The 69,147-nt window shown below is 58.9% G+C and overlaps 5 long non-coding RNA genes across 5 annotated transcripts; 2 read left to right on the top strand and 3 right to left on the bottom strand.

The window, feature by feature from the left end:
* Window positions 1–4,318: 4,318 nt before the first annotated feature.
* On the bottom strand, window positions 4,319–8,497 carry LOC116660197. Its single transcript, XR_004315591.1, has 5 exons — window positions 8,364–8,497; window positions 6,924–7,013; window positions 6,368–6,545; window positions 5,853–5,988; window positions 4,319–4,886 (listed from the first exon to the last, which is right to left on the bottom strand). It is a non-coding gene; the product is annotated as an uncharacterized LOC116660197 (long non-coding RNA).
* Window positions 4,914–7,515, top strand: LOC116660199. Its single transcript, XR_004315593.1, has 3 exons — window positions 4,914–5,659; window positions 5,871–6,002; window positions 7,295–7,515. It is a non-coding gene; the product is annotated as an uncharacterized LOC116660199 (long non-coding RNA).
* A 4,580-nt stretch (window positions 8,498–13,077) lies between the features above and the next one.
* Window positions 13,078–24,645, bottom strand: LOC116660198. The gene is made up of 5 exons (XR_004315592.1): window positions 23,691–24,645; window positions 16,532–16,752; window positions 15,099–15,262; window positions 13,972–14,109; window positions 13,078–13,719 (listed from the first exon to the last, which is right to left on the bottom strand). It is a non-coding gene; the product is annotated as an uncharacterized LOC116660198 (long non-coding RNA).
* Window positions 24,646–29,275: 4,630 nt separating this feature from the next.
* On the bottom strand, window positions 29,276–34,544 carry LOC116660209. The gene is made up of 4 exons (XR_004315615.1): window positions 33,749–34,544; window positions 32,416–32,629; window positions 30,487–30,604; window positions 29,276–29,796 (listed from the first exon to the last, which is right to left on the bottom strand). It is a non-coding gene; the product is annotated as an uncharacterized LOC116660209 (long non-coding RNA).
* A 15,491-nt stretch (window positions 34,545–50,035) lies between these two features.
* Window positions 50,036–58,235, top strand: LOC116660210. Its single transcript, XR_004315616.1, has 3 exons — window positions 50,036–50,109; window positions 52,731–52,734; window positions 58,223–58,235. It is a non-coding gene; the product is annotated as an uncharacterized LOC116660210 (long non-coding RNA).
* Window positions 58,236–69,147: the final 10,912 nt, after the last annotated feature.

Genomic DNA, 69,147 nt, shown 5'->3' on the forward strand with positions numbered 1-69,147 from the left:
GCCGTCAGGGAGCTCCTGCCTCTTCCACCTTCATCAAGGGTCTTCTCTCAGGGAGCCGGGCCCCCCTCCGTGAGCAGAGACGCTGCGCCAGGCCTCACGCTGGGTGCTTCACCTGCCTGCTCGTCTAGTAGCTCGTAGGCTGCGAGAGGGCCGTTAGTCCCCTGCCCCATCTCTGTCGCCTCGGCTGTCAGACTTCGTTTAAATTCTCGCCTCTATCACTTTTGAGTGGTGTGAACCCGGGAAATTTTCCTCTCCTGAGCCCCCATCACTGCGTCCATCAAACACAGTTCTTAAAAACACCAAGCTCCTTTTACGTTCCCACGAGGATTGAAAGAGATGACGCCAAGTAAAGAACGCGGCCCCGTTGCTGCCGCAAGATCAGCGCACCCGCACGCAGCTGCTATGTGAGTTATTACCAAGGCCACACGGCTGATAGACAGCAGAGCTGGGTTTGAACTCAGTTCTCATTAACTTCCAGAGCTCTTCTAGCAGAACGTCTCAGGGCTGTGGGGCTAAGAGGCGGTCCCCAGACCAGCGTCATTGGAAATGCTAACCTCTACCCGCCCCACCCCCCATACCTACGGACCCAGGAGCCCGGTGGCAGGCCCAGCGATCCGCCTGCCCTTCAGGGGAGCCTGACCCGTGCTCAAGTTTGAGACCCCTTGGCGCGGGGAACCGCAGCGGGACGCTCCCTCCACTGCCCTGCCGCCCCTGCCCACCCGTCACTTGGATGAAGCTTCAGAACTTTGCAAAGCTCCGTGCAGAGAAGAATCAGGCAAAGCAAAGCTATGCGAGCGAGAGGATGGGACGCAAAGGAACAGTCAGAGCCAGGGAGGAAGTTAGCACCGACGGGAGGGTAGTTATTTTGAATGAAATTTTAACAACAACAACAACAACATAAGGTGAGTTACAGCTCCATAAACTCCTAAAACCCGCCCCCCCCCCAACACCTCCTTTCTCTGTGCGCCCTCTCAGCTTCGGTCCTAAGAAGGGCCACAGGGACGGGCAAAGTCTATGAGCATCACCTGCTGCGTTTCTCCGCCCGGGCAACCTGGCCTCTTGGCAAGGCGAGCCACCGTGAGATCTGGAAAAGGAAGAAGGAAGGCTGGCCCCTCTCCCACGAGACCGGGAGAGCAAGCCCATGAGGCCCCCGTGCTTATCAATGGTCGGGGCCGGGGTGGGGCGGACCGGGGCTAGGACCCCAGATTTAGGGAGACACTTGCCCGGCCTGGAGAGTAAGCAGAGCAGCTCCTGGAAGTTTGCACTCGTGGTTCCGCACTCTTCTCACCCTGGTCCCGCCCTGCGGGAAGGCGACTCTATCCCTTGACATTAAGACTTGAGTTTCCCCTAAAAGTCACCTGAGTCAGGACCCTCGTTTCATTCTCTGAGTGGAAAGAGCCACCCGCACAGCAGACAGGCGAGGGCCCGGAAACCTCCGCCGACAGCCGCTGGTGGTGGTCCTGCGGGCGGAGTGGGCCCGGCTCCCGCGCCGAGGCGGGCAGCCTGCAGACGGGACAGAATCCCGGGGACCCCTCGCCCAGGCCCTCCCAGCTGCCCGCCCGCGCCAGCTGCCAGGCCAGCCTCTGGAGCCGCACGGGATCGGAATCCAGGCAGCAGGTGGGAGCCCCACCGGGGGAGGCAGTGAAACTCGCGGCCGTAAACGAGTTTGTTATTGCTGTTAACTTGGGAAATAAACATCTAGAGCACTAATGAAACACTGGGCTTTCTGTCTTCATGTCTTGGAGTCCAGGCTTTTCCCATCACCATGGCTGCTTGGAGCCGGTGTGGCCCTTGGTGACACGGGCAGGGCCTGGTGGCTGCGGTCCCAGGCGGCCCCTCCTCCGTCACCCACGCCTCTCTTTGAGGAGGTGCCAGGAGGGGGGACACAGCAGAGGGACTTGGCCGGGGAGAGAGGTTTGTATGGAGGAAACACACAGACCTTGAGTTGTGTGGCGACGCGGGATCATTTCCGCTCTGTCCTTGGCTGCCCCAGGTCCTGGCATCTGCCCCACAGAAGCCATTGTCACCAGGGGGGCCAAGGGAGGGAGAATGATGGGTGACTCCACGCAGATGCTGTCGGCGGCCTCAGTTTCTCTAACTGGAAAAGTGGAGTTTCTAGGTGCGCCTGCTTCCCCGGCTTGAGTGTGGGTTAGACGAGATGAGCCGGGAACACCCCCAGCCCCGGCACCTCCCTGTGAGTGCAAGTGATGAAGCGGGGGATGAAGCGGGGACAGAGGCAGTTCACGCGGGTGTGGGGAGGAGACGGTCTGCTCTGCCCTCTGCCCTAACACGCGTCCCCAGATCTGAGCCCGTGGTCCTACGTCTGGGCCCGGCCACGGCCTTGGGAGTTAGAACCTCATGTGTGTTCTTGGTTTAAAAATCACTCGAGGGAAACTGAACTGACACCACCTTCCCTCAGACAACAACTGCTGTGCACACACAGTCACATGGAGAGGAGGAAACAAAGAACTTTTTTTTCAGAAAAAAAATTTCAGTTTTAGCTGTAGATGTTATGTGCTGTATTTAGTGTAGGTTTGGCACAGTCTTATACTGCCTGACACTACGTGAAGGTTTAAGTAAGTGTGCTGATTCCAAAATAATTACCCTGTCGGGAGTTTAGGGGAGAGAGAGAATGAGAGACGTGGTGTCCAGCGCTCAGACCGCTGATGACCGTGGGAGTGTGGGAGAGGACAGCCTGGCGTGGGCCACCCAGGGAAGCAGCCCCGTCCCTGCAGTAAACACAGGCACCACAGCTGGGGGCAGGGGGCACCGTGCTGCGTCCCCTGCCAGGTCACAGAGCTGGCCCTGGCTCCTCCGCCCGGGGACGGGCGTCGGGGTGCACCGGTGGGGGTGCGAAGTGAGCCTGGCTTCCCCCCCACGGGCTGGCTTCCCCATCCGCACTCAGCCCCTCGAGAGCTGCGCGACCTCGAGTCGGAGCCGAGCCGTGCAGACAGCACATCCGAGGCCTCACACGCGGGCCGCCCACCGCGAGCTGCATGAAGCTCGCACTTAACGTGAAGGGAACAGGATGTCCTGTTAAGCTCTCTGGGGCGGCTCACATGTTCTACAGAGTCTGCTGGGCACACAGCAAGTGCGTAACACATCACTGAATGCGCTGGGGGTGCTGCTGGCCTGTCCCCGCCCCCTTCCCCTCTTCTCCCCACTCTCACCCTCTCCCAGGGCAGCTGGGACGCTCCGCACGCAAAGAACATTCTTCGTTTTACCGAATTCTCCTGCGCTAGTCTGAGCGCACTAACCCAACAGGAGCCGAGTGGGGGGGGTGTGTGTGTCCCCTCCTTGACCTGACTTGAGAGTCACACTGATCTGGGCTTCAGTCCCAACTCTGCCGCTTACTCAATGTAACTTGGGGCAAATTGTGTAACTTTTCCACGAGCTTCACATCCCCCGGCGCAAAACAGAGGGCACACCTTTCTGGAGAACTGACGCAAAGGTTAAACGGGTTGATTCTGTAGATGCCAACGAGCTGTTAGCTGCCTTCCCTCCGGGGCTGTCGCAGCTCGAGGACCTCCGTGCTCCACTCCTGCGTTCCCACCATTAGAACTTCACCTCCTAAGCCTCTGATCCTTGTGACAACACAGTGCCCATTGGGAGGAACCCTAGGGGACTGCATGGCGGAAAGGGTGCAGAGCACGGGGGACTGGAAGATGCTGAACGCGAGGGCAAAGGCATAGATTCCCAGGCTGGATGGCACGTGGGCTCTAATTCTGGTTCTGATCCCACCACCTGGGAGGGTATACTTGGAGTGTCGCGTCGTGGATGTGGTGTGGAGGATTCTGAGGTCACTTCTGGCGTGGGGGGAGGCATGCCGTCACAGGGTGATGTCTGTGGATGAAGACGTGGGGTCCCTGGGCCTTGCTGAGCGTGGGGGCAGAGGGCTGACAGCAGCCTGGGCGCTCCTGCTCCTGGTGCTCAGCGCTGGCCGGCTTGCCCTCCCGCTGCCACCACCCTGCCTGCTCCTCCAGGAGGCCCTCCTGCTGCTCCTCCCGAGCATCTCCTGCCCTCTGCTCTCCTTCCTGCAGACCGGCCCGGCCTGCCTGGCTGTGAGCATTGATATTCTCCACTGTGAGCCTGGCTGCTTCCGGCCGGAGCCGGCTCTCGCTGGCAGAGGGGACGGATTTTGAGCATGCAGCTCCAGGCCTCAGCATCCTCCTCCCCAGGCCTCATTACAATATTGTCGATACTCCCCTCGAAAGGGCATCTCTCCCGACGCCTTCGCTTTTTTATTAATGTGCGAGAAGGCGAGTCAAGCCTGATTATCATGAAGACAATTGCTAAACCCCTCCCGGAGAGGCGCATCCAGACTGTGCAGGCGGTTTAATTTCAGAGACCCATTAATTGGCAAAATTGCTTAAGCAGCTGCTCTTGGTGTCATTTCAGGACCACGTTGTGAGAAGCAGAGAGGAGGGGAGAGGGATGGAGGGAAGGAAGAGGGCTTCCCAGCGGCTGGCCTGCCCAGCCATGTGGCACAGGCCACCGGCCCAGCAGCCCCAAGGTCCCCACTCTCCCCAGGCAGACAGATGCCAGCGTCGCAAGAGGACCACTCCATGGCCTTGGGCTCGCTGCTCCCTCCCGCCCCACTCCCCGCAGTCGCTCAGCCTTCGCAGCTGCATGCACACACCACCATCCTCTCTACCACCTCCTCCCCGCCCAACCACTTCCAGCCAGTAGCAAATTCCCATTCATTTTCAACATTCGGCTTAGAGTGTCAGCTCCTCCAGGAAGGCTTCCCAGGTTTGCTCCCACAAGGTCAAACTCCTCTTCCTCCCGGCTGTCTTTGTTCCCTCAACACTGTCATTTCCAGGACAAGGCTGTATTGCGGACGGGGTTCACGGCGTCGTTCTCTCTCTACTCCCAGCACACAGCGCCTGTTGTAATGAATGGGCTAAATCAAAGTTTGTTACAAGGAATGTGCAGCAAAGAGCACGAGTGCTAAGCAGATACCTCACTAAATTCTATGCTGGTATCCACCTCATAACCTCCACCGGATCAAGAACCGGAGTGTTTCCAGCTTCCCAGAAAGCTCCCTAATGCCTCCTCCTGGGCACCGAGGCCCAGGAATCGCCCTTTTTCTGACTGTCATCACCGTCGACTAGTTTCGTCTGGAATCGTTGAGCAATCTTCAGTTCTGGCTTCATTCACTCACCCTTATGTCTGCTGGACTCGTCCATGTTGCGTGTAGCTATTAGGACAAACAGGCTTTTAATAAATGTCTCCTGTGAACCCAGTTCTGGCAAAGGCTTCTTGTTACCTAGAGCACACCCATTTCCCCTTCTTTCCTCCAGCAGAGCTCCGATTTATATAGACTGGTAATGTGCACACCTAATGGCTCCTGGATGACTACATTTCCCAGGCTGCCCTGCAGCCCAGGGTAGCCAACGAGACGTCAGAGGAAGCCACTCAGGAGGGCTTTCTTGAAGCTCTTTACAGGGGATTGAGTCGACCCGGAGGCCTCCTCCACCTCCCTTCTCGTGCCTGGTATGGATGTGATTGGAGCTCCAGCAGCCATCTTGGGCCATGAGGAGACTTGAGAATAGGGCCGCCTGATAAGGATTGTGGAGCAGAGAGCTAACAGAGCCTGGATCCCTAATGACATCCTGGAGCCTCCGTGCGCACCCTGGACTGCCTTCCTCGTGGCTGTGTAGGTCACTGACACTTAGGTTTTCCACTACAGGCAGGAGAACCTCATCCTAACCATCAGAACATAATGGTGCCTAAAACCTCCTGTTTTCCACATGGTGCCTGTGTGGTCTGGCTTACTGTCTGCCCTCTTCTTCCCTTCCCTCCTTGCTTTCCATTCACAGGGACCTTCTTTCATCTCCTCAAATACTCACATGTCTTTTTCACCTCAGGGCCTTTGCACGTGATGTTCCCCTGGCAGGAGTGTGCTTTACAGCACCTGCCTGGTTTCTCCTCGCTGCAAGCCCCGTCTCTTCAAAAAGGCCTTCCCTGAGTACCCGATCTAGGAATCTGGAAAAGTGGAGGTGAGTGTGGTCAGAGAGCGCTTTGTAAGACGGGGGCAATTATAAGAAATAGAAAGAAGGTGAAAAGCAGTCAGTACATGGAGGAAAGTCCGTTAACAGGATCAAGTTCAACTGTGAGTAACAAAAATGTCAGAATAACAATGGCTTCAAGGAGACACAAGTTTGTTTTCCTCTTACACAAAAGACATTAATTCACCAGGAACCTCAGTGCTTCCCGTCTTGCTTCTCTGCCGTCTTACTGCCTAACCTGATGGGATCATGTGGCTGCTCACGCTCCAGCCACTGCATCCAGAACCCATGCAGCTGGCAGACAGAAGAAAAAGAGAAAGGGACAAAGGAGGAGGAGGTATGCCAGGTTCTCCTACCAGCTCATTGGCCAGATCTGGTTATGTTGTCTGTCCCAGCTTCGGGGAAGTCTGGGAAACATAGTTGTGATTCTGAGCCCAGACGAAGGTCAGGGTTCCATGACCAAGGAAGAAGGGCAGAGCGGATAGTGCAGCGAGCCACTGCAGTGTCTGCCCTGGGACAGGGCAGCCGTTCCATCTGTGGAGGTGTGGCAGGTCACCAGAGAGGGAGAGGCACTGAGGCTCCGCCCACTGGCCACCTTTGCACTTGGACCTGCTGTGACTTGCTTCCCTCAATAGCACGCAGTGGAAGTGACAGGGAGCCAGCTCTAAGCCTCAAGGGACCTCGCGGCTTCAGCTCACGCTGCTCTTCCAGCCCCGCTGCCCCATGAACAGGCTCGGGCCGCCTGCAGGAGGATTAGAATCCACAGGAAAAACCGAGGCGCCGCCGCTGACAGCTAGACGGCCAGCAGGCGTGCCGGCACAGCCATCTAGGACCCACCAGCCCCCAGTCCTTCCCCCCACCCCCCGGCGCCAGAGCACGGACATGCGTGCGAGCACACCCAGCAGGGCTCACCAGCACACACGCGAGCCGGATCAACTGTCATCCTGAGTCACTGAGCTTTGGGGTGGTTCTTGCGCAGTCTTCTTTGGCAAGATACCTGATCTGGGTGGGAAGGCGGCAGGTGAGGACACACTGGGAGTGTGAGGGGAGAGGAGACTGAGCAGACAGTCTTGGGAGGCTGCAGTCAAACCTGCTTCTCCCAAGTCACCCCAACGAGGCTTATTTATTCCAACGTAAGAGTCTTCCTGGGAGCCAGGGATCTTCCCAAGGGCTTCGTTGGGAAGAGTATTAGACGGGGAGATCAGGAGCCCCAGCCTCCAAGTTCCACTGTCCATAGCAACTGTGCAGCTAGAACCAAGTCCCACCCTGTCTCTCGTCCCCAGATTCCCCAGCCATGGCGTCGACTTAAGCCTCACGGCCCCTTCAGCGGTTCTGATAAAGCCAAAGTCAGCCAACAAGGAAGCAAAGAAGGCTAAGCTGGGGGACTTCGAGAAAGGGGGCACGGAAATGGATTGTTGGAAAAGCTGCAGCGTTCCGGATGGAGGAGGAAAGGGGGCTCAGTGCCGCCCCCAAGTGGCCATGGCCTTCCCTGAGGGTCTTTCCTATTCCTTACAGGTGGTATTTGCAACCACTTCTCGGCAGGATCGCAGAAGTGACTGTGATCTGCCTACGCTCGCTCGGTGAGGGGATGACAGCTGGAATGCCAGCCCAGACCCCTGGATTTTGGTCCACCAACCTCGCTGCCACACTGATTGCCCTGCCACCGTCAGCCAGAGTGATGCCGGGTGTGGGACCGTGTGGCCCCGGCTCCAGGGTGCCACACACCGGGGCATTCTCTCCATCCAGTTGCGGTCGGTCCCTGGATCCCTACACCTCCTCCACATTGGAGGAGCAAAGAGCCAAGGCTGCCCCAGGCTTCTCGGACCCATGACTGCTCTGCTCTGGCACGCTGCCGTGGTCACACAGCTCCCCCCGCCAAATGTGGGCAGTGGTCAGGCCCCATCTCCCCCACCCAACTCTGGGCAGTAAAACACTGGCCCAAGAGTGGGGTAGCACTGCCTTCCACACCGGGACGGGGGCGGGCACACCCACTGCTCCCGTGCCCAGCAACCTGCTGGTGAACTCAGCCCCAGGGGACCGCGTGGGCTTGAGCCTCCCCCACCCTAACTCCCACTTAGCAAGCCTCATCTGGCTTTCTGGCTTCTGCCCAAATCCCTGGTTCCTGCTGGGACTGGCCACCTGTTCAAAGCCCTGGCTCAGCTGAACCCAGTGACCAGCAGTGCCCCAAGAATAAAGGAGCAGATGCTCAGGGCTCAAATCTCAGCTCTGCTACTTGCTGGCTGTGTGACCCTGGGCATTTTGGTGAACCTCTCTGAGCCTCATGCCTAAAATGGACAGGATAAAACCCACCACAAAAAAAAGTGGTTAGAAGGATCCAGAGTAAACTTTCACCTTGGATGATGTATCCGGTGGCCACGGGTTGCTCCAGATAGCGCAGGTTGGCCCTCAGTGTCACACTCTCCCCTCCTGCCGCCTTCCCCAGGACTATCCCTGCAAACTACATTTCCCAGACTCCCTTGCCTGCTGGCTTCCCATGAGGTTCAGCCCATAGGAAGTACCGGCAGGAGACTGGAAGGCAGGGAAGAGGGAGAAAGCCTTTGTCTGCTGCCGTCCAGTGCCTCCAGCAGCGGCGGGGCTGTGGGCCGGGGCAGCCGGGGCCCGGGGGCTGCAGCAGGTCAGAGGCGGTCCCAGCGCATCTGCAGAAGAGCAGCTCCAGGTGCCCACTGGGGGGGCTACGCCCGGCAGGGCAGCTGGGCTGCACAGGGCTGAGGGCCTCAGCCCCTGCACGGGAGCAGCCCCCGGTGGAAGGGTAAGGAGCTTCACTTCCTTTTTCCCTCTGATCTTTTCGCCCCTTGTAACCCCACTCCTTGCCTTAAATCTGCTTGGAACAAGTGGAGCGATTCCAGTCTCTGCCCGGGCCTGACAGATGCCGGGGACAGCAGGTGGCCTGCACCCGGAGGGCTTCGCACTCGCTCTGTGCATCCTTTCCTGAACCCTACCCCAGCCCTTCGCGGGGCCAAGCCCACCCAGGCACCTCCTCCGCCACACACACGCCCAGACCCTCAGGTCAGACGCAGGCGCGGCGTCAGTCACCCTGTCCTCATATCAACGGCTGAAACCTTGGTTCTCCGCTCAGCGAAAGGGCCCAAGCCCTCTGTTCTGGCTACTTCCTGCCAGACCCTGCCTGCGCCCCAGCAGCCCTCAGCCCCCTCGGTCCCCACCCCTCCAGGGGCTCCCGGCCACCCTAGTAGGGAAGAATCCTAACACGCGTACAGCTTCCCACCCTCCTCACAGGACTGACTCAGCCCAGCGGTGACTCTGGGGCCGGCGCAGCCCTGTGAGGATCTTCCGGTCTAGCCTCTGCTCTTCGGAATTGTGAGATATTATTATGCCCATTGTACAGATGAAAAGAGTGAGTCTCAAAGAGATGAAGTGACTCATCATGGCCTTCTTCAGAGAAAGGCTCCCGTCCAGCATCCACACTCATCCCTTCCTACTGAGGGTTCTCCCATCTCCCCTTCCTTATCTTAGGTGCTCATGGGGTCAACATGCCCACCCCCCAGTGATGCAGAGCCTTCAACCCAGGCTGTGTCCCAAGTTCTGGTCCTTCTAATCCTGAAACTCCAAAGTAACACAGTGTCTCAGGTTCCATCTATGTTGATTGCTATGTTCTGCCAGAGAGGGAATAAAAATTAATCTGTACCGAAGTGTCAGTGGGCCGAGGTGTCCTCTATTTCTTAGAAACACATTTGTTCCGAGCTGAGGCCTCCAGGAGGTGTGCCCACCACCCTGGTGGGCGCCATCCGTGGAAATAGCCACCCCCACGCCCCGGAGGCACGCGGTGCATGTAGAGACAGTGGCGCTGCCTTTCCAGAGATGATGTTTAATCCGAGGAACGCACTGGTGGGAAGAACTCATGACCAGGAGCCAGGAGACCTGGGTCTGATCTGGAATCGCCCACGAGCCGCTGACCTTCTGTCTATGGAATTCTGTTTCCTCTCCAGAAAAATCAGGGCATGAGCTTGCACAAAGCTGAACACCTACATACGCTCCATTCAGTCACGTCCCCGCTGCAGAAACAAGTGGACAGAGGGCAGGGAGCCAAGGACTTGCCCAATACCCCATGTTTGAGAGAGCGGAGCCTGACCCTGGACCCCGTTCTCAGCCTCGGCGTCTGGTCCTACCACACTCACTGGGGTGGGCAGCTTCCTGCGCTGTAACGTCGCTTGCAGGCTCATGCCTGAGGCCTCGTGCGACGGCGATCTTGAGCAGCGAGGTGGGCGGGGTCATCGGGCGCCCAGGTCCACCAACTCCCCCCTCCGCGGGGACCTCTCTCCAGCTGCAGCGCGGAGCTGGCTCCTCCAGGTGCCAGGTGGAATCCCGACATCCCCCGCCTGCCTGCGCCTGGCACGCGGAGCCTGACGACAGATGCCCGGCACCTTGTTCTTGGCGGGAGTGACAGATTTGCGGGTCCCCTTCCAGGAGCCCCGCTCGCTCCCCAGGTACACGCTGTGTCAGCCCATCCCGAGCTAGTGAAAATAAACAGTGCCATTATCCCTCCGCTGACTGCCACGCGGTCTATTTACACCACTTAGGACGCAGGATAAATGGCTTCTCAGTTTCATAATGAAAGGAATATTTCACTTTGCAGAGCTGAGGAACTGTTTATTGGGCATAAAAACAATGTTTATACTGTTTTGATAATAAACTGATCTGGAAGTTGGTTCGTTTAGGCAATGGCTTGCATCTGATGTGGTTGTCTCTACTGAGGTTGGCGTGGGTCGGGGGGGAACGGGGGTGCATGGGGCCTGTGGTCTGGGGACGCTCAGGGCCCTCAAATACCCTTCCCATTGGTGGTGTCAACTCGCCGAGTCCTCACAGTGCTCTCTGAAGTGGCTGCCATTATATCCCAATTCACAGGTGGGGAAACCGAGGCACAGAGAAGCAGAGCAGTTTTCCCAGGTCACAGAGCCAGTGTTGGATGGTGTCACGTGGTGGAGCTTGAGTTAAATGCAAGCAGACGGGCCCAGGAGCCCAGCCTCTTCACCACCACGCCGGAGATTTGTTCTTGGCTAAGAAAGGCTGGCAGGTGGGAGGGTACACCGAGAGGGGGTGAGCAGAGGAATGCAGCAGCCCTAGAAGCTGGAAGAGGCAAGGCAGCCTCAGAAGGAGCCAGACGTGCTGATATTTTGATTTTAGCTCCATGAGACTCATTTCTGAATTCTGACCTCCAGGGCTGTAAGAGAATAAGAGTGGGTTGCTTTAAGCCACTCAGTTAGCTTGTCAGCCACTCAGGTAATTCATCAGAGCAGCAACGGGAAACTAAGTTAGTCCTACACAGTGTTACTTAGTTTTCTGCTTTGGTCCTGGTTTCAAAACTATTGTCTTGTGGACTCCATGAATACACCAGGATTTGTCAGCATCCTGTTGTAAGATCAGAAAACTCCACTTTGGTTTATGCAGTTCTACCACTGAGAGTCCCGGCGCTCAGAGACAGGAAGGCTCTCGCTTAACACCATCAGCCAACAACGGTGAGGGTGGGGCTTGAACCCAGGAACTTGGTTCCAGACCCTTGTCCCTTCTGCAGACTGCCCCTCCTCTCTGGGGCAACCTGCCCTTCTCAGGAGTGACGAAGCAGGGCCACTGTGGGGTCTCAGAGCAGCTTGCTGTGTGAACGGTCAAGCGTGTGTGTGTTGCTCTTTGGGTTTTGTTGCTCCGTTATTGGTTGCTCACTTAATTTTGTCCCACAGTGGATTCTAGGCCCTGGCGCAATGAGGAAGGGGACACTATTTCGAGTTTGCATCTTCACGCCACTTGCCAGTGGAGGCCATTTTTGGAGAGGAAGAGGCAACAGTAAGTGACCACTTGGACATTTCAGGCTCCTCCTGGGCATGGCCCTCATACCTGGGCAGGGCCATGGGACAAGCTCTGGCCAGTGGAATGTGGCGGAAGTGAGATTTGCCACTGGCAGGCCCGGCCCCTGGACCCTCCCCAGGCACCCCTTGCTGGTTGGCTGGCTGGGTGCAGAAGGCCCCGAGGAGGACTTGAAGGGCTCTAAGGCCTGGAAGACAGCAAGGGTCTCAAGGCCAGCAGAGCCTAAACTGAGTAAGAAGGAGCCGGACCCCTGAGTGGCCTCCCGGAGGAGAGCCGGCCAGCAGAGCCATCTGATGGCGATGCCCACGCTGGACCCTCCGCCAGTGACAAGACCCATGGACTCTCACTGGCTTAAGTCACCAACAACTGGGTGCTTGTCTCTGCAGCATAACCCAGCCTGTCCTGACTAGCGCAGCTGAGAAGGCGATACCCAGTGCCTCTCAGATGCTCAACAAATGTAGTTACTGGAAGGGCCCTTAGAAAGGAGCTGTGTCTCCGGGCAGACATTAGATGGGGTCTGTGAAATAAGTGTACATGTAGCTTCTAGATCCTTCTAGCTCCACCTGAAAACTCCCTGAGTGACTGAGAGTTAATGGCCAAGAACAGTTGCCACAACCAGAGGGAAAGGGCTGAGTAGCTTTTCCACCAGTGGTGACTTCTTACCAACTCCCCATTGCCTTCCACTCTTTGCCTTCAGACGCTGCTCCATCCGGGAGAGTCTAAGGCCAGGACAGAGGAACCTCGGTCCTGGCTTGAGTCCCTCCTGGTGGGATGTTCCCGTCCACTACTCTTGAGGGCCTCCTAGTAGAGGTAAGTGATTCTTGGAAAGGCTCAGGCCCTAGGAGGATGGATGTGGTCCAGAAGCAAGGCAGGGGAGGAGAGCAGAGGGACTCCATCTCTAAAGCAAGAGGCGGCAGGGTCTCTCCAGGCAAGGCTGGGGAACCAGGCCAGGGCCACCTCCCCCTGCCACTCCACTCCATTCTCTTCTTAACGGAGACGCCGTCTGAGGCTCTGGGAATAGATCAAAGCCCAACTGGCTCTAGAGAACAAACGGTCAACAGACCCAAGAAAATGCATTCACCTTCCCAAGGAAGCCAAGGAACGAGAAAGAAAACAACGTGTTGGAGGAAGGTCTAAACTACTATCGTCTATGAAACGTGTTTCTTTTCTTCCACATTCTCACGGTTTGGGAACCAGGGTGCGTCCCACAGTCAGCAGTGTATCACTGGATAACTAGGGGCCTAGAAGAGCAGTGCTCTTCCCTTCCACGGTGCATAACAGCACAGTGTGTCTTGGATTAGATGAAACATAGTGGAGATGTGGTCATAACCACTTGTTAAAAGCGCACTCCTTTGCTCGACGAGGAATGTTCGGTGCAGCGCATGCCTCTAGGTGCCTGTTAAGACAGCAGGAGATGAATCCCCTGGTCACCAGGTAGAGGAGAGGTGCCCAGCGTAGCACGTGGCAAGTTTTTTTAAAATGCCTACATGATGGTATTTAACCACCCAAAGTACCAAGGTTGCAGTGTTTCAGAATAGAGTGACACAGGTAGGTACCGGAGGACTGAGCATCGGAACCGCGGTCTTCGTGTCAGGGGTGGCCTTCAGGTGAGTGGGGAGGCCGGTCCCAGCCAGGACACAGCTTCCACGCAGCAGACACTCCATAAGCAGAGGCTGAATTAGGGTCCGGGACTAATGAGTGATCTCTTCAACTCTCCTCCTTCTACACTTGGCTTCTCTCCCTTTCTTCCCCTGTTCCTTTCTACTTTCTATGATGAGGATGCACGGGAGAAAGTCTCCAAATTTTCAGATGTCTACAGAAACTCCTCAGCCCTTCCTTCAAGCCTTCCTCCTTCCTGCACCCCAGCCCTTCTCTGAAAAATACAAGTAAAGTTAATAGCTGTTACCAGAATATGAATATTTTTAATGTTCAGGTCCGACGCTCCACACTTTCCAAGCACCGTCTAGCATTTTGTTAATATTTCCTTATGGCTTTTAACTCGTCCTTTGAAAGTTAGTTATTTGTCTGCTTGTAAATCTCTTCAGACAGGGATTAAGTCTTTAACTCTTTGTGGACCCCTCTCCCCTTCACCTAGGGCTGTACCTAACATTTAGCAAGTACTCACATGATTGGGTAGATGAAGAGATGATGGATGGATGGACGGATGGACGGGTGGATGAACATACGGATGGATGGACAGGTGGATAAAATTATATATTTTTTATTCTTCGGTCATTGAGAAACAGGCCGAGAGAGAGGTTCCCTACATGACAGAGAGTTCAAGGCAAAGCTAGATTTCACAGGGCACAGCCAATTTATTCGATACTGCAAATGAGTAAAAATGATAAAGTTCCCCCAAAGTCCAGCAAACCAGATGGGTGTCTGCGCCTGGTCAAATATATATGATATATTCTTATTAATAAAGCCAGACTCGTGTCCTCAAATTATCCAAGGAATACATTTGCCCACCCACTGCGATGGGGAAGCGAGTACTTATTAATAAAGCAATAGCTAAATCTAATTATATCCCCATCAGAGGCAGCTGGTAATAAAACCGGGCTGGTCTTCCAGAGCTCTGTGACCTCGCTGACCTCAAATCAAAGTTTAAACCATCCGTCAGCTTCCAGTACATTCCCAGCACACCCACCAATTACAAGCACCCTGGTGCCGCTGTCTGCCGGGGGTCAGAGGTCACCGCGTGCACGAGGTAGCTGGGAGCTGGAATGGGGCTTTAGAAATCTCATTATCCTGTTAACCATACATTTATCTGACAAGATAAAAGAGAGTAGGTGACCAGGCTATCATTAAAGATTAATAGAAAGTATAAAAAATTCAGCTGCAACCAGCATCGCTGTTTAGCGCTTGTGATCGGCATGACGGGGTTATTAATCAGGGAGCCAAGAAGATTTAAGTCTTTGCTCTTGATATTTTCTGTTTTTATTTTTAGTTCAGTTTTGTTTTTTTCCTTCCCTCTGTCTCAAGTCATTACCTCGTCTCCTACCACCCCAAACCGAAGGTCAAAGGAGACTCCTGCTAATTGGCTTTTCTGGTTTCAAATCAGAACCCATCGGGCCAATTATAAAATTGCCCAGACTCAGCGGTGACGCGGGATGAGGCGGAGGGACGCCGCGAGCTGGGGCAGCCGCCCGTCCTCACGTGCCGGGCGTGTTAATCAGCAGGGAAAATCAATAGGGTTTTAATTGAACTCAGCCCTCTAAGGCACACCCGAGCCCCGAGCTGACTTCTCCTCACCTGCGACTCCATTTCGGTGTCCGCGGGAGATTCTCAGCCGGCGCCTCCCCAGGACTCGCGGGGCGGCTCGTCGGGAGGCTGGGGAAGCCTTTTCTTCTGCTTGATCCGTGCTTACCACCCATCCGGCCCCGCCGCCCTGCGTCTCCCCTGGCCTCGCCCTTCGCCTGTTTGGAACATAAATCAATGTCGTTTTCCTGTGCAGCCCTGGACTGTGTGCTCAGGTGACAGCAGCTCCCCTCTGCCCGGCCAAGGCGGAGGGGCTAGGAGATGGTGAGTGAGGGAGGGAAGCGGTGTCCAGAGCAACGGCGCAGCCCAGCCTGACCCGCAGGAGGGGCCTGTGCCTCGCTGTCCCCAGAAACCTGTTCAGGGAGCGGGTTGACCCCAGACGCTCTGGGATCCGCACAGCCTCAGCAGCGGCCACAGAGGCCCGCCAGGACTCACACTGGTTGCTGGGCGACCTCAGGAAAGTCCACCAGCCTCTCTGGGCCTGGTTCCCAGGTTGGAGAGTGGGGACAACCCCTCCCTCTCGGGGCTGTTTGAAGATTAGAAGGAATCCTAGGGTACAATCTCTTCTATTGTAGTCACTTCCGGCCTGGCTCCAGCTTCCTCTGGGTTCCATTAACGCTAATCTGATAAATCAATTAAGGGTAAGAGTCTATGTGCTGACTGACCGGCCTCTGGCTGGTTGCCAGAGTTCAAGGACAACATTTATTCCTCTGTGCAACTTCACTCTCTGCACCCACTCAACACCCGCCCCCACCCACCCCCCGAACGTGAGTCCCCAGGGGTGGTCGCAGCGCACAGGCACTGGCCACTGCCCCACTGAGCACCGCCCAGCACGTGCCCCCGCGAGGGCTCCAGACGCGCTTGGTGATGAGAGGAATGAGCGTCTGGCTGCACGGAAAATCCAAACCACCCGCTAGAAGTAAACTCAGGGTCAAAGGCGAGCACGCAGGGCTGAGGGTCCAGCCCAAGAAGCCAAGGAAGGCAAAATGGGAGAGAAGGGACAGGTGGCTCAGAGAGTGGCTTAGGCCCAAGGTCGGGCATGGACCCAGCCTTCAGAGCGGCGTGACTCCGACTGCAGCCTCGGGCTGGCTCCCCAGGGAGCTCCGTCGGAAGGTATTGCTCCCCAGTCCAGGGACCACAGACTTGTACTTATCCTTCTATTTTAGCCCATTTTACAGAGTGCCTTGCCACAGGGTTAGCTGGGGACAGTGGGATGTTGGAGCCAGCCTCTGCCTGCTCTCCAGACCCGATTCCCTGCGACCGTTCCACAGACACCACACTGGCACCTTGCAGGCAGCCATGGGGGGATATTTATACCACGGGAACTGGTGAATTGGTGTTTTTCCCTGTGGAAAGCTGGTCATTAAACACATACCAGCACACCCCAGTTTGGGGAGGCCTCCTCTTCCATCCCAGATTCAACTCACTGAGGTCAGGCTTGCTTCCCTCCGCCAAGTGCCTCACACTCTGCTTTGCTCAAGGCAGGAGCTCCCTTCTAGACATCAGCTTCTGGAAGTACGGTGCGAGCAGAAGGCCGTCCAGGCATCACTGTCATTCCCCAGCTGTGGGTGGCAGCCTGCCCTCAGCCCCGGGCTGCCGGCTGTGCGGTGCAAGCTCCCGCAGTCTTCCTGGAGAAATGCGGCCCCACCTGCAGAGATGAATAGGTGATGTCAAACAGCCCCAGGCCTCTCCCCAGATCCCTAAAACTCACACGGGGAAGCTTCAGTGACTCAGGAAATGAGCCCGGCGGTGGTTCAGGTCTTGGAAAATGCGGGCTGGATGGTTAAGTCGGCCCACGAGCCCCAATCGCCAGCTTGCTGGTGGAGTCAGAGGGGGCGATCCTGTTCCCCAAAGCACTGTCTGTGCTTTTCAAGGGAGATGGCAAGTGACAGAGAGGAGAGTGAGAGGCAGGCCTGGGCGACACTCTCACGGGGCCCCTGAGCCCCTAGGTGTGTGGCCGTGGCCTGCAGCACGGCCAGGTCTACACGGGGTGTGGGGTGGTGGGGGTCCTCAGAGGACTGGCAGGCTCAGCCATGAGACCAAGTGACTCACAACACAAGGCTGCACTCTCATCTGAGCTCATGCCCATGAAGCCGGTGTGAAGGGAGATCTGGGGTGAGAGGGGCTGGGTCCCCGTCACCTCTGCTCCCCGCCACAGTGCCCAGGCTGCAGGTCATTCTGAATTCAGGCTCGTTGAAGAAATAAATCTGAGTTCTGGTCCTCTGCCCCACGCGACCTTAGCTCCCCCATAGGGACCATGAGATGCCTGGGCTTCACGGGCCCAGTGATGTCCCTCCTGCCCTATCCGTCTGTCACCTGCTATATCTAGGTTTGAGCAGCTTGGAGCTCAGGAAAGACTGAGTGCACAGGGGGATTCACTGCCCAGCCAGGCGTCGGGGTGCCCCCGCCTCCCCGGCTCGGCCCCTGGGCAAACCAGCCTCTGCCGCCCGGAGCCACCCCGCTGGCCGGGAGCACCTCCAGGGCCCGCCTGTGGGAGCCGGCCGAGGGCCGAGCCCGAGGTGGGTGGGAAGCCCAGGCATGTCCCGCACCACCATCCCTCAGCCCCCTCGAGTGGAAGGATGTCAGAGGCACGTCAATGCCTTGGCAGCTGTTGGTCCCGGCAGACAAGGCAGGGAGGAGGCCTGGGGGCATCTGAACCCTGCAGAGCCGGCCTGCATGGGAGGGTCACAAGCTGGCCGGCACCCCACCCCACCGCCTCCAGGGGTCTGGGGAGAAAGAGGGTGAAGAAATATTTTTTCCTACATTTTCTGCCAACTATGTGCTGTGTAGTTTCTCTCCTTTCTCCCTTATCGTAGCTCCCCGGAGCAGACCTGCCAGCCCCGGTCCTCCAAATGGAGCTCAGTGAGGTGGCGTGTCTTGCCCAAGGTCACTCCGGCCTCCAGGGCTGAGACCTTTATGGATGACAGCTAAAAGGGACTGAGCACCACACTCTGAACAAACCTAGGAAGGAGGCACCCCCATACGTTCGCTCATCACCCCGATTTTCACGTGTAAATGGTGAGGCCCACCCCTCCCACTCCAGCCAAGGTGCCCTGCAGCCGTGCTCCCCGGATGCTGGTGTCTAGGGCGTCCCACAGGCAGGCGTCCACCTGGAGGTGACTGAGTGCTTTTGTCCAGGACGCCTCGAGCGGGCAGGGGTGGTAGGGGGCAGGATGACATGGTCATGCCCCAGGGGAAGGCCAGCCTGGGACCCAGACTTACGCCAGCTTTCCCGGAGGCCACAGCCCCCCTGGGGACCCAAGGGACAGGCTGGAAGTCTTTGACTCTCCCACCGTCTGCACCTTCTCCACGTGCCTCCCGCTAGTGTCTCTCCAGGACCCGCCCTCGCCCACTTAAGCTCTGCCGTAGAAAAAGGCCCCCGTCTCCTTCTTTCCCCATTAAGGTCCAAAGGTCCACTGTCAGGCTTTGCTTCCTTGGTAACCAGATCCTAGATGCTCCAGCCACACACCCTGCACACAGCCCTTCCCTCAGAGGACTTTTCTAGAAGGGAGGGGGACAAGGACCACAAATGAACCAACACACTCAGTTTTCCTAGCCCTCCTCCGGGGAAGCGGGAGCTGAAGGAGGCTGGCTAATTACCCGAAGGCACCCGGGGGAACTGCAGGGGCCGGAGTCTGAGCCAGGTGGGCGCCAAGCCTGTGTCTGCAGCAGACCCTGTGCCCCCGCAGCTCCTGTCTGGACCAGACCCTGGTTGCATGGGGACCTCCACGGCCATCTCCTCTCCCAGCCTCTGGCGACCCCCTCCCTCTCCACAGCTCGCATCTGCCTCGGTCTCAAGCCTAGGGCCCCTCTCAGCCCAGGAGCAGCCCCCAGCTGCATCTCCCTCCTTCCCTCATCCCTCTCCTCCCCTTGTCCCAGGCTCCCGGCAGCCGCCCCCTCCATTTCCATTTTCAGAACGTATTTATGGGGGCCTGTGGCAAGCCGGGGCATCGGTTCGGGGCTGGAGAGACAGAGGTGAGTCCGTAGACAAGGGAGAGCTCCCTGCCGCCACATTGGTGCCCCTCCTGGGATGAAGCTCTGACAGTGAGAAGTGCTAAGAAGGCCACCGAAGCCGAGCAGGCCCCCCGGCCCATCCCTCGGTGACCCTGCTGTGCTGAGGCCCTGCATTGGCCTTGAGGAGCAGTCAGGAGGCAGGAAGGCCCGCAGGAGGAGAGCAGGCCAGGCCCTTCTGAGCGTGGCACCGTAGTGGACGCCCTCCCTCACTCACTCACCGTGGGAGGGAGGGGTCACCCCCAGGTACAGACGACCGGACTGGGGCTCCGGGAGGTTGCTGAGAGTCACGGGAGCCAGTGTAGAGCTGTGTCAGAGCCCAGCTCTCTTGACTCCAGCCCAGCACCGCTTCCACATCACACTGCCTCCCCGGCCAAATACGAGACGGCGGCGTTCCCCCCACTGTCCCCCCCGCCCCATACGTTCCCCTAACCCGGCGCAGCCTCCCCGGCACCCCAGCCACCCCCAGCCCCTGCTGAGAGCACAAACGGTGGGGCAGAGTGTCCACACTCACTGGCGCCAAAGTGGCCAAGCCGGCTCCTCTCACCCCCCGGCAGCTAAGCCCTTAGCAGGTGAGAAATTGCTTCCTGAGAAAAAAGTGGTTTTTAGCGGATGACAGCCGCCCAGGAACTAGGCGAAGGGAGGAAATTTCAGTGGCCGGGACCTCGCGAGGTCTTCAAGTTTAATAGCCCGGTGCCATTCTGAGGAAGAAATTGGCCTTTCTGGACACGGGTCCCCGCAAACAACTGTGCTCTCTTCGAATCCAAAGCCCGAGTCTCACAGAGGCGGCGGCCGGCGGCTGGAGGGGCGAGGCCGGGCCCGCGTGCTGCTCTCTCCCGCGGCCCCTCCGGAGCGCCGGGAGGCACAGGAGACACTGTCTGCTGATCAGCAGCTTGGGCAAAACTTAATTGCTTCCCTGAACCTGAAAAATATCAAACTGCATAAATAAATGTGCTTTAAATTATTAATAAAGGCATTTACATCTGGAGTTGAAGCATGAAAATTAATTTAATTTCTTATGCTAAACTGGCTGGCGCGGCGTGTGATTTGAAGATTTGAAGACACCAAGGGCAGGGAAGAAAGTGGGAGCAGCGTTATCTCGGGCACGTTGCATTTGAGATCCCGAAAATAACAAGAAAGAAAGAACGAATGGAAAGGAAGGGCGGGAGGGAGTTCTCCTGCAGACCCAGATGTAGGCCACTTCAACACTAGAAGCAAGGACAGAGAGGCCACCTCTCCTCGGGGCTCCTGCACGTGGGAGTGGCTGGAAGGCTCTGAGGGAGCCTGGGTTTCTGGGAAGGGCGAAGTCCTTGGCTTTCTCGAGGGCAGGCGTAATTAAAGTTGAGGTTGGGATGGGCACGTCAGATGAGCTTGGAAGGCTGGGGAGCTCAGCTAATGCCTGTGTGCCCGGGGAGAAGGGACCCAGAGACCCTGCCACCTGCCCACAGTCCGCCCTAGCGCTCTCAGGGTGTCGTCCCTCCAGCTTCCGGAAGCAAGGTGGTACCAAACAGCCCCGCACCTGAATCCCAGCGCGGCCACTTACTAGCTAATACCCTTGATCCAACTTCTCTCCCCTGGGCCTCAGTGTCTTCATCTGCACAGTGGGTTACTAGTATCTGTCCCCTAGCATCTTTGCAAGGATGCAGTGTGGCAGTTGGGAACTGCCAAACCCCGAGCCCAGACACCATTAGGGCAAGTGATACTCCCACCCGTGTTCTCCAGTATCTTTGGTATCTGTCGATAACGCCTAGATACTTCTGTTTTGTGGGAGGGAGAGTGAAGGAGATATTGGGTTGTGGGCCTGGTCTGAGGAGAGAGCAGAGAAAGAGATGATATGGGACCTCGTCTCATCTGGCCTCTGGGACTGGGTTGAGCTCTGAGAGCTAGAAGCTTGAGAGTCAGAAGTCAAAAGGTTCTACAGGACTGTGGGCAGACGCGGTGCTGCCCTGGGGCCCAGAGACAGCTGCGGCTCTCCCGCCTCCGCCGGGAACGTGCTGGGTACCAGTGCTCCGTGCCCTGGCCAGCGGGAAAGGCCCCTTCCGGCAGCAGGGGGCATGCTGGGCAGGGGCGGTGGGGATGCGAGCAGCAGAGGAGGGGTGGGGTGGACACCACCGGTGACCAGACCCCCGAATAACCAGGGGACGCTCGTATCTAGCAGTGGGGCGACGGGAGCAAAGGGCTGAGATCCTGTAGTCACAGCCCGGGGGGCGGGAAGATGGGGCCCAGGCACTCACAGGCGTCAGGGCACGCAGCCCCTCCCACGGCCCTCGGCTCCCGCCCTGCGCCCTTACCGGGTGTTGCTCTCTCCCTTTGTCTGGTCTCCAGGGGAGTCGGGGGTTAGGGTTCTGTTTAAACCCCAAGGAGAACAAGGACTGATCCTAACACACCGACCAACGCTCACTGAAACACCAGCGAATGCTCCACTCCGCGTGCTGCTTTCAGTCGTTCAGTCCACGTTTTCGTTCTTCTAATGCACTTGAGTCTGAACGACCACCTTGTGAGGCAATGTCCCCGCTTTACAGTAAGGGAAACTGAGGCCGAGGAAGGTGACTTGTCTGAGGTCACGCAGCTTGTAAACAAGCCACAGAGCAGGGGTCCAACACGTGGTCCCTGGACGGTGTGGAGAGAGTCAGGCTGACCTGGGGCTGAATCCCAGCCCTTCCTCTTAACAGTGACGCTCGCTGGCGTGGGTTAAGCCCTCACTGTGTCCCGTGTACCGTGCTCTACAGCTTTTCCAGCATCTCCCCCCGACCCCGTGCATCTTCACAAAAGCCCATCACCGAGGCACCCCCGTGCTCCCCGTGTGTAGCAAGAACACTGTGCTAAGTTCCCTCCCTCTGGTCTAGTGAGTCGAAAGGCAGGGTTCCATGCCCCCAGACCTGGGCCCCACTGCCCCTCACTTAGCAAGTGCAGCTTCCCCACGGCAGTGAGGACGCAGGGGCCACAGTGCGCCTAGGCTGGGGTGGGCTCTCAGAGGACAGGTGTTCCCTTGCGCAGGCCACACAGCTTCCCAGACCCAAGCTGGGCCCAGAGGACAGAAAAGACAGACCAGAGATGGGTGACTGAGCAAGGACCCTCTGCTCCCCAACGGGACAGGTGTCGGCCTTGCGGTCTGGCACCCGCCCCAGGACATGGGCGTCTGCCTCAGCCCTGCCCTGGATCTCTCCGCCTAGCAAGGGGTAAAAAGCAGAGTCGGCCTTTTGTCCAACAGGTTGCACTTTTGTTGCAATTAATCAAAGCCCGTACGCCCTGCTCTCCACTGCGTACTGCTCATTCAGTTGAAAGAACTGTGGCTTTAAAGTGACGCAGGCCTGCATTCAAACCCTGGGGGGCCTCGGGCAGGCCGGGCTCCTGCCTGGAAGCGAAGGTGTAGGGCTCCCTTCCCAAGGTGATGGCTGGTGCGGCTCCGGGCCACGCCATCACGGCCGTGACAGCACCGCCCCTCCGGCCGCGCGCTGGATGCAGCCTCGAAGGCAGCACAGCGGAGCAGAAGGCCCGTCGGCCATGGGGATGCGTCTGAAAGCAGGGGGCGCCTGTCCCTACTTTACTCAGTCGTTCTTGTTTCTCAGATATCAGCCTTCCTAATTGCCTTTGAAAACGCTTCCAAACTGCAGCACAGTAAAAATAAAGTTTCTTGAATAAAAATGGAGTGAATGCTTATTAAAGGCAGACATCAGTGTGGGCTGGACTCACGACGCAGCTGAGGTGGACACTGCATTATCTGTCTTTAGATTTTATAGCCACCGGGGCTCCCCGTGGGGTCACGGTATGACGCCAACGTGTCCATTTTATTGGACTTGAAGAAGGGTTTTATGTTACAGCACAGCAGAAGTCTACGGAGTTTACAGCCATTCCCTGTTTCGCGGCACACTGCCGCTCGCTGCTTTGGCTTAGCCGTCGCTGGGACACTTGTTGGGGACATCACCATCCGTGACTGCACGGCAGAGTATAAGGCCAAGGAAAAACTGCCCAGGGGCGGGGGCCGGTGGAGCTCAGGGGTAGAGCGGGTGCTCAGCGTGCATGAGGTCCTGGGTTCCATCCTCCATACCTCCATTAAATAAATTTTAAAAATTTAAAAACATAATTACCTCTCCCCTAAGTAAACAAAAAAAATTTTTTTTAAAGAACGGAGTATTCCTGAATACCACGTATTTTGTGTTGGGCTTGGGAGGAAAAAAATCCCATTTTCTCAGAAGTCACTTTGACCCAAGTGAGTCAGGCATTTTACTGGGAGGGCAGGACGGGCTGGGCTGCCACTGGCTTCAGCGCTGTCCTCTCTTCCTTTCTGGGTCCCCTCCCTCTCCAGGTGAGCACCTCTGAGCCCCCTGAAATTGTATGGAAACCTACATGTGCCTTTTTCTGGGCACAGAACAAATAGCAAGAACCAGAGCCTGCGCCTGCTGGCTGCGGCTTCCTCAACCCCAGACCCCACGTCGTGATCCCTGCCCTCAGCATCCCGGCCCCCTTCCTCCTCTCGGCCCGGAGCTCAGCTCACGGGGTGAGGGCGTTGGGAGTCTGGTCAGACCCGGTCCCCACCTCCCACGTGACCCGAAGCAGGCATCTTCATTTCCTCACCTGTAAGACAGGAATGAGACACCTGCTCCGCTGGTTGACGGGGCACCCCTGTGCGACCCTGGACATGGAAGTGGCTGTAAAGAGCCCTTGGTTACTGTTGGTAGCCCACCTCAGCCAGGTGACCAGCAGACTCTCGTCCAGTTGTGCCCGTTTCTCCTAAAACAGCAGTGGTCCCAGGGGAGGGAGGCGGACTCGGGTTTCAAAGGCGAAGCTGCAGGAGAAGGAACTTCTCCCCTCCTCTCCCTTCCCCACCTGCTCGTGGGGAGCGGGGGGCCTCTCCTGCCCCGCGCCAGAAGTGAGCGCGGAGGGGGCTTCCGACAAGCTGCTGATGTAAGTGGCGAGCCCGCCGTCCTGGGCTGGATCCCGCCTGGGCAGGGCAGAGCCTCCCTGAGCCGTGGCGCTCGCCAGTGACCCCTGCCTCTCACTTCTTGTGCTCGGGTGTGGGGGCCCCGCTCCCTGCTCCCCAGGGTGCCAGGTGCTCAGCTGGCCTGGGATGTGCTAAGACTTGGCCTTCTTGGAACCATGGCCCATGTGTACAAGCCTCACCGGTTAGACCCTGGAGGGAAAATGGGGCAGAGGGTCCTGAACCCCTAACACGCTTCTTGCTGGGCCTAATATACCTCTGCGTACTAGAATGTCAGGCCCTGGTTTATTCATTTGCTCAGTAAACATGTCCTGAGCAGGTACTGAAAAGCGGGCCCTGTGACAGTCACTGGGCAGAGAGCAGAGGAGGAGGAGAAGGAAAATCGAGACCAACGGTCTCATTCGCTCTCACACAGATTCTTCTCTGTCTGTGTCATGCTGGGTTCTGTCCCTCCCTGGCACACACACACACATACACACACACACACACACACACACACACACACCCCTCACTCTGCTCTCCTGAGAGGCTCCTTGGCTGGGGCCCTTTCTAGAAGCCAGGGGAACTCTGTGGGAAGAGTAGGTTGATTCAGCGGCCAGAATCTCCTGCCCGCCCCCGCCCCACCCCTCCCCTCCCCAGCCTTCCTCCAAACAGGACCCTCCACCTGCCCTCCGGCCTGCTCTGGGCTCACCCCTGTGCTGGACCGGCCTCGCGGCTCACCAGGGCCTCGCTCTGCTTCCCTGCAGTGTCTAAGATTTAGAAGAAGGAAAAGCCAGAAAGGGAAGCGTGGCGAGCCCAGCTGGGGCTAGGGGGGAGGGCAGAGGGGAAAGGGCCCCAGGCTCGGCTCAGAGCAGAAGTGGCTGATGCGCTGTGGTCGCCTTGTGGTTGAGGCCCCGAGGCTCATGCAGGCGGTTGTGGGGAGCGCGATCTCCGGGAGCCGATTCGCAGAACTTCTGAAGGTTTTGTAATAAAAGGTGTCAGCACAGAGCCTGAGATAACCAGGTGCCACGGCGCTGTGCCAGGAAGTCGGGCGGTGATGACAGCTGTGGGCAGGCATGGACTCAGGCTCCCCTCTGGTGAAGGAGGGCGCGTGGGGCCACTTCCGAGCTGAGATAGTGAGTCCACGTGGAAGAACTCGCTTGTTTGTGGCTGGGGCGGGGGTGTGACCAGAAGAGAGATGCGCTCAGGCAGCCCTTCCTGGCAAGCTGGGAGTCCACACATGCCTCAGGCTACAGCCGCCTGCCGTAGGGGTCTCTTCCCGTGCTGACAGTCTCAGAGTAGACATGATCCTGGCCTGGGAGGCACAGGGACGGAGGCCTGTGGGGAGAGCCTGAGAGGAGGCTGGGCCAGACACCCTCCAGGTGCAGACAGAGCCACTGAGGCAGGTACCCGTGGATTCTCCATAGCCATGGGCTGTGTCTGCACTCCTTGTCATGGCTTTCAGGGCTGCCTTGCTCTGGACCAGCCTACATTTTCAGCACCACCTCCTTCCACTTGCCCCACTGATGTAGTTGCCCCCCAGACCGTTTGCCAGGCACAGCACACACCCAGCTCTTCGATGCCTCAGTGCCTTTGCACCTGCCAGTTCCTTTGCTTGTAATGCTCTTCCTTCTCCTTCCTGCCTGGCTGATCCTTCGGGAACCTGCTGAACATCTTCTCTTCTGTGAAGACCTCCCTTGGCCTGCAGGGAAGAACTCACCCAGCCCCTCCACCCGGCCATCTACTTTGCACACCCCTCCATGAAGACTATTCGCTTTCCTGTCAGACTCTCTTCTAGGCTGTGAGGAGAGGGACCATGTCTGAATCTACGTTTCACTCCCAAAGTCTAGAGCAGAGTTTGGCATAAAGTAGGCTCTCGATGTCAGTGGATGGCTGATGGCTGATGGATGGATGGATGGTTGGAGACATGGATGGAAAGGATGAAGGAAGGATCCAGGCAGGTGAGCCCTGGTGGGACAGGTACTTCGGAGCCCACTACCGTCAACTGAGGGACATCCTAGGAGCTGCACTTCCTCTCAAGCTAGAGGCCTGGGGTCCAACCATCTGCCAGAAAGCCCCCTCCTCCTCCACCCTCAGTCTCATACCTTGGAGCCCAAGTAAGTGCTTGAGCCCTGTGAAGTGGTTTGGACCCAGAACCTAGAGGAGGTCATAGGAACCCAGGTGTCCCCTTAGAAGCCCCCAGAGGATGGCAGACGCTTCCCTTGGCAAGCCCCAGCCAGCCTCGCGCAGAGAAGGCGACGGGAGATTGACCGGCCGCAGGTCAGTGCCACGCGCCCTCAGGCCTGGCTATTTCCGGCTGTGTCCTCCACTCCCTCCCCCACCTAGAGTCCTCCTGCCCAGAACGGGGGTCCTTGGGACCCCTACATGCCTTGGGGTGACATCAGCATCCAGCCCCAGGAAAGGGCTTCACCCCAGAGGCACAGGCACCAGCCACTCAGAACAGACACCGGCCTTGCCCAGAGCAGACAGGAAGGGGCGAGGAGGTGCGCAAAGGCCATCTGAAAGTGGTTTACACCAGACTTAGCCAGTTTGGCTCAGTCTGAGTGGTAGAGGAAGTGAGTGGTTCACACCTGATGAGCTGGAGCGGCCGGGGTGCCTGGAAGCCCAGCGTCTTCTACAGCTGGATCAGCTGCTGGGCGCACAGGAGACGTGGCCCCGCCCTGGGGCTCCAAGACGGGAGGCCATGACTTCCTGTCTCCCAGCCCCGTCCTGGCCCCTCCCTGCTCGGGGGGCCTCTGGCGACTCTCCTGGCCCGGACACACGAGGGTTTCCAGAGAACTCTGTGTCCTCTCTCGGGAGCCCCTCTGAGAACTGTTTATGCTGCTGGCTCGTGGGCAGCCAGACTTGGGGTGGGCGTCCTCCCTTCTGGAAACTTCCATCACCACCATCCTCCACGGAGCGTCAAAGCCAGGCTGCTGCTCCTCCAAGGAGGAGGTGCCGACACATGGCAGCCGCGCCCTGGGCTGCTTGCTGGCTTTGCCACGAGAGGCCCCCCGCGGCAGCTGCAGCCAGGCCTCTGCAGGGCAGCCCACGTGGGCCGCCTCTGAGCCCTGCTTCCCCTCCCAGACAGAACTGGCCCTTCTGCACCTCTTGCCCACAGCCGACGCGCTCTTCAGAGAAGCACGTGGAAGGGGAAACCCAAAATAAAGACGTCTGCGGGGACTGAGCTTTGGGACCAGAGCAGAGGCCACTCGGGTCCTGCCCGCTTGCTGCCCGGCTGCGCCAGGTTTGGGCAGATCCCCCCTCTGAGCTCAGATCCGTCCTCTGAGGGGAGGTCTGGGCGCAGAACGCCAGCGCCCGAGGTCGCTGGGAAGCGCCTGGCGAGGAGACCCGGGTTGCGAGCTGAGTGGGGAAGGCGCGAGGTCGGCGCTGCAAAGACGGCGTTCCCCGTCCGCCCCTGCCCGCCCCTCCCTGCCCGCACGGCCTCAGGGTCTCCGGCAACGCGGCTCGGGCCCTGGGAGCCACGCCGCGGGTCCGAGTCCGGGCTGCGGCCGCCCGGGAGCTGCCCTAGCCTGTGCGACCCCAGGCACAGCCGCCACATTCGAGGGCCGCAGGGGACAGAGTAGGAGGACACTTGCCGGGCGTGGAGCGCGGTGACCGGCATAGAGTGAGCGCTTGGCGAACGGCAGCGGGTCTGCGGTTATTCATGCCCCACTTGCCGAACACAAGCGCGCGGCTCTCCTCCTCAGCGCTGGGCTCCCGGGCTCCTGGGCCCCCGGGGCCGGGAAGAGCCAGGCCGCCGCGCTGCCCCAGCCCCCCCGGGCTCAGGTCCGGGGAGGCGCCAGTGAGCTCCCAGCACGGGCCAGCGCCCCCGTGCCCGCTGCCTCGGGCCCAGGCGCACTGGCAGGGAGCGGCCGGGGAAGCCTGCTCGTGCAGCCTGCCTGTGGCCGAGGCAGCCGGTGGGGAAGGCAAAGCGGCGGGGCCGGGGAAACCCAGAGCCCATCTCCCAGCGGAGAAGCCCAGACGCGAGACGGGCAGGGACCGCACAGGGTCACGCGACCGCCGAGGCTCGTCAGAGCACCCGAGTCCCACCTCGCTCCCGACACTGGACCACAGGCCAGGACTCCAAGGGACCTTGCGTATATGTGCAACTTTAAGCACTCGCGAAAAGGCGTCACTTTTATATCTGACTTCTGACCATCTTGTTCTTCACATTTCTGTTGTGATCAGCTTTTCTGAGGTGAAGTTCACATCACACGCCACTAACGATCTCAATGTGCACAGCTCGGCGGCACTAAGTGTGCTCACAGCCCTGTGCAGCCGGCAGCGCCCTCTGCTTCCAAAGCTTTCGTCACCCCACAAAAGCGCCCCGCACCCGTTAGGTAACCACTCCCATTCCTGGCCCCTCCGCCACCCCCTGGTGACCCCCAGTCTGCTTTCTGTCTCCGTGGACCTGCTGTCCTGGATGTACCATATAAAAGGAATCACACACACACACACACACACACACCCGTGGCCCTGGCCGTCTGGCTTCTTGCACTCAGTGTGATGTTTTCCAGATCTACCCAACAGCACGTGCCTCCTGCTCTGGCCGGGTCACAGCCCACTGCAGGGATGCGCTGTCGTCCACTGATGGACATCTGGGTTGTTCCATCGTTTCCAAACACACAGAAAGACGGAGCGAGTAACACAGCGAGCGCCCATTCTCCCAGCCCTTGACTCAGCAACAGGGTCTGGGCGAGGGCGAGGCCGGGGGGCAGTGCTGACAGAGGGGCTTGCTTCCAGGGTCCGCAGGTGCGGGGAGGGCACCCTGAGAGTGACGCCCCCGAGGCGCCTCACTGCCTGGCCGGGTCCTGGCCCTGCTGGACCGCTCTCACCTGTCACCATACTTGCTCCATGATCAGTGGGGTTTAAAAATTGCAATATATTCAGTTTACAACGTTGTCAATTTCTGGCGCACAGCATGTTTCAGTCATCCATACACATGTATATTCCTTCCATATTCTTTTCACCACAGGTTATTACAAGATACTGAGTATAGTTCCCTGTGCACTACAGTAGGACCTTGCTGTCTATCTGTTCCATATTTAGCAGTTGGTATCTGCTAATCCCTAACTCCTGATTTATCCCTTCCCACCCCCTTCCCCTCTGGTAACCATAAGTTTGTTTTCTACATCTGTGTGTCTGTCTCTGTTTTGTACATACGTTCATTTGTGTCTTTTTTTTTTAAGAGTCCACATGAGTGACATCATATGGCATCTTCTCTTTCTGGCTCAGTTCACTTAGAATGGCGATCTCCAGGTCCATCCACGTTGCTGCAAATGGCACTGTTTTGTTCTTTTTATGGCTGAGTAGCATTCTGTCAAACGGTGGTTTTAACTGGAATCTTTGAAGGTGGTCTGTGGGCCATGGGACACCGCGCTCCCCAGCTGCTCGGCTCAGGTCGATGACAAGGGCGTGCCCCATAGTGACAGATCCACTCCCGCCGTGATTCCACGGAGCCCCCATCCCTCACCCACAGCCATGTTTCCCAATGGCCCCAAATTCGTCTTTCACGTATTTTTTGTTTGGTTGGTTGTTCGGTGTGTTTTTAGCAGGATCTCATCAGGTTCCCACATCGCGTGTGGATAGGGGGTCTCTTTTGTGCCACGGTGGCCTGGGGTTCCCCCTCCACCCCGTAACATTGGCCTTCTGAAGACTCCAAACCTTGTAATCTTTAGAATGGCCCCACAGTGGATGTGCCTGACTGTTTCCTCTCACTGTCATTTAACCTGCTCCTCTGTCCCCTGGAAATCCTGTGACCTGGGAGTTAAAGCAGAAGGTTAAACACTTCGGGAAGAACTATTCGGAGGTGACGCTGTGTTCTGCGCGTCACCTCACGTCGGGGCCTGCGATGCCAGGCTGTCCTACTGCGAATGCATGATGCTGAGCCCGAGCAGCTGGATAAACTCACGACAGCATCTCTCTCCGTTGAGATGGCAGCACCGCTTCCCTTTTACCTGGTAAGTAATCTGGGGCGGGGGGCACTTGTTGCCACTGACCGATATCCTGTTCCCCAACAAGGTGTCACCCACGGGTTTTTAGCCCCGACTGATAATCCCTGCCTGAATCAAGGACTGCACTGGTGGTTGCAAAACAGTGACATCCTAGCATCATCAGTCCCTCTGTGTCTCTCAGCTGGCTTTTTTTTTTTTTTTTTTTTTTGTAAAGAAGACCTTCCTCCCCTCCCCCCACCCCTCAACACCCCCCCCCCCGGGTGAACGCCTGCTTTCTCTACTTGTTTCCTGTGAAATTTAAAACAAACGCTCTCTCGCTCAGGTAATGACAGCCGTTACTCTTTTTAACGCTCAGTAGCCCCACGTTTAGCCAGAGGGACCCCTTCAGGTCTCCTTCTGCAGCTTTCTGACAGGGCCCCCTGGTGCTTAAGCACATTCTCACTTCTTGGAACAAAAAGCTGCCCGGGACCTCCCCTGCACCTTCCTTTCCTCAGACCTGGAGTCAGCCGTCTCTCCAGAAAGGTTCGGGTCCTCCTGGCGGGCAGCGGTCTCAGAAGCCAAGGCTGGACGCTGGGCGGGCTCACTGCTCCTGGGGCTCTTACGTCCGAGCTCCTCTAGAGGACAGAGGTGGGAAGACTCAAGCCAGGCCCTGATTCTATCAGCCCAAAGCTTGTCTTGACTCTTTGCTGTGGTGGTGGTGGACTTAAACATTCGAATCTCTTTGCTCTCGCCTTCTAACAGCATTAAGATATGGGCTCAGCTGCTTTATTTTACAACATACGTGACATGCTTCCCCAAATCACCATGTCGTTACTACTGACAGTGACCTACTAAGTAAACTCAAGGCTGCTTTGTGGTTTTATCTCCCCTGGACTACGTCCCACCACAGATGCATGGTTAGGGTACTTTTTTCAAGTTACTTGAAGTAATTCTTTTTGCTGTATGGGTAGGCTCTCAAAGTAATTTACACTCAGGTTTGTTTGTTGATGTTTGTGAACAATTTGGGAGTCTTTTTTCCTATTTTTTAATTTAATTTGATTTAAGGTTTTGAACATATAAATCATGTACACGGTTAAAACCACAAAATTTTATTGAAAATCCCATTTGGAGCAGCTTTACTCCCGTGCCAGTGCTCTCAGCCTGTTCCCAGCCGCCTCGATTAGCTTCTGGCTTATTTTTCTTGTGTTTTTTTTAGACGTGTGTGTATATGTGTTCATATGTACATTTCATTATTTCTCCTTCTTTCCTATAGTATTTACGTTAGGTTGTAGATGAGAGGCTACGGTTCTGGGAGAGAAAACAATTTTAAAGGAGACAAATTTGTTTTTGAATCTTGGACCCACTCCCTGCAAGCTGTGCAGCGTGAGCTCGTCATTTAACGCCTCTGAGCCTCTGTCTCCTTATCTGTGAAATGGGATGACAGCTCCTACCTTGTGTGGTTTGGGCTAGAATTAAGATCTTTCTCATATCACATTAAAAATTAAATTCTAGATAGAATAAGGAGCAAAATGTAAAAAACAAACTAAAAGTACATTTCAAATGTGTGTTTTTTAAATTACACCTTCCTGTGCAAGACACAAGCCTCAGGAGGCATAACGGAAGAGACTGAGGCTGCTTGATAAAAGCGCAGAACAGCCCTGCGACAAAGGCCCCCCAGCGCCCGCAGCAGCGCGAGGAGCAGCGCTGCGGCCCTGTTCGCAGCGCGCGGGGAGCGCGGCAGGTGCAGCGCCCTGCGAGGCCGCCGGCCGGTCCTAACGCAGCGCCGGCACGCGCCCCGGGGCCGCTGCTGGCTGTCCCCCAGACACGTGAGGACGTCCCCCCGCACGCAGACCTGCGGGGAAGCGTCCGCAGCAGCCTGGCTCACGACAGCCCCGAACCGGACTCGGCCCTTACGTCCACACCGGGACCGCGGGCGGCGGAGGGACGACGGGACAGCGCTGGGCAGGGGACAGCAGCCACCTGCAGGCGCACGCGGCGGGAGCGCGCCTCGGACACGGCGCGAGGCGGGAGCAGCCAGGCGTGGACGCGGCCGTCTGCGCGGTCCCGTGGCGGGAGCGCCGGAGGACGCAGCTCGAGCCGCCCGCGACAGGCGTCAGGCCAGCGGCTGCCCGCGGGGGTGCTGGCGACCGAGGGGCCTGAGGGGGCCCAGGAGCTCGGCATGCTCTGCATCGTGACCTGGGCCGAGACTACCGAGGGTGCGCATCTGTCAGAACTCCCCGGACTCCGCCCCTCGGATCTACGCATTTCACGGTGTGTACAACACACCTCGAATAAAAAGACAGCGGATTAACTAGCGCGCCCCGAAATCACTAAGAAAAGGGTGAGCACTACAGACAAGCGGGCAAAGGGATAAACGGACGGCTCATCACTAAAGAAGGATTCACGTTCAACCAACAGAGGGGAAAGAAGCGGCGACCGGCCTCACCGGCAGCTAGGAGATACGCGTCGCGGCAAGATCTTCCTCCCGCCCCTCAGGCTGGCGGAACTTCGAAAGATGAACGGCATCAAATGTTGGCAAGAACGAATCCGGAAACGGCCGCTCCTGTTCAGCTGGCGGAGGTTATTGGGAGGCAGTTCGGCCGGGCCTAACGAGACGTAGTGCGTGTGCCCTTTGACCTTGCACCATGGCCTCTGGAAATCTGTGCAAAAGATAAAGTAGTTTAACCTGTGTTGTCTCGGGGGGTCGGGGGTGGGGTACAGCTCAGTGGTAGAGCATGCGCTGAGCAAGCGCGAGGTCCTGACTTCAATCCCCAGTCCCTGCATAGAAAGTAATAATAACGAAATAAAAACTAAACAGACCACGATGTTTCTGTAGCGGGGAGTGAAGTTCTGCGTGTACTGATACGAAAGGAGACACCAGGAAGTGAAGGGAGCAAACGGCTACCGCGTGATCCCACTTACATGGAAAAGACCCGAGTGTGTGTCGCCACGTGCGTGTACAAACGTGCACGCGCGTGCTTCCCCGCGAAGAGGCAGGAAAGCCTGCCCTGAGTGCGGGCAGGGTGGCTTCCAGGCAAGCCGGGCAGGAGCAGGGGCGCTGCGTGAGGTGACGCCTTCTGCATCGCACTACGTGTCTTCAGTATTATTTGTGTGAAAAGAATGTAGTCCTGTGTGCTTGACGTCACTGCCGGCGCAAAGATTCATCAAAGGTCTTTGACAAACTCTTTGATGCTGACCAAGGATGTATTAGTGAATCACGGAGCGTCTGTGTTTGGCAGCCTACAGATGCCGAGCTTCGGGTGCGGCGTGCAAGGAGCCCACAGAAACACGCCCCGCTCGCACCCCGGTACACTCACCTCGTGACGGCCCCCGCTGCCACCCAGCACGCCCTGGAAAACATCTCGCCAGAAGTGTGCGGGTGTTCAGAGGTCTTCCCACGTGGGGGGGGGTGGGCTTGGGGGTGGGGGTGGGGACCTTTCCCTGAAACGTAATCACATAGGTTACCAACTCCTTACCCAGGACCCTGGGAGCCAGATGTGTTTTGAAAAGCAGGAACTGCACGATTTTAGTCGGCGCTAGTGTGCCGAGTCTGCGAGTTGTGCGGGACCCCCGCGGAGTCTGGGCAGCACCTTGCGGTCAACCGCCACATATCTGCAGCAGAACGCGTCAATACTCACACCGAGTCTGAAGGTCAGCCGCGGGCAGATTCTGCCCCGAATGGGTTCTTGCTAGCCCGACTTTTGGTGTGCAGATCTGCCTGGACTTTGTCACTGTGGACAAGGGACTGTGTCACAGGACGACCCCTAACTAAGCCTCACCTTTCAAGAGCCGTTCCTGACAACGAAATGCAGCGCGACGGGCCGTATCTGACGTCGCTGGTCCTCTCGCGGGCGGGCGCACGGCGGACGTCCCCGAGTTCAGGGAGTCTGAGGCTGGCCTGAGTCACGCCGAGTAATTTCCACGTTTGGCCCAACTCTGCGTCCTAAGATTAGGAGACCTCCTGCTCCGACACCAGTTTTTGCGTTTTCCACTTTCTACTCACTTCTAGGAAACGGTCTAGGACAAAGCACTGCCGCGAAGTCACAGACGCGCACGCGGGGCGCGGGGCGGGCCGATCGGGGAGGCGCTGCTGAAGCCACACCCTCTGCCGGGCTCAGACCTTCATTCGCTAGTTGATGTGCGGAAGCCGAAGTCAGCGCATCGCGGGCCTCGGCGGAGTCTGGGGTTTGACTCCAGCTTCCCAGGTGAGGCCGTCCCAGGTTGGCGGCGCCCCCTGGTGGCGGGAAGAAGCAAATACAAACGCTCTCTGGAGCAAAGTGCTCTCAATCTGATTTGCCAAAGACAAACTAGGAAAACAAAAACAAAAACAAAAAACCCCACACTCAAAGCCATGAGTCACCGTGAGCCAGAGTCAGCAGAGACAGCAAGTAACAGATTTCTGAGGTTTCTTAACCTCAGAGCTATGATATTTTGGACCAGATAATTCCTTTCTGTGGGGCTGTCCTACGCAGGTTTAGCAGCGTGCCTGGCCCCTGCCCACTGGGTGCCGGCGGTGCGTGCACAGGCACACACACAGACACACCCCCCCATCCCAGACATTTCCAAATGTCCCGAGGGGGGGGAAATTGCCATCACTAGAAAACCACTGATTCAGAAGAACCTCAAAGACGTCAGATATTACAATAATAAGCCAGGTCATAACATAACCGTATATGAAACACTCACAGACTTAAAAGATGGAGTGGGGAAAAACAATCAAGGAATTCGGAAACTACCAAAACTTATAGGCCGAGATTTATAAAGGCTCATAGAGAACTTCGGCAAATGAAAAAAATATACTCTTTGCAATTAAAAATTCAGTGGATGTATTAGACACAGATAAAGAATGAAAAATTAGAAGAGAGATTTAGAGAAATTACCCCAGCTGCAACAGGAGAGAGAGAGAAAAGGAAGATGTGACAGAGAGGATAAAAGACAAGGAAGATATGACACAGAGGTCAAGCTTCAGCTAACGGGAGCTCCAGAGGGAAGAGTAAAAAGAACGAGAGACTTTTCTGGATCCTCACGTGCAGGAAGTCCCAAAGACACCCAGCAGGGCGAGCGTGCGAGTTGTTGCGAGGTGGACGTAGAAGAGTTGCGGGCTGAGCCTCAGGAGCTCATTGTTGGAACTGGGGCACCCATCCAACTGAGGGGTCCACAGGAGAGCCACGCCGGCTTGAGTGGCACGGACGTGGGAGTCCTGAGGAGCGAGCAATCCTGCGGACAGTGAGCTGCACTTGGCCTTGAGGGTTGCTGAAGATGCTGGTCCAGTGTTGAGTCGAGAGACCTTGATCTGAGCCCTTAATTTTACAGGCCACCTGGGAGATTCACTGGAGGTGGGATGTGGATGTGCAGAGGAAACGGGAGTGTGTTCTAAGCAGGGGAAGAGCGTGAGAAAAGGCGTGGTGGCAAGACTGAACACTTCATGAGCAGAGGACCCAAAGGAGTCCTGTTTGATGGACTAGGCAGTATTTAAGGAGGAATCACAAAACTGATTGGATGGACAAAGTGAAACCAGTCTGGCGAAATCCCTTGAGAGATACGCAGATGTGCTGAGACTTGAAATTGCAGGCCAAGGGTTGGCAAGCTACAGCCTGAGGGCCAAGTCCGGTCCCACCGCTGGGCTTTGTAGGTAAAGTTTTATTGGAACGCGGCACATCGCTCATTCCCGTACCATCTAGGGCTGTTTTCTCACTGCGACAGCAGAGGGGAGTAGACACCGTACCCTGTGGCTGCGAAGGCTGAAATACTCACTCTATGGCCCTGAACAGAAAAAGTTTGCTGACCCCTGATCTGGGCAGGGGCAGACAGCCAACGAGGCCTTTCTGCCAATGACCCAGATTAAGAGGACAACCTGGAAGCGTCTGAAGGACCATGCGTTTTGGGAGAGTTGGGAGAAAGGCGCCTGCGCTTTATGGGGCTCCTACTGTCCGTCACCCTCCTCCCATGGTATTATTATTGCTTCTCATAACCACCCTGCCAAGAAGCTGTCGCTTTTTTTTTTCAGAGATGAGGGAAGTGGGGTGCAGAGAGGTTAGTGCCTTACCCTGGGTCAACCAGTGTTTCAGGCAGAGCTGAGGTTGAATTTCAAGTTGGTCAGACTCCAAAGCCAACGTTCTTCCTCCCACACCTCACTGCCTTCCAAGGCACTGTGTGCCCCAGACGGGAGGGCATAGCCCCAGGCCAGCGAGCTGGCTACTGTGTGTCACAGCCAGCAAGAATCCAAACTGGGGGGGCGGGGGGTGGTAAATGTTTCCCTCTTCTCTTGAAAACAGCCCCATGGGCCCCTCTGACCTGGGGCGGGCACCTGGCCCAGGGCTCCTCCAACCATTGCTCCCAGTTTGTCCTAACCTTGATTCCACCCCGTCCCCCCACCCCGACCCCAGGCCTCCGCAGCCACCGGCTTGGCCAAGAATGCCTGTGGCACAGCTCCCCTCCAGCCTCATCTCACAGCACAGCACTAAAGGCAGCTGGGCGCCACGATACCACCTCCACATCTGTGAAGAAGCCCAGGGTTGGCAGCCCCACGCTGGTGCCACCCACAAGAGATGGCCCAGTTGATCCGCAGTGAAATTGCAACACAGCCTCTGCTCCTGCCCCAGCTGGATCCCAGGCCTGGAGCAGAGCCCGGCGGGGCCTGCTCCCACCCCAGCCTGGCTCCTGTTCCTCCCATGACTAATTTGGATCCTCCTCTGACAGCTGCCATGACCACTCTGTCCAGATAGGGCCTAACAGACCCGCTTCTCGGTTTTGTGGTCAAACTGGTTCTTGAAACTTCCCCAGAGCTTCAGCGGGGTTGAGCTTGTCTGTGAGGAAGTGTAACTGGCTGCCCCTTGGGGCTGAGCTGGGTGAGGGTTTGAGAAGCCCAGAGAAAGAGGTTAGGAACGTCTGCATTCACCTAAAGCCTTGGTTGTCTGTACTGGTGTGCAACGCGATAGAAGTCCTCGCCCTGGGTCCCGGTGGAACCTGGGCTGGGGTCTGGGCTGGGCCTGTCCCTTTCAGCTCTGCATGGCCCAGACCCCATGCTACATAATCCCTAACCCTGCAGTGTGCCCATGAGGTTGTAACCCGAGTCAGACAGCCCCCACGGCAGATGGGAGGAGCCCTGTGACCCCACGCCTGCCAACTGCCTCCAGCGGGCAACTGCCCCACCCTCCGACTCTCCTGCCTTGGGAAACAGAGACATATGTCCGCTTCAGGGCACACTGGACCCACACCTGTTTGTGAGCTGAACTGCTGGCTGACCCAGATGCAGAGGGACAATGGAAGTGAGAGACACTGGCCAGGCTTATCTGGCCAGCCTGGCTCCAACACAGCCTGCCGGCTTGTCTGTGAGCCACGACCTGAGTTCACACGGGGGCCAAAGGAAAGGGGGAGGCCAGGAGGACAAGGGAGATGAAGTTTAACCAGCATCTATTGTATGCCAAGCTCAGCACCGGGCACACACGAACATCGTTACATTCTGTTCCTCACGCGCTGACCACACACGGGCACCCCCGAGACACGGCGCAGCACGAGGGCCAAGGACCGCGGAGCTGGCTCCTCCCGGGCCCCGGCTCTGCTACCCGCCGCCTGCGGGATCTCAGTTACGCCTCGAAAACACGGGGGTTAAAACCATGCACCGTTCTCTGCGGCTGCTACAGTGCTCACACGGCCACCGCTCCACTTTCTGGCTAAGATCGCGTGCACCACAATTACGTGGGACAATATATGTGAAGTACTCAGACTAATGTCTGACACTCGGACAGTAAAACTGTAGTGCTCGCTAACTGTGATTTTTTTAAAAAATCATCATTTTTTCCTCAGTTGAGGAAACTGAGGCTCAGAGAGGAGCAGGGACTTGCCCAAAGTCACTCAGCTAGAGAATGACAGGTGCTGGGGTTCACATCCAGGTCCAGCTGGCGCCACTGCCCCCCACTAGAAGGTTCTGTGTCCTCAAGGGCTGAGGTGGAAGGAGAAACTTGGGTGCCCTGGGGCCCCAGGCAAGGTCACTGCAAAGGCAGCTGCCAGGAGCTGTGTCTGTCCTCAAGGAAAGGAGCAGGTCAGCCTCACATGGTCATGGGGTGAGTCCCCTGGGAGGGGCTTAGGGCTTCTCAGCATCCCCCCAGGACCCCCAGGGCCTGAAGGGAAGCCAGGTGGGGGACATGGCTCTGGGTGACAGGAGTCTGCCCAGCCCTGAAGACCAACGGATGATTACGCAGAAAGGAGTGGAGAAGAGCGCTCAGCCTGCCGGAGGCGGGACCCTATGATGCTGAAAGAACCCTTGGCCTGGCAACAGGGAAACAGAAGCCCTGTTGCCCCACCCTGACAGATGCAGTGACTCACAGGCATCCCCCACATTTGCGCGGTGGTACCCAGGCCTCATGCACCAGCCCAAGATCAAAGCTACAGAAGCCCTCCAGGCGGCACATCCTTCCTCAGCAAGCCCACACGAAGTGGGCCAGACCTCGGAGCCCGAGGGAGGTCGCAGCCTCCCTGGGAACCCATTTTTCCGGCTCTGACCCAGCTCCCAGGGCAGCTCTAAGGACAGATGCAGAGTGTGAGTGCCCTTCCGCAGCACAGGGCGAGGGGGCAAGGGTCCCAGGCCCATCCCCACTCCCCCCGCGCTCCCGATGCTCCTGCCCCAAATGCCTTCCACTCCCTTGGAGAGCTGGACCCAGGATGGGCTTCTACTGAGGTTCCCAGACCGGGGTTCCAGGAGGGCAAAGGTGTGCCTTTCCATATTTAGATGCCTCCCCCCTCCCCCCAGCCCTGCCTGCTGGTGACACCTGATGGAGAATAATAACGCAACTTAAATACCCCTGGACACGTGTGGCCGCCGGCCCGTCCCCATGGCCCTGGGGACAGCGAGCGGTCTTGAGTTACCGTGACATGAAATCACTGCAGGCCTCTAGAGGTGCTGAGTTCTGTGTCATCAGTTAGAGAGGCCGGCACCACCTGGAGAGGAGGCTGCAAAAGGGATTCAGTCATTGACTAGGGGCCCGAGTACGGACTTTGAGACCCTCACGGTCTGGCCAGAGCCTCTGATTCTGCATTGCTGCCCTTCGTGGCTATTTTACAGGCAGAGCCCAAAGCTCCCTTAACAAAAAGTGCGTCCTGCCTAATGAATGTCTTTCTAGGGCGTTCAAGCTCAAAGCCTGGATGGTACTGGCAGGCAGGAAGGAAAAAAGATGGGGAGACAGGGTGGGAGCTGGGGGCCCCCGAGCCCAGCAGACTTTTCTACCAAAAGAACCCAAAAGAACCTCTTCCCTTTCTGGGATGTGTGAGAGCCAGCCCTGCCGCCCCAGCAGGCTGGGCTGTGATCACCCCCTGCCCCCCGAGGCCTGAGGCACCCCAGGCGCGGGGCAGAGGGCTCAGTGATGCTCGCTCCTTGGATTCCATAACTGTCGCTCTGAAAATCTGTCAGAGGCTCCGACGGGCACTGAGGCAGCTCTTTGGAAAACAAGCAGATAGCAGTGAAGGGAACCAAAGCTTCGATTATGCTGCGGACGGGAGTCTTTGAAAAGAGATGGTTTAACGGAAAGGCGCTGTCAAGAGCTAACCATGTGGAGGGTGGCGTGTCCTCGGCTGCGTTCCTCCCCAGCCCCTCCCTCCCCACTCACTCAGGAGCAGCTCCAGGCCCTCCGCCTGGGGATCCGCTCCTGCAGGGGTGGGGAGGGAGGGGCTGCACAGGGCAGCTTCCTGCAGGCCCTGCTTGTTGCCTGGAGTCTGTGCCTTTACCCAGCCTGTGACCCTGGGTTCTGGACCTGCGGTCCCCATGCATGCGCTGTCCCCCGCTGTCAGACTGGGTGGCGGCCCAGGCTTGGAGAAGACATGCAGCCACAGAATTTTTCTGCAGCATCACGTTGTTTGACTAAGGGGATTTTCAGCATCGACTTAGGGTTTATCTTTAGTGAGTCCTTACCTTGACGAGTAATTTCTAATTTAATCTTCAAACAAACCTTCGATTTGCATACTGTATGACTCCCATTTTACAGATGGGGCAACTGAGGCACGAGGAGGGGAAGCAACTTGCCCCCAGTGGCACAGCTGGTGGGCACCAGAGCGAGGACCCGAACCAGGCAGTCGGCGTTCGAGCCGCTCTGACGCGTCCCTCCTTGTCTCGCCCTCTCTAGCACTGACCCGGGGTCTCCATCAGCCTTCCAGGCAGCTCACCTGGCGCCTGCTTCCCGGCCCCACCTGTGACCTCCAGGTGCTTCGGAGCCAGGCCTGCTCCCGGGCTCAGCCCCACCCCCCGACCCCCAGCAGCACCCTCTCCCCGACACCGATCTTCCTCCCGGGTCCGGGAGCTTCTGCCACCTACAGGCCTTGTGTACAAAGACGCATGAGCTCCGAGGACCCAGGGGCGGAACGGTGGCCTGGGGACCCGGCCCGCTGTGCTCCCCCAGGTGACTAAGTGATGGCAGAGGCTGGAGCTCTAGGTCTGGGCAGCTCTGCATCTGGACCCTTCTGCAGTGACAATCTGGACTCCACAGCGGGGAGAAGGCTGTGGGCTCTAAAGGGAGGCACACACGGTGGTGGGAGATGGGCCCCCAGAGAATCCTCACCATCTGGGACGAGCCAGCCCCCTGGTGCCGTCCTGCCGAAAGACAGGAATTCGTGGAGCTCAGGAAGAATATTTCCCGTCTCCGTGCTGCCTTCTTTTTCTCACTTGCTGAAGACTTTAATGACTGCACTGCACCCCGGTCGGGGGGAATCCACAAGGCCGTGATTGCCCCCGGGATCGAGAACTGAGATGGCCTCTTCCCCTCCTGGCAACTCCCGGTAACTCTTCACAGGCAGGAGAGACCAGGAGAGCTGGGGCTCGGGGAACAAACAGATTTAGAACCTGCAGCCGAAATGCAGGCCGACCAGCAAAGCCGGCTGCTGTCCGCCAAGGGACCAGTCTAGTCCGAGAGATTTTATTTCCAGACTCGCCCGCCGCGGTGGCCCCCTCCCTGGACCTCAGTGTCGCATGACATATGTGAAGGCAGGAAGGTGGGGGAGGAGAATGTTTGTGAACTTTGCACCTACAGAGAGGTGGGCACCGTGCGACGTGCGTCACGTTAAATGTGTCCCAAGCCCCTGGATGGCAAATGTTATATCCTTATTTTACGAAGGAGGAAACGGACTCAGAGAAGTAAACGCAACGCCACACCCCCGGGACATAGAGCAGTGAAACGGCGGTGCCAGGCACACCAGCGCGGTAGCAGCCGATGCCGGCGGAGCGCGTGCTGTTCCGGGCAGTGTACCGAGTTGGTTAAGCCTCGCTGAGAGCCACGAGGTAGGTGTCACTCTCCCCGTTTTGCAGGCGAGGAAACTGAGTGGAGACCTGTAACTCCCGCCCCGCGCCAGCAGCACTGCCATGTGTCCTCTTCACGTCGCAGAACTGCCGTGAGGGCCCGCGGCGTTGGGAAGCAGAAGGCACGGCATGTTCCTCCAGCAGGAAGTGGCCCCTGGGCCTGCCTTTGCCTCCTTCCTGGAGAGGGTCCCTCGCTGGCAGCGGCGGGCACTGGACCCCTGCCGGTGAGCTGGAAGCCAGGGGCTGTCACGGTTGTCACCCTTTCTCCTGTGTCCTCAGGACGCGGGGCAGGGGGTGCAGAGCGCAGCTGGGACGAACCTTGGGTGGGGCCTTGGAGGGAGGCGGGGAGCTGCTCCAACCATGGCTGAGGAACAGGTAAGCGGAGGGCGAGTAACTCAGGTGGACGGTTGAAAAGAAACAGGTAGGAGAGGAGGGGAGAGACAGAAAGACAGAAGAGACAGACAGACAGGCAGGCAGGCAGGCAGAAAGAGTCAGAGACAGAGATGCAGAGAGACACAGGCACGCAGGGAGAGAAACTGAGGCAGAGAGAGCGAGAGTGGCTCCCTGGTTCTATTACTGGCAGACAAGGGCATGGCCCGGGGGAGCCGGAGCGGGGGAACCTCAGCGCCGCGGGCCCTGGGGTTCAGTGGGAACAGAGCGAAAGGCTGCCCCAGTCAGGGGACGCGCAGGATGTGAGGGGTCATGTCAGGGGCGCCCCCAAGTGGGCCCACGGGCCTGGGTAGGCTGGCCGGTCTGGCCTCCCAGTGCCACTGGCAGCACGGACGGCCTCCTAAGCCCCTTCCCCTGCACTGCCCCGTCTCTCCACACCTCCCTAAAGCAAAGGAGCAAAAGACCAGAAACTTAACTCAGAAAGAGAGGCCCCTGGTTCGGGGCCACCAGCAAGCTGGTGCCTCGTGGAGACTGGAGCCCCAGCCTGGAGGATTTGCATCATGTCCGCGGGAGGGCGTTGGCTCCTGCAGGTGAGTCAAGGGACGGAGGCCCTAGGCCAGAAGAGGGTGATGGCTGTAGAAGCCTTCCCGCCCACCTAAGGCGCCCCAGCCCAGAGTTCTGACCCCGTGAGACCTGGGAGCTCAGGGTCGCATTGTCTACATCTGGGCCGGCACTTCCCAGGAACTGGTTGTCCCCGTGGTCCACCGGGTTCTCGCCCAGCTCTCACCACTGGCCTGCTGCCCGCCAGCCCTGCCACGCCCCAGACCTGCTCAGCCTGCGGGTCCGGCCTCCGCCCCACAGACCAGGGCTTGGGGCCTGGGCCATTGCAGGACGTCAGGCAAGTTCTCCCGTGAGGTTTCAGCCAGAAGTCTTGGCCTTCCCGTGCTTCCACCTGGCCTGGGACACAGACACGGCCTGCACCAGTCTCAAGACGTTGCTTCTGCTCCGGCCCCAGGACCTGGGAGCTGGTCAGGGAACCCCCGCCACCTGAACACCTGTGCCTCCCACCCGGGCCCCGACCTCCTCCCTGCTCCCCTGGGGGCTGGGTCTACAGGCCCAGGGGCCGGGCTGGGCGCAGGAGAGACCTGCGGTGGGGGTCAGGCCGCCTGATCTTTGAGGCCCACCTCTTCCCCTTGCTCACTGTGTGACCCTGGGTGGGTTACTTAACCCCTCTGAGCCGTAACCTCTTTCCTCCCCTGTAAAAGGGAGATTCCAGGCTTGTCTCACGGGGATGACGTGTGGATTAAGCACGGTGATGTCCAGATGGCCCTGAGCACAGCAGGGACTGGCCCCCAGCAGAGCTCAGTAAATTTTGGCTACAATCATGAGCTGTTATGAAGCACTTGGCATGGATTAAACACTCCACAAACAAGCACGGTACAAGTGTAAATGCTTATTAATTATTATGGTGACTAATCACCATTATTGTTGACGATAAACGTGAGAACTGCTACCCAAATGCCAGCTCCCCCACTCAATCTGTCTGCAGAGAGTTCTCACTCCTCAACAGCAAAGAAACATTCTGGGACCCTGAAGGACTGCCCATCCCAGGCAGGCAGACAGGGAACGCTGCCCCCGCCCCGCCCTGAGCAGCACAGCGGGGGCTGGTCTCCTCCAGGCAGGCGACGTCCATCCAAACGCGCACCCCGTCTGGCTGTGCACGTCGCTGATGGTCTGCACCTACTTGGCTCTTCGGCCTCCAGGCGGTCAGATATTTTGAAAAGCACCTAAGCAGAGCGCCCCTTTGCGATTCCTTGAGTCCTAGCTCCTGGGCAACAGGGCAGACCTGCATACAGAAAGTGACCCGAGGAAGTCCTGGCCCAGCTTCCAGAACTCTGCCTCTGGGATGAGGCAGGTAGGCAAGGAGCAGCCTCTGCTGAGCATGCAAATCTCACCACCATCCTGAAAACCGAACTGGAGCAAGGACTACCGAGGTACGCCCAGGGTCTAGGTCAGCACCCAGCACAGCAGGGATACACAGACGGATGGACGGGTGGATGGGTGGGTGGGTGGGTAGACGGACGGATAAGTGGGAGGGAGCCTGTTAATCATGCCTTTTTATTTTCTGTGTTTCTGACACTTTGACATCTGGGGCTTTGCTGACCCTGGAGAGCCTGCATCTCCCAAGGTTAGGCAGTTCCCAGAGAGGGTAAGCACACCTTTCATATGAAACCAGTCCAGCGTCCTTATCCCACCCACACACTCCCCTGCCCTCCAGCTACCTCCTCCATCAGGCTCTCACACTCTGGGTCACTCACCACCCCTCCCCTCGTCTCTCCGGGGCCAGGCTGGGACCGGACGATTAGGGCCAGCCTCTCTGCCCCAGAGCACTGTTGAAATCACTCAAGCCAGCCAATCCCAAACCTGCTTCCCCTGCCCTTGGAAACCTCAGCGAAGACTCTTGCCCACGTTCCCCCCTCACTCCTCCTGCTTCCTGATCATCACTGGGGCTCCCCCGCGTAGCGCTGGGTGGCAGGGCATCCTCCTCCTCCAGGCACTGTGAGCAAGAAACTACCTTTTCAGTGGCAGTCACCCTCTGGCCTGTTGGCCTTGCCCTGCCTGAATAATAAGACCTGCATTTTAAAACAGGGAGGGGGAAGGATGGAAGGAAGGAAAGGAAGAAGGAAGGAGGGGTGGAGTTAACCTGGGCCTCACATTTCTGCAGGAGTGATCTGACCCACGGTGTCACTCTGAGCTTTGAGAGGAGCAGCTTCCCCCAGCAGATCCTGAATGTCTTTGGGAGAACGTCCCTTCGCAGCGCCAGAGGTCAGCAGTTAACACACTAGCTTCGGGGACAGACAGACTCGGATTTGAACCCTGACCCTGCGTTTTACAGGCTGTGAGACCTTGGCTAGCTGACCTAGCCTCCCTGCACTCATTTCCCCCACTATTACATGTACACAAAATATATATAAATGTGATAACCATGCATCTGCTCCCTCTAGCACCAGAGAACTTGGGAGGCAGGTGCCTTCCGCTTGGGCGTGCGGTGGTGCAGACATGGCACAGTAGCGGCTCAGAGCACGCTTTCCACAAATAAAGCACGTTATTCCTCGGCTATTCGGCAGTCCTGCACCCTGACTGCCATCTGGTAGAAAGATCTAAATGTCTTCTTCATCCAGAAGCCCCTATTTGGATCTCTTGGTCTCAGCCTCCCCGAAAGGCATTTTAAGCTCCCCGCCAGAGTTTGGGTTGTGCAGGCAGAACGCCCCCTGCCCTGTGTGAAGGACGCAGGGGGACCCTGTACCCCAGCCCTGCCTGGATTTTCACAGCCCTGGAGTCACGCTGACCCCCTTCCTGCGGAGATGCTGTTTTTTCCTTCCTTGCTGATTTCCAAGCGAGGAGCAGGAGGCCCTTTACGCTGGAACAGCACTCCCACCTCCCTGTCTCCCCCGCACACCATCACTCAGTAAAAATAGCTAATTTTAAAATGGCTGCTCTTATGATGGACGAGATTAATGGATCTTGAAGAGCAGCCAGTATACCAACTGCTCCTGCAGCCACGATGAAAGCTAATAATGTAGAAAATTCTGCCAATTCCTTTAATTCATGAATATTTAAGCCTGTGAAAAATCTGTCAGATTATATCATTTTTTTCTGGTGATTTTCCGCCTAAGTACATTCGTGGCGGCCTGCCAGTCGCTCAAGAAACTTGAGCGGGAGCAGAACCGTCTTCGTCGTGGTTGCTGTTACCACGGGTTGCCGTCTTCCTGCTGAACGCACCCCCTCCCCGTCCCAGGACAGAGCCGGGTCTCCTGACGCAGCCACAGGCAAGCCCGGACACTGCAGGCGTAGGTTCTTCTAGCCCGGAGGCTGGCGGGGCCGCTGAGATCAAAGCCCGTGGTTTTAAACTGTGTCCCACGGTACCCAGGGGTCCCTCCAGGGGTCCCCGGGGGTCCCTGGGAGGGCTGGGTGGGAACGCGGCTGAATGGGGCTCTGTGTGCAATCTCCATTCCATCAAGGCAGCCCTGCTTTCTGCACCGAGGTTCCAGGTCCTAATTCCTCGGGAAGAAATATCAAAGGAATATGGAAGCCACACGGTAGCCCACCCCTGTCAGGTAACAGATGGAGAAACTGAACCCGCACAAGGAGAGTAGTTCGTCCACATCTCGGAGAACCTAAGTGGTGGCACCTGAACCCCAGCCAGGGTTCCCGGCTCCAAGCCAGCGCTCGCTTCTCTCCGCCACATTCCGGCTGACCTCCTGAGCGCCCCGCACAGCCCGAGTCGGGGAAGCAGGGAGCCCCGCACCGATGAGGTGGCCCCAGCTCCCCAGCCACTGTGGACAGGCCTCCCGGAGCTGACGTTTCCTTGCAGAGACAAGAGACAGATAACAAGCGTGGTTAGCGAGCGGCTGGGGAGGGAGGGGCGGCCCACTTCAGAGATGATTATCATTTGGGGACTTGGCTGGAGGAAGGAGCGAGCTGCTTTTTATAGGAAATCCAGTTCCCCGTTTCGTTCCCCTCGGGTGATTCTCCGAAGAAAGCCGGCTCGAGTCAGCTGGCAGCAGAGCCCGGCCGAGGCGATGGCCCCGGTTCAGGGCTCGCTCCAGCTGGTCACGTCCTCACTGGGGCGGCCTGCGCGCTGCCAGGAGCCCAGGTCAGCCCCCATCCAAAGTCAACAAGTCTTTTGTGCTTCTCCTTTCGACTCGGTGTAATGACAGCAAACACGCACTGGCGGTGAGCAGCGATCATGAGGCAACTGTTGAAGGATCTCTGATGCGCTTGGCGTCGGGTCCTGGAGAGCAGCGCGGGGACCGCAGCTCCAGCTGGCCATGCTGGCCCCGAGAACAAGGGCTTTTCAGAGGCAGGAGTGTGTGCTGGCGCGGCCTCCAGCCATGTCGCTCACCAGCTATTTCCTTGATAGCGGGCTGCGTGGTACCATCAGGCCAACCGGCTGACTCACGCGTCAGTTACCTAAAAAATAAACACCGAGGCCGGCCGAGCCCGGCGAGCGGAGCGCGTCCAGCTGCAGACGCCACGGGCTCCGCCGCTTTCCAGGTGCTTTCCCTTTCCTCTTTTTGTCTTCTCGTTTGAAAACTATGAAAGTGAAACCGCACACCTCCCCCTGAGAGCCGCTCTGTTCCTGCGGTGGCCTGAGGAGACGGGTGCGGGGCGAGGTCTGCCGGCCACATCAGCACCGCCGCTCAGCACGCTCGGGGCCCGCCCGCCAGGCTGGAACCCGGGCCTGCTGTGCCGGGCTCCGGGCGAGGCCCTGCGCAGGGAGGTGGCCGAGCCCTGACGTCTGGTGACCACAGCATGTGACCTGGAACCCCCCCTCCCACCAGCTGTGGCTGGCTTCATCCTCTCAACAGCTTTAGAAGGAAAATAGCCATGTCCTCGATGTACAGATGAGGAAGAAAAGGCTTGTCGGTGTGAGAGTCAGACTCTGGTCCCAGGCTTGGAAAAGGGGCAGAGCTGGGGTGCGAACCCGGATTTGTCTGATCGCAATCCTCTTACTCTTCAGTCCATGAACAGCTAACGCTGGGGTGAGGTCCCTGACTTGTCTACAGGGTGACCAGCGCTGCCATGGGCCTTCTCCCACTGCCCCGCCTTCCCCGCCAAGGCTGACGTTTAGGCTTGGGACAGTGCCAAGGATGAATTAGAAGACTGAGGGTTTCGCTGCAGTTGTGGTTAACACCCTCTAACGCCCTCAAGGAGAAACGCAGCGTGAAGAGCACAGGACGGAGGCCCGGCCCGGCTGAGAGGCCTGACGGACGGGTGGGAATTAAGTGGGCAGAGCAGTCCTGGCAGAGGGCACAGAAGGAGCGAGGACCCTGCGGTCAGGGGGACAGCGCGCTGGGTGCTGCCGGAGGCCAGGGAGCCTGAAGCACACGGAGTGCGGGTCCTTGAGGGTGGAGAACTTGGCAGGGGCCCTGACGGCCAAGGAAGTAACTGGGGGCTTCATCCTGACAGCGAGGGACTGATGGATGGATGGATTTTAAGCCGAGGCATAGAGAGATCCGAGCTTTCCAAAGGACCCCCTGGGTTTCTTTATAAACAACAGACCAGGGGGGCAGGAGTGGGTGTGGGGAGCGTCACTGAGAGACTAGAGATGCTGGTGGCTCGTGCTTCAGGGTCCGGCCGAGGGCATGGTCTGCTAACACCTTCTCTCCCCATCGCCTCACCTGACTTCACCTCACCCCGAAGGTGCTCCCAAAGCTCTGTCAGCTAATTAAGGTAATTTCAGGATCAGGGACTAATTTTACAGACGTGGGAGTGATGCTCTAAAGGGCGGAATGACCAGCCCAAGGCCTCGCAGCAAGCGAACGGCCCTTGGCTCTTGTAGCTGCGCGCCCTCCCAGCACCTCTGCTGGTCTGGGAAGAGTTGGCTCTGGCTGGACCCAGGGTGGGGGGACTGCAGAAGCATCACCCCCCCCATCTTCTCCCTCCTGTCCTCATACTGTGGTGAGTCTTTCTTGTTCCCTTCAGTCAGCTTTTGAAATCTGCATGGCCGGATTTCGTCAATATTGGAAAAGCCACCCCACCCAGGCCTCCCTGCCTTTCACAGCCATTCCCCGCCCAGGGGTGCCCCTCCTGGCCCTGCCTCTCCCTCCTGGTGGGTGGAGGCCCACTGGAGGCCCAGCTTCCAGCAGAGCCAGGAATCCTTCCAAACGCCCACCCCACCCCACCCCACTCTGTTCACCCCTTACTCTTTCCCAAGGATGGAGGAGTCAGGGGCCGAGGGTGAGCTCCGTCTCCTATCCCCTCCCATGGCAGCCACGTCAGACCCTCTGTCCTGGCCTAGACCTCGGGCGGGCTGGGGCACTAGGCTGCGGACAAGCACCTTCTCCTGCCCTCTGTCTGGCCCTCCGTCGACAGTTCCCACCCCCTTACAGGACAGAGCATGACTCAGATCTGGGCCCTGGTGTAGGTTACAGGGCAGGGATTCCCAGAGCCCCGCACCGTGCTGGGCACCAAGGTGCTACCTCTGTCACTCATCCCTTCAGCACTTCTGCTTCTTTACCACGAAGCATCCTCAGGGCACCTGTGGGGAAGGGCAGCATTTTGACCCAGCTCCATCCTCAGAGCTCTGTAATCTCGCCAGTTTCGCAGCCCCATCCTACAGATGAGGAAGTGGAGGTTCGGAGGGGCAGGTGACTCACTTGCTGCTAAGCTGGAATCAGCACATGCAGCCAGGCCTGTTCTCTGTAAGCTTCCTGGATGGGCAGGGAGGAGGGAGAGAGGGACCTTGCGGGGCTCTGATCCCAAAAGCCGGGCCCTGGTGACGCCCGAGGACCTCAGCACACACCAGCCCCACAGAGGCCTGGCAGTACCTCCTAACAGCTAGCTTGGGGCCAGGGCCTGGAGGCTGCAGGGCATGTCACTGAGGTCCCAGACAGCCACGCCAAGACCCTGCTAGGGGCCCTCAGGCCCCAACACCCCTGAGGGCATCAGCTGGAGAAGCGATGAGTCACCTGGCTCTCCTGCACAGGGTTTTTGGAATCTTTCCTGTCAGATCCAGACAGGAGTCCCCGGCCCCCTTCGCTGCTGCCGCCCCTCCCCCAGCCTCCCTCCCACGCCAGCAGGGCACCGCCACTTACAGCTGACCTCTCTACATCCCGGCCTCAGGCACGCTCATTTCTAGGAGTGGGGTGGAGGGGGGACAACCACGGGATGAATGCTGGGCAGCTGCCTCACTCACCAAGCACACATTATGAAAACATGTTGCTCAAAACACATCGTGAACAGCCACTAATTCATAAATATTTCACGCCCCCTTCGCAGGGCAGCCGGGGTTCCTGCAAGGTGGTTAACTGCCTCTGGGGCAAGGAGGCCGGGGTCTCCTCCCTCTCCCTCAGCCCTGCTCCGCGGCCCGCCCGCCCACCCCTCTGGCCCAGGAGCTGGGCGGGTGGTTCCACTCTGCTGGCTGGGCCCCAGGTGGTGGCTCTGACCCAGGAGGCTGCGCCCAGATGACCCCCAGGCCCCTCAGCCCCTCAGCCCCCGCAGCCGCAGACAGCCCCGGTCACAAGGGCGGAGGAACCCAGGAGAGGGGGCCGAGAGGAGCCAGAGGGAAACCAGGGCAGGGGCAGGCTGTCAGCCTCAGGTCTGAGGGGACCTGGGAGGGGGAGGGGGAGGAGGAGATTCAGAAGAGGGCAAGGAGCTGGCCCCCAGCTGGCTTTTAAGATGAATTGTTCTTGCTACTTTTAGCCTTCTCAATGTCTTTATTTACTTACTTATTTATTTATTTATTTAATGGAGGTACTGAGGATTGAACCCAGGACCTGGGGTATGCTAAGCACGCGCTCTGCCACTGAGTACCCCCCACCCCGCCGAATGTCTTTAGACGTCACAGTGGAGGACCCTCTGCCCTTCTGCCTCACCTCCCGGAAGCCCTCCTCACGCATCTTATGTCCCAGTCATATTGAGTCAGCCGTTCTTCCCTCAACAGACCGAGTTCTCTTACCTTCTGTGTCTCCTCCGTCCTGTCCCACTCTCCACCGCTCTCCCAGCCTTGTCCTCCTGGGGACACTTCTTAAGTCCCAGCTGAAGGGCTCTCCACCCTGCGCACGTCTCTGGTGAAGTGCCACGCGGGACGGCGTCCATCCACGGACATGACAGCAACCCCCCCAGACCGAGGTCCCTTGGGCGCAGAACTGTGTGCCACTTCATGTTTGGAAGCACCCACCTCTCTCTCTAGCTCTCGCCCACTGGGTGCCCGATAAAAGGGAAAAGAAGGAAGGAAGGGTGCAAGCAGAGGGAGAGGGGACAGCCCCAGGGCTCGCGCTGCTCGTCTGTAAGGCGGGACAAGCGCCCCTCCGTCTGGGTCAGCATAGCACAGGGATAGCCCTGGGGAAGTTCCGTGCCCGGGACAGAGCAGCTCTTCGTAGATATTTGGGGACAAAATTAAAGCATGAAGGAGGCGGTGAATGACGTTCACAAGAGGGGGAAATTGGAAAGGAGGGAAATTGGAGGCAGAAGAGGAGAAAACAAACTCGCAGTGAGCAGGGATCAGGCACCAGGCGCTGTCCCAGGCCCCAGCGGACTCAGTGGTGAAGAAACACAAACGAAAGCACAGCCACAGTGCCGCACCCATGAACTTTCAGTCTAGGGGGCGCCAGCGCACGGCCTCGCCCCAGTGTGGGTGCGGGCACGGCCTCCTAGGACTTTGTTCAGTTCCCACGGCCGGCCCCCTGAGCGGGCACTTATGTAGTCAGGATAGACAGGCGATGCCACGGTCACAAGGAGGCCCCACGTTTCCGTGGCTGACGCAAGCTCATCTGTCGTTCAGGCAGATCCCCGTGGGCCCAGGGACACTCCAGGCATGATGTCGCCTGGGCGGACCCTGTGTTTTGGGCCGTCCTGCTCCCGTGGCACCCCCAGATACCACAGCCCATTTCTCTTCTGCTCGAGTTGGCGAGGTCGAAACCCCAGTCCTATGGCAGAGACCCTGCTCAGAGCCACTGTCCGTCCTCTGCTCCCGAGAGAGAAGACATGCGGCCCGCCCCGCCCCCGCCCCAGGCCTTCCAGCAGATCTGCGGGGTCCTCGGGTTTGCATGCAATGAGCTGTGCGGTGCCGCGGGGATCAGGAGGCAAGGCGCTTGCCAAGTTTCCTTCGGGACTCATCCTCTCCACCTGCAAAATGGACAGCATTGCTCTTGCTGTGTGGAGTGGGGAGGAGGAGACCTCTTTCTGCCTCTGGGACGAGTGGCAAAGGCCCCTCCAGCTGGATTCAGCACCTCTCCCCGATGACGGCCCCCACCCCAGGGCAGCTTGAGGCGGGGCCTGTGAAGCAGAGACAGGAAGAAGCTGGTCTAGACGTTGGGGGCCAAACGTGGCCACTCCGTGTCAGCTGAAGGGGAAGCAGGCCACGGAGCTCAAAATAGAGAAAGAGGGAGGAGCGAAACCAGCTCATCCCAGGGTTCCCCGCCGGTGCAGCCGCACAGCGGATGATGAAGTGGCCTGTGCTGCTCATTTCTTTTCTTCTTGGCGGCAGTGGTAGGGCTGGAGGCGAGTCAGCCACACGGCTCCCCGGTGTGGTCAGGGTCAAGGTCACCGGACACTGGCTTCGGCCCCTCCACGGCCTGTGAGGTTGGCTTCCGCGTCCTCTCACACCCACCCCGCCCGCCCGGCAATCCCCCCTTGGCGTCTGCTTCCCTCTCCAAGTCCGGGCCAAGCGCAGTCGGCCGCAGCCCCACCCCGCCGGCCCCGCCGGCCCCGCCGGCCCTTCACCAGGGCACAGGGCACAGCCCGAAACCGCACCTCGCAGTGTGATTCACTCCACCGGTGGAAAGTCTGATGCAATTGTGGGTGAGGAGTCATTTCTGCTGAGGAGGAAACCACAGCAACCCAGTGGGGGCGAGAGGCCAATCCACCAGGGCCAGAGGGACCCACCCCAAGAAAGGGCACAACCGAGAGCCCTCGGGCTTCCCGGAGCAAGCCAGCCACACCGAGCTCAGGGGGCCACAGCACAGAGCCCCAGGGAGCAGCCGTCCACACACGGAGACGCCACAGGGCTGGGGCCAGAGGGAAGGGGGGCTGCTGCCAGGCTGGGCCCAGGGTGATCCACCTTGCTCCCTGCGCAACGCAGAGTGGACGTGTGCGGTTCCCGGAGGAGGCCAGGCAATCGCGAGAGGAAACGCCTTCTCCGGGTGCTGGGTCTTGTGCCGGGGCCGAGGACTGGAGCCACCTGGCTCCTCCCCACCCTGCACTGGAGCATCTGTGTCTGTCTCTCGTGAATGTGCTCCCAGCCAGAGCAGGTGCCCAGGAAACATCCTGAACTGAATCTGAACTCCCGCACGCTGTAACCGGGCCCCCCTGGCACTCCTGCTTCGGGAGCGGGTCTACAGCCCATCCAGGGGCCGCAGCGCCCAGCTCAGCCACCTGCCCGGGTGGCCCGAGCCTGCGCCCCTGGCTGTGAGGGATCAAGTCAGCGAGCTCCCCTCTCTGGGCGGTAGCACCCCGTCCTTCCTCACAGATTTGTTTGCTTCCAGAAGAGTCACACGGTGCCTGGCGACAACCCTTGTTCTGGGTCCTTGTCCTGTATTTCTGTCACATCTCTACCTTCAACTTAAGCTGCTCTCAGGGGCTAGAGATGTCAGGCCTGCCCCAAAGCGACACCTCCCAAGGGAAGCGTTACCGCCCCATCCTACCGAGGAGGAAACTGACAAGGACGCTAGCAGGAGACAGACCTGGGGGGACCCAAACTCCCCTCAGCTCCCTGTGCAGAACTGTCCCCCCACCCCAGGCACCCAGCCCAGCGTCCTTCGTGGGGTCTCCCGATGAGGCCCAAGAGATGAGCAAGCCTGGAGGAAGCGCCAGGGAAACGTGAAAGGAGAGAGAGCAGAGGGTTCACCTTCCCACAGTGTCAGGAACCACATTAGACAAGTGCCTCCGCCCCGGGTCTCTGCCCCCACCCCAGCTGGAGGGCCCCCCGCAGCGCGGAAGGCCAAGCTCAGCCACCCGTGCGCAAGCCTGGCCCCCGGTGGCCACAACCCTGAGCTGCAGGTCAGCCAGGCAGGCCGGAGGCGCAGAGGCCTGGCACTCAGCCCAGCCACAGCCGGCTCGGAGCTCACAGGCCCGGCCCCGCCGCCCAGCCCTGCCGTCCCGGGCCTTGGTAACCAAGCCCCTGACGTGCCCGGCTTTCGGGGTGTGCTCGGGAGTCACGGGTCTCACAGTAGCCCGGGAGGCAGAGCCTTAGCCCCTTCCTGCAGGTGAAGGCACGGAGGCCGTGGCAGGGAAAGACACTGGTCCCCAAGTGCAGGCAAGGAACCAACGACAGACCTTGCACTTGAACCCAGACTTTTCTGACTTAGAAAGCCACCCCTCCAAGTTTCCTAAAGCCTCCACCCTCTGGGCCACTAAAGGCAGGAGAGAGATGGGGAGCGTGGCGTCTAGGACACCCCACATTCACCAAGGAGGTGAAGGTGGAGGCCAGGGCAGGAGGATGGGAGCCGCTGCCGGCTTGGAGCAGGGGAGGGACGTGGTGATGTCTTTCTCAAGGATTATTCGGGCACACGTGCGGAGACCAAGCCGAAGCGGGAGCCGCCGTCAGGGAGGGCTGGCAGGGACGCACGTCACACGGGGCTGCGTGGCGGAGGGGGTGGAAGGTGTGGGGTCTGGACATACTATGAAGGTGGAGCTGCGGGACCCCCACCCTCAGGCCCTGCCCTCTGTGAGTCTGGCTTCTTCTGGTCTTAGCTCTCCCCAGTTCTGCCCCCTTGAGCATGCACCCCTGGCTTCCCCCTCTCCATCCCGACTTCTGCTGTTCCTCCTCCCCCTGCCCTCCTCACCCTGCCCTCCTCACCCCGCTGCCATCTGAAAGGGTCGGCTCTGCTCCTCTTTGGCAGCCAGGTCAACAGAGGGAGGGGAAGGGGAAGCCAGTTTGCTGTGTTCTCTCCCCCACCTCAAGGCCACCGTGCCGCCCGGAGGACCCAGCCAAGTGGCCAACGTCCAGCTTTCCTGAGAGAAGCCTGTCCCTTCACACACGAGCGAGAACCAGGGCATGAGGGCCTCCTGCCAGCCCTCCCCTGGGAGCAGAGGCCGCTGCTCACCCTCCACGTCTCAGGCAGGACAGAGACGCAGCACTCCAGGCCCCCAATACAGCGCCTACCAACCCCGCCGCCAGGAAATGCTTCCAGGGTCCGACCCCCGGCTGCACAGCAGAATTTCCCCTGAACTGAACCTCAGAAGGGGATGGAAAAGTCTGGGCTCCAGGTCAGTGCTTTTCAAACTTATTCCCAAATTAGGTCACTGTGGGGTGGGGGGGAAGGCTCGAGGCAACCCCAGGAACCCTTCCCCCATGGCTACACTAGTTCCATTTACAGAGTTTGTAAACTGGGGCTCCTTGTCAAATTCTTTCTTAAAGGGATCCACTGGTGAAAATCTTCCCCTGGAGGCACTTGAAGCCCGTGGGTGGGCCCACAAGGTGAGGTTCTGTCTCTTGTATCGAGACGCCCTGGGTTCAGCTTTCCCAGCACCACGCTGTCTGACCCCTGCTCCCTCAGGTCTCGTCCCCCTCCCGTCACTCCCTCTGACACTTGAAGTCCTGGTACTGCATGACTCTCTCCCCAAAGGTCTTTTAATCAGAATCCCCACAGCGGGCCCAACACCAACTTGGCTGAGCATTACATGGCCCACTTTACAGATGGAATCACTGAGGCCCAGAGGCAGCAGAGGCTGCACTGGAAGCTGGGAAGCTGACCTTGGATGCTGGCTCCCACTGCAGCTCCAGTCCCAGCTGCCTGCCAGAATCCCTGTCTGGGGCACCAGAGTCCCAGGTCTCTGGATAGCTTGGCTCCTGCTGGAAGAGCCTGGCTCAGAGCTGGGAGCGCCCAGGGCCGTGCTCTAATCAGGGCAGCGCAGGCTGGCCCGTGGTGAGAAGGACAAGTGTTCTGGAGTCTCAGCCCTGGAGACCAGGCCCCAGGTGGCCTTCTCCCCATAGCCCCCCTGGGGCCCACCGCCTGCCACCTGTTACCTGGCAGGAGACAAGTGTCTGCCTGTGCTGGGGACAGCTTCCAGATGAGAAGGATGCCCAGTCAACGCCAAGAGGAGACGCAAAGCCCTACTCACAGCAGCCTGAGAATCCATGCAGCTGCCCCGGGCTTCTGTCACCAGGGACCCCCGGGGCCACCCAGCCCGGTGTTCCTGCCCTTCGCTGGGCATCAGAATCAAAACCACAGATGCTGAGATGGCACCCGTGGATGTCCAGCTGATGCAGGGTGAGCCCCGGCCCTGGGACTGCTTGAAAGCTGCCCGGGTGGTTTTCTGCACCGCGAGGGTTGAGGACCACCAACTGGTCCAACTCTCCCTCCCACAGAGGGGGGGGAACTGAGACCCTGAAGGAGGAGCTGGCGCCACCTTAGGAGGAGGACCCAGGACCATGGGTCTGGAGCCAGGAGTCTGTGCACTCGCCTTCCCCCAGCCAGCACCCCCACAATATTCAGGCCCAGGTTGTAGCATCTGCGAAGGAGAGGGGAGAGGCCCGCCCTGTTCCCGGCCCTGGCAGGACTGGATTCTTCCCCGCAAGCCAGACAGCGGGGAGGTGACTCCGAGTAGGCGAACACAGCCGTTTGGCCTCAGTAAGCAGTTCTGAGCACCTACTGTATGCAGACACTCTTGCTAAATGCATTGCCGGCGTTCCCGTCTAGAAGACCTGCTATTTGCAGCCAGGACTGCTCCACTTTCCCCAAAAGAAAAATGCAAGCTGGTGTCCACTGTTGCATGAATGGATTTAAAAACTGTGGCATATATACATATATATATATATATATATATATATATATATATATATATATATATGAATATTATTCAGTCATAAAAAGAAGGAAAGCCTGCCATTCACAACAACACAGGTGGGCCTCAAGGGCATTATGCTCCATGAAAAAAGTCACAGAGAGAAAAACAAACACTGCTGTCTGATTTCACTTCAATGTGGAGTCTACAAGCATCAGACTCATAGAAACAGAGAGCAGACCGATGGTCCCAGGGCCCGGGGGCGGGGAGAGTGGGACGAGCTGGTCAACAGGCACACGCACACCGTCAGCTACAAGAAGGGCGCGGCCCAGGGGCTGATGCGCAGGGTGGCGACTGCGGTCCACTCACTGGGCTATATTATACTTGACCGTTGCTGCGAGGGTGGATCTCAAAGATCATCACAGCAGCGATAACCACAAGCGGGTAGCTGTGTGCGGGGCAGGCGCGCACACTGAGCTCGCTGCGCTGACGTTTTACAGAGCACATGCGAATCAGGTCATCACATTGTGCACTCACAACGTGCACAGCGTCGTATGGCATCTGTATCTCAATGAAGCGGGTGGGGGCGATGGGAGCCGGGGTCACCTTACTTTAGCAGCCACGCCCTGCTTGACAAAATCCAGAAAGGTCTTGCTTGGAATTTCTGTCTGACCACCAAGAGCTTCAGTCCTTACTCAGGGAGGGCAACTCCTGGCCTGACTCCCAGCCCGGCCATGGCTGGCCAGAGCCAAGAGTCGGGACGCCTGACTTCTAGTCCCAGCTCTGCCATCAAGTGCCTGTGGGGCAAGGCATGTTCCTTCTCTGGGCCTCAGTGTCACCATTCATTACATGGGAGGGTTGAGCTCCATCAGGGATATTCAAATTTGTTTTGGGCAAGACAACACTTCCTTTGCATAGAGCTGCATTTGGGACACATGGATTATCATGGACCAGGCAAAAGCCAGGCCCTCCAAGCTGGGCACCTGCAGCCCTCCCCGTGCCCCCCGCTCCCCGGGGACACCACTTAGAGCTCCCTGAAGCTCCACTCCCAGGGCAGTGGGGGGTGGAGATCGGGTCGGGGCAAGGTAAGAACCAACTCAGAAATGACAGAACATCTGAGCAGCAGGGTCCAGGGTTCCTGTTTCCCGGAACAATCAGGGAAAGAGCTTTCTTATCCATATGGCATGACGCAGCAGCTCGGGAGGCAGGGTGGGCAGGCGTGGCAACGCAGCCCAGAGACACTAGGGGGAGGGGAGGGGGCGTCAGGGGACATGTGGCTCCTGGCAGCACCCTCAGCTCACATGCCAAGATCTCCCCTTCTCCGCAGCATGTGCGCCAGGGTGCCCCATCCGTTGATCCCCAGGAATATTTTGGTCTGTTTCCTAATCTGTGAAATGGGCACAGCAGGGCTGTTAGAAGGGAGTGGAAACCGCGCAGAGGGCTCGGAGCAGGGCCTAGCGTGTCACCCGCAGCTGGGCTCGGCGCTGTGGCTTCCGTGTTGTTATTCTGCTCCCGTGTGGTTCGTACGCGCCTTTGAATGGGTGGGGGCAGGGAGAGTCATCTAATTCTTAGGGCTGGTGGAAACCTCATTTTAGAGATAAAGAAAGTGAGGCCCCGAGGAAGAAAAGGCCTTGCCCGAGTTCCCATGGTGAGTCAGACCTAGCTGGGGCTCTGACCAGACTCGGGGGGGGGGGGCCCTGCAGGCAGCGCACACGGCACGGGCTCCCCCACAGCTCAGCCCGGCACTGGCCTACCCACCCGCCTGACTGGTGGGGAAGTCGCTGACCCCCGAGGCCCGATTCGGCCTCCCCGCTCGGAGCACCACCTCGCCTCCCCGCTGGACCGGAAACTGTAATTGCGCTAACTGCCCCCTGGGGACGGGAGCCGGTCTCCATCCACATGAGTCAGGTTTCCAGGCCAGAAACCTCAGGCAAAGCCACACGGAATGAGCCTCAGACTCGTCACCGCTCCCACAAACCACCTGGCACCGCCGGCCGGAGGCTCGTGGCAGCTGGCCGGCCCTGGCCCCTGCCGCCCTGCCCCGCAGGCCCCAGTCCGCCTCAGCCCACTGCAACCTAACCCCCCCACCCCCCACAGGCAGGGGCAGGAGGCTCCCTGTCCAGGCGGAGGGCCCGGGGCTGGGTCACAGAGGCAGTGGGAAGTCCCGCCAGAACAAACAGCCCCGGCTGCTCGCAACCCCACAGTCACCGTGTCTGTGACAGTCCCAGCAACGTCCACGCTTCCGACAGCAGAGGGAAGGACGGAGGTGCCGGGCAGGCAGCCCCCTGCCCACCCACCCAGGACTGGGGCCCAGGGGCAGCCATGTCTCCATGGGAGGCCGCAGGAAGAGCGGGAAGAGCACATGCTTCGGGGGCGGACAGACCTGAGCTTGAACCCCCGCCTCGTCACGGCCCCGCTGGGCCCGGTCAGGGCCTCCACCTCTCCCAGCCCGGGACTTCCCCCTCAGGGACGTGGACAGCGTATCATCACCTCTTTTGGGTGCGTCAGGAGGCGCAACAGAGCTAACACCCACCAAAGCCTGCGCGGTGCCCGGCACACAGGAGGTGCTCGGTGAACACCAGTGTCCGTCCCCCACACACCGTGACGGTGGTTCTGGTGAAGCGACAGGTGGTGCACGGTCAGGAAGAGCCCTCCAGTGGGAGTCAAGAGACTGGATCCAACCCCAGGGCCGCCTCTGACTTGCTGTGTGGCCTTAGGCCAGATGGACAACTTCTCTGGTCCTTGGTTTCCTCATGCATAAGTGTGGGGATGGGTCAGATGATTTCCCAGGTCTCGCCCAGCTCTGACACACTAGGACAGGGGCTTGGTGCTGACGGGACAGTGACCATGGGGGAGAAGGAGGGGGAGCAGAACTGGGTTATCACCCCTGTCAGGGAGATGGTGCAGCTATGGGGGACAGTGACCCAGGGCTGGGGGTGCACAGCAGGCAGCCCCCAGGACACAAGCACTGGGTGGGGAGATCGTTCTGCGCTCAGGACAGGCAGGCTCCGAGCACCTCCCGCCACCCGGTCAGCCTCACCTGCTGCTCTCTGGGTGGGCATCAAGGATCTCAAAAAAAAAAAAAAAACTAAGACCCGTCTCCGCCTTTAGGGAGCTCTGCTGGGCAAGGACAGACTTCCGGGAGCTCCTGCCAGGGAAGGACAGACTTCTCAACGTGTGATCAGTAGCGGTATTAACAATTGCAGCGAGACATCACGTTTGTTCACGGCTTACCCGGGTCCCGCCCTGGCTTAGGCCCTTAATGAGCGTTACCTCACGTAACCCCCCGCCAACCCCAGCGCGGTCATCGCTGCCGCTCCCTCCACCGCACAGGTGTGGGGAACGCAGCGCAGAGGGCGCCTCTCCGGCTCCTGGGCAGCGGTGGGACGAGGGTCAGCGCCGGGCTCGGGCTGGGGCCCGTGACCGAGCAGAAGGGTCAGCAAGGTGCTGAGGGGCCCAGAGGAGAGGACCCCGCTCTTTGCTGGGAGCTTGGGAAGGGGTCCCCGAGGGGGGCATTTGAGTCGGGTGAGGGCGGTCCAGGCCCCGTTTTCGGGCAATGCCAGTGCCCTCACTTCTCAGGTTTGCGGTGGGATTCCCACGTAGGCCTCGCTTCCCGCCCAGGTGCCCGGGACCGTAATTACCCCTGCTTTACGGAAGCCCAGACAGGCCAGGGCCTTACCTGCGGCAGTGGGGGGCAGCTGAGAGCAACTGTGCTCGGGAAAGAGCAGGGCTGGCCGGAGCCCTAGGGGCTGGGCACAGAGGCCAGACTGGCAGGCGAGGCCAGTCCTGAGCCCTCACCCAGACACACACGCAGCCTGGGAAGAGGGAGCCCCGGTCCTCATCTCACACGAGAGCTTGGTGTTGGAGCCTCGGGACCTCCCCGCCCGCAGTGCCCAAGGAGAGGGTCGTCAGTCATCTGTGACTGATACACTTAGACTCTGAGTAAGCAGACAGGTCATGGGCCCTAATCCCCTCACACCCAGAAAGCTGGGGGAGGCTCGGGTGACGGGCCCGGAATCTGCGCCCTCCGGGAGAGCTGGGGCAACCTCACTCTGCCCTCCTTCCCGAACCAGCAGAGCCAAATGCCAGTCCGATTCGTTTCTGAAGACACAGAATAAACAAGGCTGGGGAAGAGATTAGATCTCTGTCCTCCAGGAAGAAAGACAGTCAGAAAAGCTGGGTTGAAAATCCTGAAACGAGGGTTGGCAAACAGCAAACTGGTGGCAGGCTGATTTCATTGTCTCTCCGGGGAGGGGAGTCTCGCACATGAAGCTCAGGATTAAAGGGGGACGAACTCCCAGCTCACCAGGCTGGAGGGCGTAGCCTGGCGGGAATTCAAGCAGCTCCGAGCCTTGGAGGAGCAGGGAGGTCAGTTTCAGGAGGAGAAGCGAGGCTTGTCCTGGGGGCTCCGGGGTGGGGAAGGACAGGCAGTGGGGTCCCAGGCCCCCGAAAGCTAGGGGGAAAGCACGGACCTTTCAGAAAACTGGAGCCTCTACAGTGGCGACCCCTCTCCGTACATTTCCAATCCTGCGAAGTTATGTTCAGATTCACTCCATCCTACCACAAGCCCTCTGTGTAACCATTCTGTTCGTTCTTCCTTATAATAATTAATCTTTCTAAAGTGGTCACAAAATTCCAGTTTATCCTTGCAACAAACCTGTGAGGTTCTCCCCATTTTACAGGTGAGAAAACTGAGGCAGAGAGACGCTAAGTGGAAGCACCAGTAAGTAAGTAGCAGAGATGGGATTCCACTCCAGGCCATTTGGAAACCAAGTCTGGGCCTCTCCAAATCCAGGGTTTGCTTAAATGGTACCTGTGGGACTACGTGGTGCTGTCTGGGCTATTCCTGGTCCCTGCCGCAATGGCCAGTCTTGGAGCGAGCCCCACCCTGCCCACATCCCTCACTCACACACGCACTATGAGGTCTTGGCTGAACTGGAAGCATCTTGGGCAAGCTTTGAAGGTTGTCCCTGGGCCTGATGTGGTGGCCCTGGGCTGCAGCTGCTACAGAGGGCAGAGCAAGCCAGACCCAGCAAGGGACGCGCCCACCCACAGTCAAACCTGACCAGGGGCGGGTGGGGCTGCTGCCCTCGCTGTGGGAGGGTGGGGTGGAACGGCCCGGGAACAGCCAGGCCTCAGATGGCCGGCTGCTCCGGCTGCCGCCTAGACCTGCGGTCAGGATGTGAGCCCAGAGGGGGCTGGCCTAAGAGCAGGAAAGAGGACAGCTTGCCAGCTCGCTGCAGCCCAGACCACAGTGTGGTGAAGACGGGAAAGACTGATAAGACTCCCGGCTGGGGGCAGGGATGTGTAAGTGGGTTTTGGAAGGACTTGTATGCAGCCCTCTCTCAGGGATGACAAACTGCCTTCAGCCCACAGGCCAGTGCCAGTCAGCTGGTAGGGGCTGCCTGGAGAAGTCACCCACGACACCGAAGCCACGCCTGGCTCAGCAGGGAGGAGCTCGGAGACTGGCAATGTCTGCCCCGGGCGCAGCGCCAGAGAGCATCTGCGTGCCTGCAGCGCACCCGCCGTCCCCGTTCGCCCCGTCCCGCGGCCCTGAGCGCCCTCCCCACAGCTTCAGCCCCGCTCCTCTCCCGTCCTTCTCACCTCCAGCCACTCTGGAGCGGAAAAGGCTCTCTGACCACATACTGGAAGGCAGCGCGTTACCGCAGGCTGCACGTCCCCCCTGCCTCCATCCTCGCCTGCCCGACGGACGCTTCACCCTTCAGAACTAAGTCCTGGTGCCACTGCCCTGACCCCACCTGCACAGAGTTCACCCCACTTAGCGCGTCATAATCGGCAGAGAAGACGTCGCTCAGTGACTCCCAGGCCCAGCACGGGGCCGGATTCACGGCGCGCACCATCCTTGCGACTCCTAAGATGCTCTGCGCCACGTCCTGAAATGACCCCACTTTACAGGGGAGGACCTGGCCCTGAATGAAGAAAGGAACTTTCCCCAGGTCCCCCGGCGGGGCCGTGATGGAAGCCAGATCTGAACCCAGCTTATCGAGTCCAGAGCCCGGATTTTAATCGTCGCTGTGATCTGCCTTGTCTCACTGTAGCACACCGTGGGGTAATTCTTTATTCACATGTGTCTCTCCCTCTCTAAACCGTCCCCCCCCCCAGATGGCAGGGGCCCCGTCTCCCTCCCACATCCTCGGCAGCCCAGCACACAGCAAGCACGCAATACATGTCGGCTGAACTGGGCCTGGCAGAGTGGTGGGGAGCTCGCTTACCCCGTCCCCTGCCCTGCATCTGTCCCAGTCCTCCTCCCGGACACCCCCCTGTCTGATGTGGGCAGTGGGCGTTTAACGGAGCCTACTGGGGGCAGCCTGTCTGTGTCCCAGGCTGGGTGGCAGCACGAGTCTTGAGGGCTTCCGTTGTATCAGGCTGGTCTGGGTTCCACAGACCACGTCCCCTCCGACGCAGCGTTACCACAGTGGACTCTGGGGTTTAAATCACAGCTTCCCTGGCTCCCCAATCCTCCAGGTTCTGATTTTGTAGGGCCAGGGCAAAGCTCTGCGCTGCCAGCTTTAACGAGGCTTCTCTGCTGCGAAGCCGCCGGCAGCCACTGGGCTGTAGCAGCCCCGGACGCTGGCAGCTCAGGGAGGGCCCGCAGGTCCGGCTAGGTGGGGGTCGGGGCAGCTGGGTGTCCTGGTCCTGCCACTGCCCACCAGGGGGCTGGGGCCCTGGCCCAGCTATTCCTCTTTCAGACTTCAGCACCCCCGGGAATGCTGTCTGGCTCCTGGGGCTGGGCTCTAGACAGCCTCACTTCTCCAATCACAGACGCGGCCCACTGCCATCGGCTGGTTGTTCGCTTCACACGCAGGCTAGACTGGGAGCCGCCTGAGGGGAGAGGGCGCTTATGAACGGATTCTGTCCACCCAGGTTTTGCTGAATCATCCCTGGCTTTCCCATGCTTGTGACTGAGAGATGGCGCTGACTGCGCTGACTGGCGGTTTAATTAGCAAGTGTGCCCACTGCCGACCGCGCCCAGAGCTCCGAGGGGCAGCACCGAGGACACAGGCCTTGGAACCTGATAGATCTGGGTTTCCCTCTGGGGCCCCGCTGTTAGCGGTGTGGCCCGGGGCGCGCAGTGTGCCTCTCGGAGCCTCGCTGCTCTCTCCTCGCTGCGGGGTGGAAGTAAGCGCCTCTCAAGGCCGTGGGGGAATCTGATGACAAAGCAACTCCGGGGGCCTGGGACTCCTCCCCTGCCCCGCGTGACCCAGGCCCACCTCTCGCCCTGGGACCTCCCCACCGGCCAGGCGCCCGCCCGAGCGTCCTCTTCCCTCAGGTCCACCCGGCGGAGGCCAGCCTGCCCCGGCCGGGCCCCCGTTAAGTCAGGGACGTTCTGCCCGCACTCTTAGGTGAGGCAGCGCTCCCTCAAGGCTGAAATGTGTCTTTTCTAAGCTGTGGGCCGCACAGGACGTGATTCCCCCGGGAGGTCCTGAACGCAGGGACGTGTCTGCAGCCTGGTCACATCCCCTCCCAGCGGGCCTCAGGCGCCCTCTCCTTAGCGTTTCCAGGGGAAGCCCAGAGCCTGTACGTGAGGGAGCTCCTGGGGCAGCTGGGGCCCTGGGGTGTGCGGGCATCTGCCCCCGCTGCCTCACATGCGCTTGGCGAGCGGCCTGGGCTCCTCCCACGCCCGGGCACAGCACAGGGATACCTGTCCCCCATCGGCGGGGGCAGATGGTCCCCTTCCTTCCACAGCGCAGCGGAGGGCCTGGCAGACGGTACAACAAAGTGAGATGCACAGAACCCAGGAGAGTCACGCTGGGGAGGATTCGTAGAGAGGAACTAAGGCGTTGTGAGCGCCTCCCGCGTGCCAGGCCCGGGGCTGAGGCGCTCTCGTGGGCTCGCTTGTGGTCTTCCGGCCCCTTCCCAGACCAGCTCCACCCTGCCCTCCCCACAGTAGCTCCCTCCCAGACCCAAATGAGCCCCCAGGCTAGCGGGCCAGGAGCCAGCGTGTTCCAAACCTGACCCCGTTGCCCAGAGGCTGTTAGCGACTGCCTCTCCCGCAGGAAGCCCCATCACACCGTACAGCCCACGCCCTAGTGTCACACGGACCAGGGTTTGAGTCCCGGCTCCTCCAGCCTCCAGCTGTGTGCCTTTAGATAAGCTACTTTACCTCTCTGAGCATCCATTTCCCCACTTGTGAAATTGGGAAAAGGATCTTTAGTTCAGAGGGTTGCAGTATAAATTAAATCAAATAAAGAGTTCATGAAGTGGCTGGCACACAGGCAGGGCTCCGTCAGTGCTGGTTACTCTCGTGAGTTCCTCAGAAGGTAACGCGTCCTCAACAGAATGAACCATCTCCCCCTTCAGCTGCTTCCGTTTCCCTCCAGCACCTTCTCTCCCACCAGGAGAGAGACAACTAAAATCTCTGGGCAGGAGACAGAAGGCACCCAGGCGGGATCCAGCTGCCTCTGCGCGGTAGGTTAAATTTTTATGAAATGAGGAAATTCTCCCTCCCAGTTCCAGGTTCCTATGCTTAATGAGCCCAGCCAGGAGGGGAACACTCACGGCTACTCTCAGGTGGGCCCGTGGCGCCTGGAGCCCGCCAGTCCCACGTCTGCCGGGGGAGAGGAGGGGTCCCCCTTTCCTCTGGGATGTCAGGGGTCAGGGGTGAAAACAGACCCAATTTTCTTACAGTGCAGCCCACCCTTGAGTGTGCTTCTAGTCTCTAGGGACAGCCAGGGTCTGAAAAGCCAATGCAGAGAGCAGTTCTCTCAGGGGACAAGGAGGTAGCAGTGACTCAGGGGGGAGGACACAAGGGCACACATACAAATGCCTGAAGTTCCCCAGAAGTCAGAGGACCCAGCGGCCTGCTGTAAATAGCCTTGTGGCCATTTGTCACAGGCCAAATGTCCTGACAATGTGCATCAGAGAGCCTTGACTCTCCCAGACCCTGCCTCTGCAGACGTGGCTTCCAAGATCAAACAGCTTTTATAAAAACTTACAAATAGAACAGCTCCTTGCCTGGGAGCAGCAGACAAATAGGGGCCCTCGATGCCTTCAGCTGAGAGGCTGGCCAGGTCCTGCAGGTCAAGCCCTCTGTGCCAAGACCCCACCCCTCCCTGGACCAGCCCCCAGCATCGCCATGATGACCGGGTGCGTCTAGGAGTGGGGGTGTGGGCAGGGGGAGGACCTGCTGGTGCTCAAGGGCTGGGGCCCCGCCCCGCACAACAGCCCAGAGTTACACCACCCCTCCTCACGGGGCGGTTGGGCTGGTCTAGAGCCAGACTGGTCTCAGATCCCAGCTCTGCCCCCGCAGTGCGACCTCAAGCAAGTCCCTTAAACTCTCTAGGCCTCCGCTTCCTTTTCAGGAGAATGAGGACCATAGAACTACCCTCCTAGCTGCCGACGGGATTAAACAGTGACGGATGTGCCTGAGACATTGTTTGAACTCGAGATCTGGAATCCACTGCTGTTTCTCATCAAGGAGAGGGGGTTGGGCTGCCCCCCTCCTCCCCCAAGACCCACAGGTGCGGTCCACATGCCGTCCAGGGGCTCCCCTCCTCACGGCGGCCCTGTCCTCAATAGCCACGTCACCTGGGTGCCACCTGCATCTCTGTCATCCCTCGGCCTCACCCACCTTCAGAAAGCACGTGAAGTGTGTCAGCACCAGCCGGGTGTGCAGGAGGGAAGGCTCGGGTCTTGGTGCAGAGACCAAGGGGGGTTTTGGGAAAAGTTACAGCTAAACTGGAAGGGACTTGGGACGTCGGGAAGAGGAGCCCTTGGAAGTCAGGGCACACGGGGTCTAGTCCCAGCTCTGCCATCAACCCACCCAGGGACCCTCTCTGTTCCAGGTCTGGTTTTCCTTTGCAGGAAACAAGGGGTTGGACCAGAGCCGTGGATTTCCATCTGCACGGTTTGGGGACACCGCCACACCTGCCGTGGGCCCAGGAGGGCGGGGCCCAGCGGTGCAGCTCTCTGTTCTGTTTTACATGCTGGGTACCACGGGTAGTTTAGCTGAGAAAAACCAACTCCTGCCGGTGCCGTGGTTAGCTGGTTAAAGCACCTGTCTAGTAACCAGACCCTGGGTTCGAATCCCAGGGGTGCCTGAGCCAGTTAGGTGTAGTGTATTATTGCTGCCAAGTGGGTGCGTTTCAACAGAGGAAGACCGACTCTTACAAACCAGTCTCGCAAACCAGCCGCCCTGGGCACCTGCCTAGACCCAGGTGGAGTAAGGAGGAGGCGGTCAGCTAAGTTGCTGGATGAATGAAGGAAAGAGAGGGCCTCAGAGACGGGGAGCGTGAGCCCCGACGGAAGGACAGGACAAAAGGAAAAAGAAAAGCTGGCAAGCAAGAAGCAGGGAGCGTCTAGAACAGGAAAGGAGATGGAGGGAGGGGGCAAGGCTTCCAGGGCCCCCAGGCCAGCACGCACACCACCCTCGTGAAGGGCTGGCTAGCCTGGAGGGCAGGAGGGGCTACTTCCCCTGACCCGCAGCTCCACCATCTCCTGCTCTGAATATCTGATGGCCCCACAGGAAGCACAGTGCTTCCCGAGTCAGGAGCCGGGAGCGGTAATGAGCCCCCCTGGGTCCCCTCACGCAGTAGCCATGCCAGCCTCTGGAAGCCAGCGGGGCTCTCCCTCCTCGACACCACCCCCTCCATCCAAGCGCTGCTCGTTTATTCCACCTGAAGCCCACGTGAGAGCCGCGGGTCTCACACGGCTAATGGCCGGAGCCAGGGTCCCAGGCTGGCCTCCATCCCACTCCTGCCAGACCCTCCGCCGACTACCAGCCCTACCCAGTGTCCTCCTCTGGGCGGAAGAGCCTTCTGGAGCGGTCTCAGTGCTCAGTAGTGCCAGGCGCTGGCACCCGCCACTTCCATTATCAAGGACATAAGCAGCCCCATTTTACAGATGAGGAAAGTCAGGTCCAGAGAGAGCAGCCTGCCCGAGTCCACACAGCAACTTAGGCCAGAAGCAGCCCTTGAGCTCGTGACAATAACAGCCCTTAAGACCAGTCTTGTCATGTCTGTCATTCATTTGTACCACAGGGTGAAGAAGGGGGAAGGAACAGAAAGCCAGAAATGAGGCACAAGCTAGAAGGCTTGAGACATCAGTCCTCACAGTGTCAGGTCAAAGGAGAGACGGGGCCGTTTAAGTGCCCCCGCTTCCACGCCTCAGGGTGGGCCACTCACATCCTCAGTTTCCAGAGGAGGAACCTGAGGCTCACGGAGGCTGAGGAGTTTGCCCCAAGTTTCATGACAGCAGCCCTGCCCGCGCCCAGAGACACTCTCATTCCGCTCCCCACCCGTCTCCCAGGGCCCCCCAGGGCCTCCCAGAGCACCGCTGGGGACCCCGCAGCTGGGCCCTTCTGGGGCTGGATCTTGAGGTTCCCGACCCTGCGGCGCAGGCGGTATTAAGGAAGGGGTAGAATGATGTCACTTCCTGCAGGGAAGTTCCCTGATCCTCCCAGCTCGGGCAGGACGCGGTGACACACGCGCCTTGTCCCTGTGCTCTCCTTCACGGCCTGAGTCACAGGCCTCTCGGTGCGCTGGTGCGATTCTGCGTTTGAAGTCTCTGCCCCTGTTCCCAGGTGCAGGGACCAGGCCCGCCCGGCCCAGGACAGAGCCTGCGCCCGGAGCCGCCCGTGAGCACTCACTCAGGGAATGAGTGCTCGGACGGACGGATGGATGGACACGTGAATGGACGGACAAGTGACTGTTGAGGCAGACAGTGAAGGAGGAGCTCAGAGAACAGAGAGAGGGGAGCAGAGACAGCAGCCCGGGTAGGGGACAGCGTCAGAGAACAAGGCTGCATGTGTGTGGGTGGGGGAAAGCAGACAAGCGGCCTCCGGGCTCCACAGCAGGGTTTACCGGAAAGAGACAAGCCCAGGGCCACGTGGAAACAACCGTCAAGAGACCAGGGGCGCTTCCACCGTGCTCCCAACTTGCTGGCAGCTGTGTTCGGGGTCCCAGCCCCTCTGGGCCTCAGGCATTTCTGCTGTAAACTGGCAGAAAGAGGGTGGGGTTGACCTCAGCGACCTATTTCCAAAACCCCACCACAAGGCCCAGCCGGCAGCCCCCAGGGTTTCTGCCCCAGTGCCCTGGAGCCCTGAACCCCTGCCAAGGCTGACCCTGAGGTGGCCAGCGCCCGCAGAAACCTGGGGTTTCCCCTAAATTACCCCGAGCCCGCGTGGGGCTGCCGGCCCGGCTGGGTCTCACAACCACAAAGCCTGGCTCTGCTGAACCTTGTTCCACAAGTCACAGGGGTCCCCATCTGCGACACAGGAGAGAATGTGAGCCCCTCGGGGTCCCCGTCTGTGACACAGGAGAGAATGTGAGCCCCTCGGGGTCCCCATCTGTGACACTGGAGAGAATGCAAGCCCCTCGGGGTCCCCGTCTGCGACACAGCAGAGGAGCTATGGACCACTTCCCACCCCACCCTCAGCATGGAGAAGGCTGTCTTTGAGCTGTCCCCCCCTCCCTGGTCCCTCGTGCTCCCGTAGACGCCCCTTATCCTGGGAGCCCCATCCTCTGCGACGACCCTAGGGTCAGCAGCGGCAGGAAGTTTTCCTCGGTGCGTTAGTGGAAGGAAAGCCTCCGAAAGCCAGATCCAGACTCTCTGATGGCGGCGGGGGGGGGGGGGGGTCCTGCCAGGAATGAAGCTGGCGGGACAAGGAGCCACCCAGGAATGTTCCCTCAGCAGCCCACCCGGCCTGCTCCTGGAAAAGGTTGTGGGTCCAAACGTCCCACGTGGCCGACAGGACCACCTCCCCAACACCAGCCTCTGACTTAGCGGGGCCAGCCTCGGTGGTAGGCGCTAAGACACGAGGATGTTCCTCGGGGCGCCTCTCATCCACCCGTCTCTGCACAGACAGGGCCCCCAGGGGGGTGGATGACAGGCAGTCCCAGGCCCCCGACTCTTAACTGCACTGCTGTTTTCCTGAGGCACACACCAGCTGCTCAGTGATGGGTGATGTGACTGGCAGAGGTGGGCGGCCCAGCTGGGGGACTAAGAACCTGACCAGGGCCCCCCCCCCGGGGACTCGGGGTGCCGTGCTTTCATTAGGAGGCCTCAGATTAGGGAGCCAAATTCAAGCCGCCTGCTATCTGGCTGCAGAACGCCCCGCCACCCCCCGATCCCTAACAGGGTCAGCCCCTTCACTTTCTAGCTCCCAGAGTCTCCCCTGACACCCAGAAACCACCTTCAGTTTGGCCTTGTACACCGAAACAGCGACACCTGCCGGTGGCCAGACACCTGCATCGCGGGCTCCGACATTCGGACCCTTAGGGCCGGCTGGGCGGTGCGGGAGCCGGTGAGCACAGA

This window comes from Camelus ferus, chromosome 27 (genome assembly GCF_009834535.1).
Source record: "Camelus ferus isolate YT-003-E chromosome 27, BCGSAC_Cfer_1.0, whole genome shotgun sequence".
NCBI lineage: Eukaryota > Metazoa > Chordata > Mammalia > Artiodactyla > Camelidae > Camelus > Camelus ferus.